Raw genomic sequence first — 72,089 nt, 5'->3', positions numbered from 1 at the left:
AAACAAACAAAACAGGCCTTTTTTGGAGGAAGGTAATAGATGAAAATCAGAAGAAAAAGTAGATAAAATTATAAGGTTGAGAAGGAACTATTTTGATCAGACTAGCTTGGAAAATTAACTTTGTGATTTTTTTAGTGTTAGAAACATCACATGTATTATTGTATTATAAAAACTAAAGAAAAAAATCAAAAGATCAACAAAAATAAAAAATAACTGCCAAATGAATGAAAAATACAAAGAAATAGTCATGATTATATCTAGACCTACCATAATTTATTTTTATGATTTGTTAGTAAACACCTCATTTTAGTTAAAATTTAGATTTTGGTTATAAACAAATTTTATAAAATATTACAGGAAAAAATAAGTAGCAACTGAACATAGACTATTTTGACTATTGTAAAATCAGTTTAGGCAGGTGCTTGCATTATTAGATAGAATGAGAATATATTTAGTTTTATAGCCAATCCTGTTCCAACCGAAGAATAAATGTTATATGTTATATATAAAAATAAACTTCAGAATAATCAAGTATTCTTTGTATAAGAACTTCATACCATAATGATTTTATTTTAATCAACAACTGTGTTTTTGTTTGACACAACTGAATAGACTGGTATGAATCACATACAACATTGGATAATCCATGTTATGGCAAAAGTTGGAAGAATGAATGTGCTTAGAAAAAAAAAACAACAAAGAAATTAAGCCACTCTTCAGAATAAGGAACCATGAATAAAACAGCTTTGTTGACAAAACACTAAACTATAACTATAAAACATATTTAAAGGTATATTAAAAAAAACACAATAAAACTTCATTGATCTTTTTTTTTTTTGAGGAATATTTAATTAAGTTTTCTTTCTTTTCTTTTTCCTTCTTTTTCTTTCTTTTTTTTTTTTTAATACAGCCCCATGTTTTCCAATGTTGCAAAAAGTGAAGTTCATTGAAAAAGGATTAGAGACTCTCATACCCTGTGCATGACCTAAGATTAAACTCATCTGTGAACAGCAGTAAGCCTTAAACAACAGTGGCTTATTAAAAAGAAAAGAAAAAGAAAAGAAAAAAGAAAAAAAAAAGAAAATCAAGAGATGGCCTCTGTCTCTGAGAAACTGCTATCATTGGTCTACATAAACACAATTCAAATACTCAACAAAATTAACAATACTGGCTCCAACTTTCTTAACTCTGGATTGTAAACATGCTTTCCTCCAATAATCATATACCCCCACCATCACTATTTTGCTCTGATGAAAATATGTTTATAATTGGACTTCTAAATTTTGGTATGAAGACCTAACACATATAAACAAAAACAAGAATAGGCCTCATTTAAGTGCATCCTAATATAAGCAGAAAATGAACAAAAAAGGACGAAATATATGAATATTCCCAGGAATATTCCAATATTCCAAGGTACTCACCCCAGTTCCTTGGATAGGGATAAGGGCTCATTAAGTAACTGTTAAATGAATGAATAAGAGTTTGTATCTTAAGAAGTAAAATAAAAAAAATAATAAAATAAACAAACAAAAAACTAGCATATGACTGATAAACAGCTGATGAGAGAAAGCACTACCAGCAAATAAAAGAATAAAGAGCCTCAACCATTATTTAAATACGACAAATTTTCTTTAAAACCTAATCACTCTACCCAGAAGCAAGACAAACTTTTTTCCCCCTTGTTTCCTCACTCATTCAATGCTTTTTTTGTTTGTTTGTTTTGTTTTGTTTGTTTTGTGTTGGCTTTCATTCCTTAAGTAATTCACCTAAAGTTACAATTGATCGGGTTTTATGGAATTAAAATATTTGCACTTGCAAGGACATTCATTAGGAAAGAGCTGGGAGAGAACACATTGTTACACTGTATTCCAACACCCCCAGGGATAGTCATCAGTCAGAGGTGAAAATGCACTTCCAGGGACTGTGACTGGGCAAAGAGAGGAAGAGATATTTATTCCCTCCAGCCCTCAACACACTCCTCCTCTATCTTGAGACAGACATAACTGCATTTTATTCTGTGGGTACAGTTGCTGGGTACAGGTTTCTTCCAGGTCTGTGGTCTCCCTAGTCTCCTCCAACACTGTCTCTTCCCTCATTCCCTTCAGTTCAGGTGGTAGCATCAGCTTCCCTCTGCTACTGACACTTTGCCACACTTTGTGTGCTCTCTTTCACTTTGCCCTCTTTAAACAGGCCCTTCATTAAACTCTCCTAAGTTAAACCCCTGGAGGCTACCACCTACATTTCCAGAAGACCAGTCTGAATAATTTTTGTCTATGTATTTTCTTAAATGCTTAACATCGGTGTCATGATTTCTCACGTGTGTCTCACTTCTCTCTCTAGTAACTACTAAAATAGCACTATTTTCCTGTATGCAATGAAATAATTGAATATGCATTTTTAAAATAAAGCTAGAAATGACAAAAAGAATAAACAACTTATCTTGAGATTGATAGGAAGAAAATCATGCACTATTCTTGTAAGAATGCCATAATTGTCAAATGAACCATTCAGGGAAATATATATACTAGAGTGTAGCAACTTTTACATGAGTTAAAATCTCTCTAATTCCAAGAAAAGAAGGTAAAAAAGTGGGTATTTAGTATTTGTGTGTATACTCATGTGTGAATATGTGTAAGCGGGTATAGAAAGATGTTAACATTAATCATTTAATATAGTGTGTTAGAAATCCTACTTTCATGAACATCTCAAATCCTCTCATTCTAAAAAGAGGGATAAAGGTTTGATATATTGAAGAACCATTAATGATGAATTGGATAATTTATTATTGAAATTTATTGAGACCTATGATGAACAGGAATATATTATCATTAGATTAAACATATTAAATACTGATAAAGTGATACAGTAAGAGTATTGAGAAGCAGAAATGGACAGATCATGTCTGTTAAGAGCTTACACATTAGACAGCAATCTGTGTTTTAGTAGCTTTACATATTTTGATAAATCCTTTGGATGAGACAGAGCAGAGACCTCTTCTAGAGCTTAAAAGAGACAGAAATCAGTGGTTGCATTTCAAACTTGTTACTGAGAAAGATCACCTCCAGCCATTTGCCTTTTATCCACAGTCCCTACTGCTGTACCTCAGAGCTTCTAGAATCCATGGTTTTCTACATCTGGTTAGGAATCAAAATCACCTAAAGTGCAAATGCAATATGCCCAGGAATCACCTGCAGACATCCTTATGTTGCAGATTCTGACACGGGAGGTCTAGAGTGTGGGTTAGGACTTTGAATTTCTAAAAAATTCCCAAGTGAGGCTGATGCTGCCAGTCTCTAGATCATATTTCAAGTAGCAAAGACAGACAGCATCTGTGAAAAAAGACTCCTGGACCACCTCATTAGAATTCTGATTCAGAATAGCTCTGGGTGGACTAGAGAATCTTTACTTGGAAAATAAGCACACAGTCTTTCTATTTAAGCTAGTCAGCCTTCTATTAAGGCCTTGGATACTCTGAATAAAAAATAGAGGTCTAGTTCCTTTTTTTATCTGATTTTCCAGGACCTGAAGGAATCTATTAGAAAGATCTAATAGAATTACCTCAATTAGAAAACTTTAGATTGTCACAAAAAGCACACGTTGCACACTTTTCCACACACAATAGATAACAATTTCCAGGAATGAGACAGTATAAATTTTAATACTGGAAAATCTCACACACAGTTAGGTATAATTTTCATATTCATACCTTTAGGTACACTTAAACATCAAGGTTAATTTAAGGATTACGTAAATAAAATAAATGCTGACTATCTTGTTAGGGCTATAAGTGACTGTTTAAAATTTTTCCATATATAGATGTAAGCACATACACACACACACACACACACACACACACACACACACACACACACAGAGTACATGTGCATGGGAGTTGGGAAGTGGATTATGCCAGATCTTCAGGTCATCAGAAATATTTTTGTTTTCACGCTAAGTGAAGCTATTGGATGACTTTGAACAGGATTTTTAAAGCACCACTTGCCTTCTGTGTAGAAAGTAAAATGAAGGGAAAGAATAAGTAAAAGGATGAAACGAGTTAGAAGGCTAATATTTAAAAAATGATAAAGCAGGAGTGATCTGGTATTATTTTGTAGTAGAGTAGCAGTGTGTGGGAGGTGTTGAGAAATATTCAGGATTAAGACATTTTGAATAAAAAGGCTTGTTGGATTGTTACTGTGAGAGATGAGAGAGGGCTAATCACCAGAACCTTTTATAAATCTTTACCAGAAAAGACCATTTTGATAGCTATCTGTTGCTTTGACATGTAGTTTGAATAGTTAAAAATATAGAATACGACAGAAGTTATACACATTTACTACATTAAAGTATCTTTAGCTTAGTATTTTCTTTAAAAAAAAAAAGTAAAATAAAAATGGACGTCCTACATTGCTTTGGTTTAATAATATTTCTAATATAACCACTATATCATTTTATCTGTACAACTTACATAAATAGGGAAATAATTTTCTCCCTAACTTCAAGAATACATGGGCAGGGTTTTTACCTGGTTGTTTTAATTCTAATGAGACAAGTTAAAATTAGTGCATTAAATATCCGAAGATTGATGAGTATTTTCAAATATATAATTTGCTTTTACAAATATAGTTTCAATTTTAAGGGAAGAAAACTACTATACCGCAAACATCTTAATAAACGTAATTTCATATTAAAAATATTTTAAGTATCAGATTCACAAAAAAATAATATTACAAGAAGGCTCTGTCTTTTTTGTTAAACATCCTAGAACAAAATTTCATGTTATGAGGATAAGACTCAGAGCAACTATAGTTCTAACTTAAATTTTCTGTAAAAAATATCTAAGTTTGCATCAATCTTAATTATGATTTTTCTGTAAAAAAAAGGACAAGGGATGTCATATTCTTACAGCACAAAAGTTCTTCTCAACAGCTTTATTTAACTTCTTTCTCAAGATTTTCTTATTTATTGATAGTGGAAACTTATTGCCCCTGGATTCAACATAAATTTAACTAAGTCTGAAACAAAGAATCTGACCCTTATAACAATTTATTTCCACATAATGAATTCATCTTTGAGCTCAAAACCATAAAGAATAGAGGAGAAAGGTAAGCGAATATTAATCGAATAGAGGAAAGCAATGGAATCCAGAACCATGTTCTTAGAAGTTATATTCATTATTTTGTATAGTTACTGAGAGATAATTAGAAATACGTTTTGTAAGACATCTCTTGAAAACATGTATGTTTAAAATAGAAGGTATAAATTTCAATCCATAAAGACAGAAATATAAGAAATAGAATATTCTTTAATTTTCAATATATCCATGTTATTTCGATTTGGAACCCCCAATTCATTTCAACGGCAGATACCGTGTTTCCCCAAAAATAAGATCTAACCAGAAAATAAGCCTTAGCATGATTTTTCAGGATGACATCCCCTGAACATAAACCCTAATGCATCTTTTAGAGCAAAAATTAATATAAGACCCAGTCTTATTTTTTAAGGAAACATGGTACTTAATCTCAGTCAATGCAAAACCTTTACATTTGTCTGAGTTCTCTTTACAACTACTAGCACACTGATATCCAAACATAGGATTGGGTGAGAGTCTTTCTGGACCGTCTCTCCATGTATGTGGGCATTGAGAAGACACACATTCCAGTTTTTCCGGTTCCTTTACAAAGTTCTTTTATTCACAAAATTAAAATTTTAGCCAATACACATAATTTTTGCATGTTCTTTCAATAATTTTGTACATTTTTTATGACTTTCATTCTGTTGTTTAATCATGACTCCTTTATATTGAAACCATGGAATCATGCAATTGTGTCAAATCTCCTAATATAGTATAATGAAAAAAATCTCACAAAATACTTTCTCACTCACATATTCATAATTAGGAGATAAACCTATAATGTCAGTCGCTATAGTCTATTTAAAGACTAAGCTTTAAACAATTCCTTCTCAAACGACGACTGATACTTTACCTGTTTATCACGCAAGGATCACTAGGAGAGATTTTCTCAGTTTAGTCCACTGTCACTTTTTATAACCATCAATATCACAGCCATCAATTGATCCCTAAGACAGGACTTTGGCACCTAGATCACAATTTTCCTCCCCATTCTTATTCTCTAGTTATTTCTGCGAAAAATGGAATTCCACCTAAGTGGTATTATTTTAAAATTGAGCCACAGCAGCCATGCCAAAAAAACTTCTTGCTCTGTGAACCTTTGGAATGTTTGAACTGGGCAAAATAACCTATGGATCAGGCCAAACCAACATTGTCTTACAAACTGAAAACAACAAAGGAACAAGACAAACAAATAAACACTCATAGACACAGACAATAGTGTAGTGGTTGGTTAACAAAGGGTAAGGGGAGAAGGAGGTGGTAGATGAGGGTAAATGGGGTCAAATACATGGTGATGGAAGGAGATCTGACTCTGGGTGGTGAACACATACTGTGATATATAGTTGATGTATTACAGAATTGTACACCTGAAACCTATGAAACTTTACTAACCACTGTCCCTCAATAAACTTTAACTAAAAAAGAAAGAAAGAAAAGCCAACAGGAGAGCAGAGAGCCTGACCATAAGGACTGATGATTACAAACTAATTTTTTAAAGGTAGAATTAGTAACCAGCCATGTAGAGCTAAAGAGTCCCTCAGCTTGTTAGCACCAAGAGGAATTTCTTTCTTCTATTTATGTAACTATTTCCCTTCCTCTTCTCATAAAACCCTTGCCTTCACCCTGTCATAGGGACACTGTGTTTCTGCCTGAATCTGTGCTTTCAGAATTGCAATTCTATCTGATCCTAAATAAATCCTTGTTACCGCTCAATTGGCTGTTTATTTTTTAGGTTAACACTTTAATGCCTGAGTTGATGGTCTTTACAACACTCTCACAAACAAGTAATTTTGTAGTCCGTTCCTCAGTCTGAGCAACCCTAATTAATGGGCACAAATTGAACCTCATCATCATTCATAGCTACTCCAACCTTCAAGATTTTACATTCACCTTTGGAAGTTAAGCTTTCTTACACAGGAACATCATCACCATATCTTTAATTATAAACTCCATATGAATAATTCTAAAACCCACATATATGTCCTTATTCTTTCTCTTCAATCAAGACATCTATTTTCCGGATATTTTCAGCAATGGCACTGCTAACCTGAAACACAACTGATTATCTTTCTTATCAAATTAACTTCTTTATCTGTTTCCTATATTTGTTAAATTCCCTACAATATTTTTAGTCACAAAGGAACAGACTTTTAAAAATACATTTAACTTTTAATGTACCTTTCATATTTTCCTCTACTTTATGTTCTGCAGAAATGAACTAGATTTCTTTCTCTATAGTTTTCTACCGCAGGATCTCAACTTCCCTAATCCAGATGATTACAATTTCTAACCCTTCACCTATTTTCAGCCTCTTTTCTATGTACATTATCTTACACATTGCTATCACAGTTGTTTTTTCCAAACATAGTTAGATCCCATCATGCCACTCTCAAATAAAAATAAATAAATGATGATGATAATGATAATAATAATAATAATAATAATAATAATAATAATAATCCAATGAACTTACCAGTAGAATAAATTCCAATTCCTTATGAGATTTGAAGCTCTCACTGGCCTACACCTTCCCTTAGCATGCTATAATCTCAAACTTCCCAGAATATTTCTCTTAACATTGTATTTAATTTTTCACCTTCATAAATCTATTTGTGATCCTCACTTAGACTGCTATTTCGTTTTCCCACAGCATTGTCTGTCACAGACCATGTCACTCAAATAATTCTATGACCTAAATTAGACACACATGTGAATATGTGTGCACGTGTACATACACACACCCACAATTTGTCTTTTTGAAAGGAGTGTGTGGAATGACTTCTGTAATAGTCTAAATTACAGACTAGCACATTCATCTGCATATTTTAAAATAACTGAAGACTTTTAATACCAGCTAATTACGAAAAAGAAGCAACGTAATGATTTAGGTGTCATGAAGAACAAAAGAGAAAACATTAAGTCCCAGTCTTAGTGTCCCCACTCTGCAGCCTCTGGTCTCCTGGTACAAGACTTTACAGTGAGGCATTTATTTGTGCTCTAGGGATGGTTGTGGCCTGCCCTTACCAAAGACGCACTGCTCTGGTTTCTTCTAGAATAAGACTGAGTCTTGCAGCTTCCTCCAAAGAGTGTTATAGGTGAGATTTTAGGGATGGGAGGCAAAGTAGGAGGGATAGCGCTCAAGAAAATAGTCACACATTTTGCAGGTTATTAAACTTCAGTAATCTCAATCTGTTCATAAAACTCAAACCTTTTTTAGAGTTTCCTTCCTTTTTCTAGTTTTTCTGCACTAGTGTAAGATTATTGGTAAAGTTAAGGTCCTACTGGTTAATCCTTTCAAAATCCCTGTCTCAGAGTATAAATCAAATTAATCATTATTTTAATTATAGTTACACACTAAGGAAGACATTTTATTAATCAAGACATTATTTTCCGTACGTTCAGATATTTTATATAAGCCAACCATATTTAAATCCTGAACATGGGCAGTTTGTAGGGTTTTTACCATTGGGAGAAAATCATATCAATAGGCTGCAGGACAAAATCAATATCATTTCACTAAATATTTTGCTTTTATCTCTTTCAGTAGCTAACATAAATAAATAAATAAATAAGTAAAACTATGAAACCTTATAAATTGTGTGTTCTTTGTAAAACATTGATAAAATGTCAATAGATTAAAATGTTTGAATCATTAGATTGTCACAGTGAACTTGTGATAATCAAAGGCAAAATTCCACATCTTGTGAAACGGAGATTTCAAACTAAAATGAGGTGACTATAGCTTGTATTTATCATTCAATGAGAAAATAAAGGCTACCTATCTCGGACAGTAGAAGAATCAAGGAGTAATTAAATTTTTATGTGAATTAAAATTTACTAATCTCTGTCACATATTTGTAACTGATGTTAACTCTCCTTCATTGAAACAGGTTTATATATATGCCACTAGAAAAAAGATGTTTTACGGTATATAGACAGACAGAACAATAGATACACAGACAAAGATTAGATAGAAGGAGGATAGAGAAGGAAAAAGAGAGAGAGAGAGAGAGAGAAAGAGAGAGAGAGAGAGAGAGAGAGAGAGAGAGAGAGAGAGAGAACACTCCGGGGAGGATTCAGGCTCTAGTATTATTTTAAAAAAAATACATATATATATATATATATATATATACACACACACACACACACACACACACACACACACACACATATGTATGTATTATAAAGTAGATTGTTTTCCTAGTTATACAGTAGTAGTTTATTTGAACACCATTTCTAGCTTGTCATGTGGAATTTACCATTTATTCATACATTGTCTTTCAAATGCCATTAGCCATATGTGGCTATTTTATTTTCAATTAAATTCATTAAGGTTAAATAAAATTAAAAATCCAGTTTCTTCATCACACTAGAAATATTTCACGTGTTCAGTATCCACTTGTAACTGATGACTACAATATTGCCAGCTACTCACAGCACTTTAAAGACTACTAGACTATAGAATTTGAAAGTACACTGACTTTTTTCATTTGAAACAAGTTCTTACTTTTTTTTCCTTGAAAGGACTTATATTGGGAACTTTTTAAAATGTAATTCCTGTAGTAAAAAAGCAAAGTTAACTTATTCAGTTAAAAAAAAAAACAAGGTTTACTAAATTTCAGGTCTTCTCATACATTTGTCAACCAGAAGAGTACCAGTTCATAGAAGAGTACAAGTTCACAGAAAAGTGTAAGTTCAAAAGGGAAGTAATTCCTCGTTTAAAATTGAACAAGTTATAAAAAGGCTGAAGGATAATAAAAGACAAGAAGACTTTGATGAGCACAAATATTCTTCACTAATTAAAATTTTTTTAATGTGTGTTTATGATTTAGAATATTGGAAGATCTTCCATAACTTAAAAATGGAATTACTAAGCAGTATTTGCAAGTTTATAAAATGCTTGTAAAATTAACTCCATTTTGATTTTTCAAATGCTGTAGACTGGACCATTTAAAAGACTCAACTAATTGGATAAATTACTAAGTTATTATTGTCTATAACCTTCATTAACATCCCAAATCACTGTCACATTTCATTAATTCTAGCAATTGTATTTTAAAAACTAACAATTATAGTTTACATTTATTAAATACTTACTATGTGGATTACCTCATTTAGACCACTTACAACCCTATTTTTATTATTTCTATTTTGTGATGCAAAAATGAAGACTCAGGGCACTTAGTTAACTTGTTCAAAATCACATCTCTAGCAAATACTGCAACTAAGTTTTGAAATTTGGCATCTCATCTCCATTATTCTACTTAAAACTTTCTATGATAATACTGTTACTTCCTGTATTTATGCAACAAAGATTTTTTTAGCATCTTGTATACATACACATACACATAAATTTGAACATACATTGAATCTTTATATATTTTATGAGAAAAATGTAGATATGAATATAAAATTTAATATATTTCTGACGGTACTCTTTACAAAATGTTTCAGAGCCTGGATGAATATTTGAGTCCCAGGAATTACTTGGCATGGTTATAAAGGAATCACTTTGTATGTAATTTTGCTTTAAAAATAAAATCTGGTAAGCAATGAGAAAAGAGGCACATCAAAAGCAAATGAAATATTTCATCTTCCATAATAATAAAAAATAATAAATGACACTGAACAAAATTATTTTCAAAGGCAATTAATTGCATATATCTATTATCATAAAATGCCAACTTTGCTAAAATTCTGTCCCTTGAAAAGGAATTCTTGACTCCAATCCGAAAGCCTAGGACCTAATGTTTAGTATGCACATGACATATTTCTGAAGACTTAACTACCTGAATAATGTATTTAATCAAGAAACTTAAATGTAATGTTTTTTTCAATGTCTGCTGATTAGAAGAAAACATTATCAGCTTCCTAAAATTTAAAACTAAGTGCTAATAGTATGCATAATGCTCATTTATAGTTTAGATTTAAGTCCTGAAATAAAAGTTGAATGTAAGAACTCAAAAGCTTTCTGGCTTAGCTCCTAATGCATTCCTCCAACTCCGTAAACAACAGTGAATAGGAGATATCTTCAAATTAATAAAAATAATATGTAAATCGTTATCATAGCTCTTAGATGCATTAGATTCTTTTTTTTTGAAATACCTCTTTCCCCTTCTTCTTTTCATCTGAACAGTTGAAAGAAGCCTAACAAATATGAAACTTTGAATATAGAACTGTTGTACAATATAAAATGACAACAAGTTCCCCAGGACACTAGAGTTGGTGAGGAAAAAGGTCGCTTATTAGAATTTTGTGACATCCCCCAACCAGTTACATTATGTGGGCTCCAATTTATCCTTTTCTCTTTACTAGAACATTCTTCTCCTCCAAACAGTGCAAAGGATAAGGGATTGAAATTGTTACTGAATATCATTTAAAATAATTAAGAATGTACAGTGTTGTCCCTGTTCACTGACACAACTGTCACAGCTGCAGTCAAGATGTCAAAAGTGTATTTCCCTTCAAGACAAGCCATTCCTTCTGAAAGCTTTGTTCATCCTTCACATGAGAACACTCCTGTTTGAGAGTGCACACTAGAAATCCTACCTCAAGCTACTCCCGATAAATAATTATTTCCTAATCTTCAGTATGGAGCTACAACTTTCCGAGTTTGAGATTCTGGCCCTTATTTCTCTAGAGGGATCGGGTATGAACCTCATATAAACAAACATGGGACACGTACACTTCCCACCGGAACTTCCAGGCAGCTTCTACTTCTCCCAGCAGTATGAGTAATTAATTAGTTGTTTCTATCAAGATTTACCATATGTATACTCTGTTCTGGGCACTGTGCTTGAAATGGTAAATATAATGGTGAAAAATATCAGATATATCCCTACGCTAATAATGATGAGTCCAGTAGAAGAACCAATAATCAAATAAAGGCATAGTTGAAAGGGACACTTCTTTACTAAGAGGTATTGCATGTTCTCCTCATTCAGGAACACTTTGCAGCACCTGCAAAGTTCTGAACAATCTTCCTGGCATTGAATGGAAGACAGAGAACATAAAATTGCTAGTAACATTCTTGACATTCATCTGAAATGCAACGTGCTTCCCTCTGTTTCTTATTGCTCAAACTGTAGTGCTGTTGACATATTTTAAAAAGTCTAGTTGAATCTTTTAGAATGTAAATCCCTGTGCAGGGGAAATGGTTTGAATATACATTCTGGTGTGCTGGCCAACTCTAACAATTCACATGGCATCCAATACCTTCAATTCTTTCCATAAGTTAGTTAATTTGTATATGGAACCCTCTGCATATACAGCCATTGCACAAAATGCTATATGTCTTACAGAGTACACAGTAACTATCAGAACTTTTTACAAATTGCTAGTAAAATCATACCTTAGCTTGTTTATGACATCAAGATTTCTACTTTCTGAATTCAACGCCAAAAATTCTTGGTACTTCCTAAACAGTCAGCACATCCAAGTGACTGTGTATTCTTTGAAGTGAAAGCTCATTCATTTTAAAACAATTTTTAGTGAATATACACAATCAAGTCACCTCAACTCTCTGTGCCTTCACTTTCTCATTTATAAAAAAAGAATAACACTTTGTAAAATTATGTAATCCATGTAAAACACTACAAGCAATATCATGTAGATAATACAAATGCAATTATGTTGCTTTATTGATATTCACTGAAATACAACTTATAACAAAATACTGTCTAAACTAATGTTAAGATTTTGCTGCAATGAATAGTTTTCATATATGTCAAATAAATTTAAATTGATTTTTATAAAAACATGTTTTTAAATTCCCAGAAAGTCACCATTACCACAGCAGATATTTAACAAGTAACCAGATAATATGTTATTGAAAATATCAACTGTATTATTACAATATGCAGTGTCAGGATAACATATAAACCATTGTCTTTTACATAAACTCACAGCTACCACTTATGGGAAATGACTATTCTACATTTTGAGCTCTAGCACAGTTCTTTTCATTTGGCTTGCCTAGAAGTTATCTTAAGATAACTTCTTAAATATCTGTTAAAAAATCAGTCCCATTCTAGCTTACCTTGGAGTTACTACGAAAAACATAGTCAGTCAGCAATTACATGTTTTCAACATCTATACAGTCCCTCCGCACTGGTTTCACTTACATTTATCCGATGACCCTCATTTCCAGTCAGGTGGTAGGTGTTAGAAATACAAACACGTCACCTTCCTGCTGTAAGGACTCATCATTCAATGGGCAGAGGCCTATGAAAGAGCACCTACAATAAAAGGAGAGATGCCCTGATTAGCATCACAAAAAAGTGCACAGAATATAGCACATAATTAAATGCGACTGATTGAGTCTGTCACATCTAATGAAATAACACTGGAGATGTGCTGCAGAGGCGATAAGCTGAAGGGAGAGTTTTTAAAGAAGAGCACACACCCCAGTAAAAGGAAGAAGATTTAACAGACTGTGTCATGCCTGGGAAAAGAGGGAGCACTTCCATTCAGCTCAGTGTCAAGCACCTTGCAAAAGGGACAGACAATGAAGCTGCAGCACAAGCAGGAATTCTATAAAGGAAGGGTAACATTTGTAAAAAGTACATTATGTGAATTAATAAGGAGTAGACCATAGTGTAGATAGCATGAAGTGAAAATAGACATACGGAAACTAAGAAACAGTTCAAAATTTAGAGGTGGATAAACTAATGTTGGGAACAGATGTGAAAAGTGAAGGGGTTAATGAGAGAGAAATGGGAAAGATTTGCCAGATTGAGAGACTGATTAGAGCTTGTAAGAGAAAGAAAATGAAGAGAGGTAGGCATACGGGGAACGAACATTTTCCAGATTAAAATGATTTCAGGTGGATAGTTCAGTTCTACAGAACTTGTATAATACGCAAAATTTATACAGTCAGAGATCAGATAACATACAATAACACTATTTCTATAATAAATCTAATTTATTTGCCCCATTTTCATTTTGAAGTAGAGAAAATGTTTCAGTTACTCTAGTTCATTCTGACGAAAATATCATTTAGGTCAATATTCAATTAAATTCATGTATAATTATTATCTCAGGCAATGTCAGAACACTTTCTCCAACCTTTCTTCTTTATGCAGACATATTTTTCTCCTTGTATAATAGTTCCATTTGTCCACTTTTAACAGAGTTTATATGTGTTTGTATTTCCATGATATCAGGAAGTATAGGAAGAATGAATTGTCAGATAGGCATATATATACCCGGAGGTTTAAACTCATGGTACATTTATTAGCACATAGGAAGCTCTATAATTGGATCCAAATGACATCAACTCCAGGGGAAATCTGAAGTGAGCATTGTCACCCTTCATCTAGTCACTGAGTGCTGGAGCTGCTCACAGCAGCTTCTCGGGGACAATTATATGAAACTTTTCCCATCTCCCTGTCCAGTGACTTCATACTGGTAGGTTGAAATCAGTCATGGTGGGGATATTTGTGCTAAGGAAATTTTATCAAATGCTACAAATAGGAGTCCTCTTCCCTCATCCCAAGAGCTGTTTGTTACATTTCCAAGCTTCCTCTAGCTGTCTTACTTAACCGTTATTTCTCCATTCTTCTTCTCAGGACCCAACAGTAATAAGTATGTATGTGGGATCTGTCACTTAGAAAACTACTAGGGATAGGTGTGGGTTAGTTCTCTCAATTCACAACCAATTCCCAAATCTCCCTGGAGTGTTTTCTTACATACCGATCCCTGATTTTTAATCTGGAAATTATTTGTGGGAGTAAAGACAAACTTTTCTTCAACTCTTTCTCACAGAACTTCCCTCTTTATGAATCTTCACGGAAAAACCTAGAGCACCAGTTCTGAACTTGACAAACTCTGTTTTGACTTAACCACTTACAATTTAGTGATACTCTCCTCTCCCATACAAACACTTAATTGTATATGCATGTGAGAAGAAATATAATCTGTGTCTTCAATTTCTGCCTTACACATAATTTATATTTAATCTGATGATGAGAAATGCCACAGAAATGCAGGATTAAGTTATACGCACACGCACACACACACACACACACACACATAATTTATTATATCTCTCTATAATAAACGTTATGCCTGAAATTTTCACATAAAATCCAGTAATAAAATCACCAAAATATCGAATACTCAGAACATGTGAAATGTATTTAATATTTTAATACTTTATTTTATTTACCATTTTAATAGTACTTAATGAGTAGATAGTCCATGTCAAATATGTATTAGGTGCTATTTTGTATGATGAATGACCTCAAGGGCCTACCAGTTTAGTAAAGAAGACAAAATTTAGCTACCCAAATTTTAAGTACTAAGAGAACTTTGGGAAATAAATAAATGAGAGGGTTAATAGATTAAGACACGTATTTGGAAAATATTATAGGGCTTCTGATGAATTAAGATTCATAAGGGTAGAATGAGGTAGGGACTTCATAAATGAAGTCATTAAGTATGTGTGAGAGACAATGAGGACCTTTAATGGTCAAAAGTAATGGGAGAACACAGAGGAATTGGGGAATAGTGTTGTTAAAAGAAGGGGTAGATTTATGAAGTATTATCAATTGCAGAGAATTTAGCGCTTGATATGAAAGGTCAAAATGATACAATAAAATTATTAAATGGCAGTAGCATCATTAAAAAGAATTATCAGTGGCAATATTTCTTCCTCACTCTTGATGCTCTCTTTTAGTTGAGGCAACCACTCCTTGACTCTCTACTCCTTGCTCCAGGAGTGCTGGAGTTTATCTGAGTGAGAAATTGAAAGAGAATATTTCTTGGCTGTAGGACTAATTTTATTCTCATCTGTTTTCCTGGATGAAGCTGCTGCATTGGGGTGTGTGCTAGTTGATGAGTCTGTCATATTCTTGAGTTCAGGCGTCCGCCACAGTTGACTCTAATATTAACTAGATTCTTCAACATTGTCTTTATTAGTATATTGACATTTTGTTCTCCAATCTGTTTTATGCCTTTGTCTTATTTTCCAAACATTGAAAAGTTGAGAAGGAATACAGGATGATCTTTATTGGACTGGTTAATAGACTCCAACGTCAGTGTGTTAGGAAGAATAGTTGGTAAATTGAGTACATTGAGCGAAGTAAAGAAAGAAGGGTTAAAAAGCAGCTAATTAATGAAATATTTCAGTGTTCAGTGATATGCAGAATTGGACATGATAGTGAATTTAAGAGTAAAGATGAAAAAGCATATTTGGAAAAAAGAAGCAGAAAAAGAAATTCTAATGTATGAAAAAATATGTAGAATTTTAGATAATCAAAGATCATCTGTGCACTTGAATAATAACAGTTTGATAGAGAACAGAATTTCCACTTCTTAAAGTTTTTTTTTTAAATTTTTAATTTTCATATAGGTATCTTCACTTACTTTATTTTGTTTTTAATTTATTGAGGTGACAATGGTTAATAAAATTACATAGGATTCAAGTGTACAATTCTATAATACATCATCTGTATATTGCATTGTGTGTTCACCACCCAAATTCAAATCACCTTCTGTAACCATATATTTGACCCCCTTTACCCTTCTCTACTTCCATTTCCTCTGGTAACCACCATATGCTGTCTGTTTCTATGAATTTCTATTTGTTTGTCTTGTTTGTTTGCTGCTTTCAGTTTTATATCACATATAGGGTTCTTGACTTTTTCCATCTGACTTATTTCACTTAGCATGATACTCTCAAGATCCATCTGTTGTTGCAAATGGCAGTATTAGAATGGCTGTTATCAACAAGACAAGTAATAACAAGCGTTGGAGATGCTGTGGAGATACAGGAATCCTCAAACACTGCTGGTAGGAACAAAATTGGTACAGCAATTATGAAAAACAGTATGGTGCTTCCTCAAAAAACCAAGAATAGAATTACCATATGACCCAGCAATCCCTCTTCTGGGTATCTACCCAAAAAGTCTGAAAACATTTATCCACAAAAAATGTATGTACCTGATGTTTACTGCTGCATTATTCACGGTGGCCATGACATGAAAATGACCAAATGTCTTTCCATAGATGATTGGATAAAGAAGATGTGGTACATATATACGACGGAATACTACTCAGCCATAAGAAAAGATGTCTTCACTTACCTTTAAGATAGTATGTTTTTGGTTGGGCTTATTACTATTACTCACACAGTAAAAATTTACCTTGTCCACTTAAATGAAATGTTTTCAAAATAAGTTAATCACATTTGCATTTCCTCCTATAGCTTACTTCTTAACCAAAACTAAACAAACTTTACCAAGGAAGAAAATTTATAGTCCTTACAGCAGGAGGGTGTAGCACATAAAATCAAAGTTTCTCTCTTATTTATTTTGTTTTGGAAAATGTTCTGGACAAAATTGTGACCTTGCCTTTCTCTTCACTCAAAACGTGTTGCAGTAGACAATCACATTTCAGTAGGGTTGCAGTTTCAAATAATGTGTGGAGTTTTCATGTTAAGTGAGAATACAGTTCTTTACATTGGTTCACACTAGTCATTATTTTATGAAATAAACTTTATAAAGTTAATAATGAAGAGAGGATTTCCCCAAACCAAGTTGTTTCCCTCTGTTGTTACCTTTTGTAATGAATACCTACATAAATCAGAAATTATTTGCTGTGTTAACAGGATGACTGAGACCATAAAATCGAATAATAATAATAATAATACAATAATGCCATTAATAATAATACTTAATTATAGCTTACTATACCATATATTTCTTTAAGCAATATAACTGGTTTGCATATGTATAGTTTAAATTGTTCCAACAATGTGTATAAATCATGTGTTTGTAGGCACAGTAAGGGTTAGAAGTTGTTCTCCACCAGTAGAACAACAATAATTTATTTTAATTTGAGGAAGATGCTATCAACATAATATCAAGGAAACATGGATTAGTTACGAGAATACACTGGTGTATTTTTTTTCCACCTTGTCACAGTGTTTTCTAATAGATTTACAGGAGATAGAGCTTTTCCTTTCCTTGAGAAACACTTTGTAGCTCTCTGTTTGTAACAGAATTATAGTGGTTAGATAATAAAATGAGTAAATAAATGAACTCTGTGACGATTAGTAAGGGCTGGGATTAAATGGGAGAGACTGAGTTACATGTTAACAAACTGAAAGAAAAAAGCAAGCTAGAAAAGACTAGTAGTCTGTGACTACAGACATGAATAGAACCTTCTGGCCATAGTCTATTTCTCCCTGTCACATCCTAGTGTTATCAGGAGAAAAACAGTCTTGGCTGCATAATAAAAAATCCAGAGACTGACGAGATTTCCCTTAAAGGGCAGGCAAGCAGATTAATATTCTGCCTGTACCAGATTGTATATCCCAGTCAAGATAAAAATCATGTCCTAGAATGTTTTTTATTTTCATTTTCTGTAAGACCATAAATATTAAAATGTAAATGATCTTATCCCCAAAGCTTCCTAAATAAGAGAAAACACAATGAAGAACACTTGAGTAAAATGAAGAAGTTATAAATAAAAACTGACACTTTATAATGTTGATTAGAGGTACAGACTCTGGAGCCAGACAACTTGAGATTAAATCATAGCTCTGAACTACTAAACTGACTAATCTTAAGCAATTCACTTAAACTCTCTGTTTCTCCATCACCTCATCTGGAAAACACGAATAACAACAGCACCTGTTGTTAGGTAGGAGGTAGTAAAGGTTAAATAAGTTATCAATAACATTATGTGTCCTTATGACTCTACACTACTTAAAAGATAATTGAAAGTTGAACAAAAGGATTTTTTTCAGATGTATTCAATTATTTATCTCCTTGTAATGCTTAATAATTTCACAAAACCTGATTCATTTTGGTCATTGGTTTTAATTACAAATCATTGTCTACTTTTTTTTATATAGACACAGAAATATCCCCAATGATGGTAAGCCTTAAACACAGTAATATTTGTTCCCATAATTCAAGGTTATTCATAAGAAATCAAATAATTCAGTAAAAGTGTCTTTAGGGTATTTTCTGAAAATATTGGGAAGACCTTTCAAACTGACAGATATTCTTATGAGTTTTCAGCTGCATCAGTTTTATGTTTAGGGTGATTATCAGGGGTTAACTGGCAGTGCAATTCATACATTGACGTAATATTGAGATCTGCAATATAGAACTTACATAGAACTTAAAATCATGTTACAATTATTAAACTGATAGAAACTTAATGAGAACTGAAATAATGTCAGAATCAGATTAAAATATTCCTTTTTTTTGTATCATTCTGCTTTCCTGATATTAGATTTACTGGATGAGATTTCCATTTGGATTTAATGTACAACAGATTTTTCCTTCTTATATTTGCACAATTTGAAGTCAATGACGCAATTAAAAACATGTAAATTAAAATGAATGATTGTTAGTAGTATTTGGATCATTAGGGACATTAAAAACAAATGCATAAAGAAGCACTGGAAAAAAATATATATATATACATATATGTATGTATATATATATTTTCTGAAAATATATATATGTATATGTATATATGTATGTATATATGTATATATATATGTATATATGTGTGTGTGTGTGTGTGTGTGTGTGTGTGTGTGTATATATATAATTCTCATCCTTTTCATTGTAGGAAGTTAGATCATTCAGTCAGAACACAGTCACCAATGCAGAGCAGCCAGATTCAATGTATAGATTCCACAACTCTTAAAGATTAGTATAATTGAGAAATCAAACGAAACAGTTCCTAATCCTCTTTATGATTCAAAATGCAGAGAGTGTTTATTAATAAATTCCATTAAAATAATAAATGTTTCTGGGCTACCTAAGCATTTTATGATTTTTTCTATCCTTTTAACTTCATCATTCACTACATGTTGAGTATAAAACTGGTGTTTCCTCTAATATTCTTTGTCAAGACCTAATAGGCACATATACACCTGACCAAAAACATTAATTTTCAGATTAAAGGCATTTATACAAGGAAGGGCAAAGGATTTAATCTGTAACTTCTTCCTATTGAAACAGATTATCCCTACCATTTATAAATATACACTCTAAAGTTAAAAACCACATCAGCAAACTTTATATTAATATTTTTGAAAAACAAACTGACTCTTCATGTTCTGCAGAGAAAAGAGATTGATATTATAAACTTCTCTTTATAATACTAGCAAACACAGTCTGAAATATGTTACAAATGAAAAAGTCATCTCCTTATTCAGAGAACACATTCTATCTCATGTAACACAATAAATTGATATAATTTTTGCTAGAATTTAAGAAAGAAATTGGAGGAAAATGATTGCTCTTTTCTATTATTCTTTAACTGCATCTCCAGTAGTAGTTTGTGCTGTAATTTGGGCAATTTGCGTATGTTTTACTTTTCCTCCATCTCTTGGTTCCAGAGCACTATTTGCCTTTGATTGAAGAGTTGCTAAGACACAAGATAATGGAGCTCCTGGTACTCGGTAGGAAGTCTGTCACTGCTGACTCTGACTGCTGCCTTTGTTTTCTTTCCTTACACTTCCCTGATTTTCCCAGGCACTGTGAGAAACAATTATAAAAGCCATGAGCCATTATAAAATACTATGCTACCAAATGGTTATTTTTAAGAGGCTTTCAATCTTCTGGGTCTCTTTGTTTATCTTTACAAGTGGTAAATTGTATCATTATTTTCTCTTCAATTTGCAGCACAGGGATTGTTTTCTGCCTTGGAGGATGCAATCTTATACTGTATACAATTTATATAACTTATGTTGGCCCTCAGCACATCAATCAAAAACATTTTGCACCTTGTACCTTCTACCTGAAGTCTTCCTTTGTTGACTTTGCTGAGGTGGCCTCTTGCGAATTTCCCTGTCAGAAACCACTAACCTTTTTGAAAAAATATTCTGGTAGACATAACTCTTATTCACCAGAATTCAGTTCTAATTCTCTTTCTGTCACAAGGAAAACTATCCTTTTCAGGCCACTTGCATATGAGGATGGTTCAGAATACTACCCTGACAAATGAAATATGAGGACATATGATATCTATCACTTCTGGACTGTGAAAACATCACAGTGATTCCCCATGTTTTCTCTCTTTCTGCCATGACAATCAAGGAGGCCGGAGTACTGGTGATGCAGCTACAAGTTTGACACTTCCAAAGACTTCTGTAAAGCTGACACACACTACCCTGCTCAGACACACATACCATTACTTCTGTAGGATATGTAGTGTAAGTAAGCAATTATATTTTGTTTCTTAAATCACTGAAAATTCAGCATAATCTGATCTAATAAAGATGAGCTATTTTCCCTTTTTCTCAAGACTTAAGGTTATGAGGCAGTATGAGTGTTATTGACAACCTAGAAATACTTAGCAGGATATAAGGGTGTGGCAGGACAAAATGTCCCACTATTTGCTGCCCTGCCTTTCTCTATAAAGAAAATTTCTAGATAACCAAAGAGCAAGAGAATAATGTGTGTGTGTCAAGGAAATATAGACAAGAATTTAATGCAGATTAAGAGTCAGTGGGACAATTTGGAAAGAGAAGAGAGTTAGGATTCTAACCCTACCAAATACCATGTTCCAGTCAACAAGGTCAATAAATATACTTCACTCATAGTTTGTTGTAAAAATTAATCATAATGAATGCAATGTAATTTGCAAAGTGCCTATAAGATACTGGACACTCAAAAAATGTTACTATATTATTATTATTATTATTATTATTATTATTATTATTATTATTACCATTATATTACTATTACTATTGTTAGGCTAACAGTCCCATATGTATGCTAAAACACATATGTAACAACAGTAGGGCCCACTCAGACAAGCCACTCAGTGGACAAACCTGCAGCTCCCAGCTCTGGTAACCAGAGAGACTGTACAATGGGTCCCACAGGATACCTACTACATGAAGCTACTCTACTAAGAGTGGGAGGCGTAGCAGCCCTACCCTAATACATACAAAAAAAAAAAAAAAAAAAAAACAACAAAAAACGCAGGGAGGCAGCCAAAATGGGGAGACAAAGAAAAAGGTACCAAATAAAAGAATAGAACAAAACTCCACAAAAAGAACTAAACAAAATGGAGACAAGCAATCTACCAGACACAGAGTTCCAAACACCAGTTCTAAGGATGTTCAATGATTTCAAGGAGAACTTCAACAAAGAGATAGAAAACATGAAAATTAATTGAAAAAAAAAGAATCAGTTGGAAATACATAACACAATAACTGAAATAGAGAATACATTAGAGGAAATCAACAGGAGATTAAATTAAGCAGAGGATTGAATCAGTGATTTAGAAAATAAGGTAGCGGAAAGCACCCAATCAAAACAGCAAAAGAAAAAGAAATACAAAAATAAGAAGAGTTTAAGGCACCTCTAGGACAACATCAAGCATCCCAACATTTGCATCAGAGGGGTACCAAAAGGAGAAGAGACAAAGCAAGGATTTGAAAACCTATGTGAATAAATAATGATGGAAAAACTTCCCTAACCTAGCACAGGAAATAGATATACAAGCCCAGGAAGCACAGAGAGTCCCAAACAAGATAAAACCAAAGAAACCCACACCAAGACACATCATAATTAAAATGCCAAAGTTAAAGAGAAAGAAAGAATTGTAAAAGCTGCAAGAGAAAAGCAATTAGTTACCTACAAGGGAGCTCCCATAAGACTGTCAGCTGATTTCTCAACAGAAACTTTGCAAGCCAGAAGGGACTGACACAAAATATGCAACGTGATAAAAAGCAAAGATCTACAAGTAAGATTACTCTACCAGCAAAGCTAACATTTAGAATCAAAGGACATATAAAGAACTTCCCAGACAAGAAAAAGTCAAAGAAGCTCCTCACCACCAAACCAGTATTAAAAGGAATGATAGAGCAACTTAAGGAAAATTAAAATAAAATAAAATAAAATAAAAATATGGATAACAAATGTCAATAATTACACATCTTTCAACAATTACTTTAAATTTAAATGGAATAAATGCTCTAGTCGAAAGATAGGGTGGTTGAATGGGTAGGAAAACAATACTCTTACATATGCTGCCTACAAGAGATTCACTTCAGATCAAAGGACACACATACAAACTGAAACAAAAGAGACAGGAAAAAGATATTTCATGAAAATCAAAATGAAAAAAACAGAAAACAAACAAACAAACAAAAAAGTCCAAAAACCTGTGGTAGCAATACTTATACCAGTCATAATAGACTTTAAAACAAAGGCGATATATGACAACAGACAAAAAAGGACCCAGTAATCCCACTTCTGGGTATTTATCCAAAGAAACCCAAAATGCTACCTCAAGCGGACGGGTGCATCCAGATGTTCTGTGCAGCATTGTTTACAATGGCTAAGGTGTGGAGGCAGCCAGTGTGTCCATTGATGGATGAATGGATAAAGAGTAAATAGTACATACATACAATGGAATATTGTTTGACGATGGGAGGGAATGTGTTTTCACCAGTGGCATGCATGGACCTGTATGGTATTGTGCTGAGTGAAGCATGTCAGACAGGAAAAGACAGATGCAATGCGGTTTCACTTATACGTGGAATCTAAGGAACAAAATAAACAAACAAAACAGAAACAAACCCATAGATACAGAGAACATTTTGATAGTTGCCAGATGGGAATGGGATTAGGAATGGGTGAAAAGGGGGAAGGGATGAAGAAGTACAAATTGGTTATTATAAAGTAGTCATGGTGATGGAGGGTACAGCATAAGGAATATAGTCAATAATATTGTAATAACTATGTATGGTGTCAAATAGGTACTAGATATATTGGGGTGATAGATGGGAGCGGGTTAGGTCAGGGTGAAAAATGTGAAAGCACTAAGAAATACAAATCAGTGGTCACAAAATAGTCATGGGGATGTAAAGTAAAGCATAGGGAATATAATTAATGATATGGTAATAACTATGTAGCAGGTAGGTAGTATACTACTCAGGGGGATCACTTCTTAAATTATATAAATGTCTAACCACTGTGTTGTACACCTGAAATTAATATAAAATAATACTGAATGTCAACTGTAATTCAAAAATTTAAAAAGTCGGGGGAAAAGGTGAAGGGAAATAAGAGGTTCAAATTTCCAGTTATAAGACAAATAAGTCACGGGAATGTAATGTACAGCATGGGGAATATAGTCAACAATATTGTAATAGCATAGTACAGTGTCAGATCATTACTGGACTTATCATGTTGATCACTTCTTTAGGTATACAAATGCTGAGTAACTACTGTGTATACCTGAAACTAATATAATATTGTATGTTAGCAATATTTCAATAAGTCTTTTAAAAAAATCAATCCTTCTATATTCTTTGATGTTAAGCTAGTAGCAATAACAACTCTGAGAATCATGCAACAAAGTATATACCATATTATTAGTGATTGAAAATGATGATTAAACAGTATCTGTTTATGTTTGCTGGAAAATATCAACAAAAATAATTTTGCATTTAAAGTGTCAAATACACAACAAGCTCACATAAAAGTAATATTTACTGGTCTTATTTTGACAATTTTAGGCATAATTTGTTGACTATATTAAAATACCATTTTTCCTCTCAAAATTTTTCTATCTGTGTTTGAGAAACTACAGTAAAGAAAATTTTAAATCTAACATTTGCTTTGCAATGAGTTTATTCTTTATACTGTGAAAGGAACTCCTTTTAATAGTTTCAAATAGGATAAGGAAATAACTTAAGTCATCTGATATAACTTATGTCCATAAATTATGAAGATGCAACTAAAATTTGTGATAAATTCACCTACTTCTAAATTTATCTTAAATATTTTATTTATTTATGGAAAGTTCACATTGGAAGCGCAGAATTTATAATGACATTAATTTGATTGAAAAGGACTGTTTTGCCAAAAGGATATTATTTTTCTTACTTGGGGGACAGATAAAAAGATAGATTGATAGATTTAGATAGATAGATAGATGGATGGATGGATGGATGGATGGATGGATGGATGGATGGATAGATAGATAGATAGATAGATAGATAGATAGATATAGATAGACAGATAGATAAACATAGATACATAAATAGACACATAGATGGATAGATAGAGAGGTAATATATCCCAATTTTATCTCTTGGGTTTTCTTAAGAGTGCGGACCATAAAGTCATTACATTCTAAAGATGAAGACTCAAGAGTATTATTTTTATCCTAATCCATTTTCTGATCCTATTTAATAATATTTTCATAAAAACTATTAAACATATCTTTTTGAGTTACTGTATTTTCCTATCATATGTTTTTTTTTCTATTAATATTTGGGTATTATTTATATATGTGTGAGTAAATGTTTTTTTTTTTTTTTTTTAATTTTAGCTCTATCACTTAATATTTCCTGATTTTGTGCAACTTGTCTGAAATCTGTATGGCTCAGTATCTTTACCTATAAAATAGGGTTTGTCAAAGTGTCTGATCCAATAATTTTTCATGAAAATTAAATGAGATTATAAGACAAAATAATTCATTTCAGAGAATTTGAGAACAATGCATTTTAGCTACCGAGTTTCCCCAAAAATAAGACCTAGTCAGACCATCAGCTCTAATCGTCTTTTGGAGCAAAAATTAATATAAGACCCAGTCTTATTTTAATATAAGACAGGGTTATAATACAATATAATATCATATATCATATCATATACACCGGGTATAATATAATATAATATAATATAATATAATATAATATAATATAATATAATATAATACTGGGTCTTATATTAATTTTTGTTCCAAAAGACGCATTACAGCTGATTGTCCGGCTAGGTCTTATTTTAGGGAAACACAGTATCATCACTACATACTATGACCACCATTCCATTCCTGAGCATTACCCAAGATTAACTCTTACACTAAGTTTCATAATGTCTATACAGATTTACAATGTATGACAGATGATCACTATCTTTCAAATGCTTACTCTACCTAGTGCTTTGATTATCTAGTCTAACATTTTCTCTAATATTTCAGAGATTTTCAACTTTTGTACTTTTGAAATTCTGAATAACATTATCTTCTGGATCCAACAACAAAAAAAGTTTTTATGTATATACTCGTATTTCATAGCTAAATGGCTTACCTTTATTAGTTTTTGCTAGTTTAAATTTTGTAATATTACTATAGACTTTTAAAACATTATTGAGTTAATTTGTTTATAGGAATATTTATTATGTTTTTTTAATCCATTTAAGTAAGTTGTACATACTCTTAGCTGTTAGACTCGTTTACCAACTTTTGTGTAGATTCTCAGAAAGTGCAGGAAAAAAGAAGTAAAAACTAAGAATCTTATATTGACAAAAATGATCTTTCAAAACCGATGGCATAGTACACATTCCTAGATAATAAACAGAGAATTCATTGCCAGCAGATTCACTTTCAAGAGCCATTAAAGGAAGTTCTCCAGGATAAAGAACTGACACAAGATACTGATTCAAATCTACAAGAATAAACAGAGAGTCAGTTAAAGTAAATATTCAGGTAAGTACTAAAATTCCAGATATAAACACAACACTATCAATAATAACATGAAATGTGAATATATCTCTGACTCGATTTGTTTAATATATTTAATGTTATTGTTATAGCTGGATTTTTGTCTGTCATTTATTTATTAGATTGTTTTGATGGTTACACAATTCTGTGAATATAATAAAAAAACATTAATTGGACACTCTATAGGTGAATTTCATATGGGGATTCTATGTTCATAAAGCTGTTACAATGAATACATGAGACAGAAAATATTACCATTATTAGGCATTGATATGAAGTAGTAATGTGTCAATATGTTTAGAATTTATATTTTTCTAATTCCATCTTAGGCAATGTCCCATGTGCAATACAGTGCATCTAAGTGTGGGACTGTGTGTAACTCTGCAGGGCATAGGGTAGGATGAGGTGTTTTTGTTATATGTAAGTTTGATTTTTTTCTTAATTTTCAGATTCATTTTTCACCTCTCAATACTCATTTTCATAGCTTGTTCAAATTTCTTCAATTAAATTCCTTTGAAATTCATTCTGAGAATTCTAAAGAAGATGTTTTAAATTGTATTCAATGTTTCATTTGAATTAACTTTTTTAATGAGGGCATTTGCTCTGATATCTCAGCTTGAAACCCTTCTTTCTAATTCTTCTTTATATATCCAAATTTTGAACATATTCAGAGTTCTACAGAAAAATTTCTCCAATTTTCTATGTCAACATTATGTGCTGAGTAAGACTGTGCCATGGTACATCCTTGCCCCAGATTCAGCTGCTCTAAAATTAGGAGTTGTCCTGGGTTCTAGCTGAAAAATTATCTGATTCATTTTTCAGGATTCCCCTCTTACGCTTCCTTTGAATTATATCTCTTTATCTCTGTTTATATTTCTAGATTTTCTTAAAATTTGTAATCACTTAATTATCATCTGCAGTACTATCCTTACCATCAGAGATATTAATTAGTATGTATCAGGTACCATGACCTATTTTTTATTTATTTTTTATTTATTTATTTTTTGCATATATAATCAATTTGAAGTCTTAAAAAAGCCCTGTGATAAAGGTACTTAAAATTCCATTTATAATTTGGGAAATTTAGTCTAGAGAAATTAAAGCTCTTGTCCCAGATGACTGGCTATAAGTGGTACAGTTGGTATTCAACTTTGGGCCTCCCTGATATAAAGTTCAAGCTATTCACCACCGTACTGCTTATGAACTTGTAATATATTTACATTATTCTTATTGTATGCACTCTAATTTTTTTTCATGGGCTTTTGGGTAAAAATAATTTCATGAGCATAACTCTTCATTTCGGGAAATTTTCTTGTTTCCCCAGCCTTTGGGGAAATAGCTTATCTATAATTTAGTGGGAAATTTGTAAATGAGGACCACATGCCACTCTTTCTGAAATGTAAATCCTGTCCAGATTTAATTAAATTCAAACTTCAAATTTAGGTTAGACACACTGGATAATTTGAGGAGATTTGCCATGCAATAATGAATGAATAAATACAAGTAGGGTCAAATTAATCTTTGCGCAGTTATGCAGAAAGGAGAATGACTCACATACAGTTAATTTTAATATAGTATATCTATATAACATAGCCTTAAATTTATAGTAAAAATATTGTGTTCAAGTTGTTGCTGCATTAAAGACACAGTTTTTGTCTAATTTAGTCAGCATAAATATTTCAATTTGAAATAAGTCTTTGAAGGCAAAACTCAGTGTTTTCAAATTGGAAGGGAATGAAAAGACTAATCTGCCAAATTGCATGCAGAAGAATACAGGTTTTGATTTTCTTGATTTTCCATTTTATCTCTAAACATTTAGCTGCATTTGTCTGAGGTCAACTACATTGGCTAATATGGAAATTAATTTCATTTCATTTTGTAAGGACACTGAGTTTCTGAAATTGTGACATTTTAAATATCTGTTATTAAAATGTTCACACATCTTTAAAGTAACTACATTAACCAGCCCCTTTGGAATATAATATGAAGCTGCACATGATTATTGATACTTTTAAATCACATTTCCTACTTGTATAGTCATATAAACATGTTCACCATAATGACAATCCTCACGCAATATATAAACATGTTCACCATAATGACAACCATCACGCAATATAGAAGTATAATTTGTTTGGGAAGTTAGCCACTGTCCTGCCTGCTCTGAACACAGAAACCTAGACATATAAGTGCATTATTCTATGTGGAGTGACACTAATAATGGATATCCATATTTACTAAATCTTTAAAAAAAAAAGACTAGAACAAACAAACAAGCAAAAAAAAACAACAATGTTGCAGTCTTACATGGATCTCCAATTGAAATCAGTTCCTGTTGTTTATTTTTATTATGTTGCATTTATGATTTATTTACTTATTCTTAATATCAGCTTCAGGGCATAAATATAAAAATATCCAGTTAGGTTTCCTAAAATAAGCCTGATGCAACCTCTTTTTAAATCTTCCAATGATGTCTAAAGTTACCTCACAATCACATTCCAGAACTTGTTTGAGAAAATAACTGAGGTGATCAATGTTTAATATTTTTTGTTGTTTTCATATGACTGTATGTCACTGTGCAAAAGCCAGTTTAATAATTGCATTTTGTATGCTAGAAAATATGAATGTTTGGTAGGAGAATTCTTAAAACAAATGTAAGATGCAGTATTCTTTCAGATGGAGTCTGATTACCTTGGCGATTTTCTTATTATTTGGTTTGATTTATTTCTATTCCTTATTTTCATTCAATTACTATGGTTTTTGGACAAGGTATATAGCTTTTGGCAGAAGAAAAATCAGTGAAAATGACTTAGTGGAACCATAATCTCATGAAAGAAATAAATGCTTGTCAATCAAGAAGTTTCAACCTTTACCGTGCCTTGACCTTTATATTTTCAAGGTGAGCCTATTGTTTGGTAGGGAGTAATAAAACTCCACAGGATGCTCTATGATCAATACAATCAACAAACCTTCGCATTGTATGTTCAAAGGTATTAAGAAGATAAACAAACACATCAGAATTTTACCAGTTGGAACAATCCTGTATTGGATGCTTGCCTTATTTGAGGATTTACAATTGATTGCTTCTCTATCCCAAACTCCACAATGTTATAATCCTCACTGACTCTACAAAAGGATAGGAGACTTGCTACCTAAAATTTGAAGGCAACTTGCATATCTATCAATTATATCAATTCATATAAGGAGAAGGCAAAATTATCACATTTTCAAAATTACATTTTATAATCAGAATATGTTTTTCTCACATTCATCTATTAAAAATTATTTGAGTACCAATACTATGTAAGTAACCATTATATTTTCTCAGGACATTATGATGAATAAAACATACATTGTCCTGCGTTTTAGATCTCATATCCTAGTGCAGAGGTCAATTTTGACAATTTAAGAGGGCATTAAAATATTCAATCAAAATTGTGATAATAATCTGAAAGGAGACGGATGTGCTAAGAGTATATGACAATATTCCCTGACCTAGCCTAGGATGGGTATGAAAAATACTTTAGGAAGAGCCATTTTGAGCTGTCTTAAAAGATAAGGAACTAAAGAGCATGGGAGTGCATGACTTAGGTAGGTAATCAGGATTTAGGAGTGGACATTTCTTATTTAACCATAATGCTGTTGTAACTTCTGAGAAAACTAATATTAATTAATAATATTAACCAATATTCTGCCCATATTTATGTTTTCTCAATTTCTCACTAGTATATGTTATGTATCTTTGCTTAGTTGTCTGAACCAGGATCCAATCAAGTAAAATAATGCATTTGATTTTCATATCTCTTTATCCTGTTTATTTTTTCCTTTCTCTTTTTCATGATCCAAAATTTTTCTCTAGGCCAAAATGAACTATTAGTGTCCCATGATTTGTTTTCCTTCTCTCAGTGACCACAGTTCTGCACTGCTTATTGCTCCAATGTCTGAAAAAAGTTATTTTATATGCATTGTCCTGTGTTCTAAGTATTTAGGGCAGGTTGCCAAGTTCTATGCCACTAACTCCTGCATTGTCAGAGACATTGCTTTTTTTTTTAAGTTGCTTTAGAGATAGTGTCGCTCCAGTAAAAATTATTGAATTCTAATGGAAAGCAAAAGTATAAACCTTTTTCTCCTCAGTTTAGTATTGTTTAAGCTTCCCATCTTTAACAATGTTTCTAATAAACAATGTACAACTATCGATAACAATACTTCAAAACTGTGTTATGGTCAAAACCACCAAAGCTGTTAGTGAGTTTCAGCTGACTAATATACCAACTATATAAATAAATTAATCAATAATTACCAATATATTCTCATTAATTGTTTATGGTTATATAACTTCAAGTGTTGTTGTTTTTCTAGAAATTGTAACATGTATCATAACCCATTCATCTACTTAGTCTTTTCTAACAACCACAGTTTAAGAAATGTGGACTAGACAGCCTGCAAAGAATTCAGAGCTCTAATATTATATACATCTATCTATCTATCTATCTATCTATCTATCTATCTATCTATCTATCTATCTATAAACAATATGCATATGCAAATACAAGGTCGGATAATTAAGTTTGTGAACTCATGCGAGAAAAAGTGCTACATACCTCATTGCTGAATATCACTACGGTCACCTTCAAAGTACTCCCCTTGGGAAGCTATGCACCAACACCAATGCCCAGTCCACCCTTCAAAGCAATTTTGGAATTCTTTTTCTGGAATGGCCATCAGAGCTGTTGTCCTATTGTGCTTGATGTCCTGAATGCCATCAAAATGTCTTCCTTTCAATATTTCCTTTATCTTTGGGTAAAGAAAGAAGTCATTGGTCGCCAGATCAGGTGAGTAGAAAGGGTGTTCCAATACAGTTATTTGTTGACTGGCTAAAAACTCCCTCACAGACAATGCCATGTGAGCTGGTACATTGTCATGATGCAAGAGCCATGAATTGTTGGTAAAAAATTCAGGTCATTTAACTTTTTCACGCAGCCTTTTCAGCATTTTCAAATAGTAAACTTGGTTAACTGTTTGTCCAGGTGATACAAATTCATAATGAATAACCCTCTGATATCAAAAAAAGGTCAGCAACATCATTGCAACAAGTTCGAGAATTTAAGTCAGACCTCGTATATGCATATATATGTATATATACCGTGTTTCCTTAAAAATAAGAACTAGCTGGACCATCAGCTGTAATGTGTCTTTTGAAGCAAAAGTTAATATAAGACCCGATCTTATTTTAATACAAGACCAGGTATAATATAATATAATATAATATGATATAAAACTTAATAAAAATATTAATTATTGCTCCAAAAGACGTATTAGAGCTGATGGTCCAGCTTGGTCTTATTTTCGGGGAAACACGGTATAAGATATCATAATATCATCAAGTGTAATGAATATTATATAATATATAAAATATATATTATATGTACAATATATTTATTTATAACAAATATGGTGCTTATAACAATTTCCCTTCCCACACATTTAACTGTATATCAAACTTCTTAAATATACAAATAATTTAGGTAAGATGGTTTTCTTGATAGAAAAATGAAATTTCAATACAAGTTTTTAGTTTTACTTTCAACAAGTTTACATCACATAAACTTATCCAAACTAGAAATCTCATAGCTTCTCTCATGAGAAACATTACAGGAATGGAGCAGAAAGTAAAAATATTGGGAAGATAAATTCAGGAAAGAAAAAGGAAGAAAATATCACACAGGTTCTTTTTTAAAACTTCCTTCTCTTCCAGAGTAATTATTTCTGTGGCTGAAATAGTGCTAGCTTATATCCACACTATTTATAAACCTGCCATAAAGATTTACCCCAGATCAATGTTACTTAACATTGGAATTGATAAATGCATCTGTATTAAAAGCTTTTTATGAATGTACTTCTAACATAAAATGAATTTTAATGGTGACTTCCAAAGCAAAGATTTAAGTGGAAATGAAAGTCTGCTCATAACCCTATAAATAATAATTTTCCAAGGCTTAATCTCAATATTTTACAACATGCTAAAATGGCAAACTAAGAAGTGTTAAAGGAATTTCTCTGACCCTCTTATATGTCAGTCTTTTGCATCTTCCCTCTTCAAACAATTATTTTCTAATAACCCCCAGCTATGTAGGTAAGACCTCAACAAATGTATATACTCAACATCCCCATTGTGGTATGACGGTGCTCTCTGCCGGAAACATAGCAACGAATATGGCTGAGTTGTTGCCGGTCTGGTAAAGGGTATAGTTGTGCTGTGTTCTTATTGTATGGCTGTCTAGCAGCACTAATAGTACCTGCTCTTCTGAGGTCATGCTATGTGCTTCATAGTATTTCTCCTTATGCCCATTTAATTAAAATGCCCACTCTTTCAGCCAGCAATTGGGAGAGCATTGATTTTATTCAGTAACGTTAACACTGGGATGTAAAATGTCCATCACCTGGATTTAAAGTATTAATACTTCTTTAAAGAATATTTGATTTTTTAATACAAAAGAATTAATCACTAGGTAAAGAATACCATTCACAATGCAAATTTAACTGCAGAATTGTAGACAGACATTATTGTACCCAGATGATTTCAAACACAAAGAAGAAGGCTTTTGAGCATGTTACATGTCAATTTATCCTTAAAATAGACAGTTATTCAATTTGGTACCCATAACATCTAAAAACAACTCCAAAGCCAATTTTAAGTAATGATCTAAGCTACTTTGGCTGTTCAAAATTTGGGACTTAAATTCATACAGATATGTAGCCTTGGTGTTAGAGACAGTTGGATTATAAATCCCAATTTTTGCCACAATGTCCCAAAGAAGTTACAGTAAAAGCAAGGATTTCTGAAAATTATGTCCAATGTACAAACATTCAATAGTAAACTGGAACTAAAAGAGTGAAACAAAAATTTAGTCTCTGGGGGTGGCTGGATGTCTCAGTTGGTTAGAGCACAAGCTCTGACCAACAGGGTTGCCAGTTCAATTCCCACATGGGCCAGTGAGCTGTGCCCTCCACAACTAGATTGAAGACAACAAGCTGCCGGAGGGGTGGCCGGGTGGCTCAGTTGGTTACAGCGTGAGCTCTGAACAATAAGATTGCTGGTTCAATTCCCGCATGGGATGGTGGGCTGCACCCCTGCAACTAAAGATTGAAAACAGCGACTAGACGTGGAGCTGAGATGCATCTTCCACAACTAGATTAAAGGACTACTTGGAACTGATGCACCCTGGAGAAACACACTGTCCCCCAATCTTCCCCGATAAAATTTATATAAAAAAAAATTTAGTTTCTGAAATTGACTTTGAAAGAATGTATCGTATGTTTACATATAAGAAAGCAACTTCCCATAGACACAATATAGCACAAACATTTCATTAATTAAGCTCATTTCTTCTTCCTCAATGTTCATGTTTGTTGTGTTTCTTACAACAGTGATAAATGCTCATATGGACTTTGAGAAATTTTACTCACTTTTCTTCCTACCACTCAATTTTCCAGGTAGATCTAGTTCCTCATGTATCAAATGCATCAACAGAGCAAGCAAATGATTTAAAGACAGATTTTTAAAATTTATTTTTTTACCATACATTGTTTTTTTAAAGAACAGTTGTTTAATGCATGCTATCATTTTTGTTACTATATTTGTAAAATATAATTTAAACTCACTTTTATTTCTGATTATAGTGCTCATTTTCTGACCTTCTATGCGACAGCTTTTCATTTCTTAAATGTTTTTCATGCTCATTTTACTAGTGTAGGTCTTCATGTACTGATTTCAAGAAGGTGATCTGAATGGTTTCTGAGTCCCAAAAGAGATAAATGTGCCAAAAAAATGTATACATTTTAAGAGATGTTAACACTTCGGTCAACGTTGCTCAAGCAGTAGTTCGCCGTAACCAGACGTGTCTAGATGTTGATGGTAACCACTTTGAGCACCTCTTGTGATTGCAGGAGTCAAACATGACTTGTATGCATCTTTTGTTATCAGTATATATTATTAAAATTTTAATACAGCTTTTATCCTTTCTCAAAATGTGTATACATTTTTTTGGTATTCTCTGTGTTTTTCTGACTTTCCAAAACAAATGACAATATGACTAAGTATGTGTTCTTGGCCTCTGTATAATCCTTTCAAAAATAGTGTAAACAGTATTCAATTATCTTCCAGCATTTAGCATTATTGAAAAAGTGCATAAGAAATCTAATATATGTTCTGTAACTGGCAAACACTTTCAGCTTCCATATTTCCATGGTTTGATATGTTACCCATATCACTATTATTGGCCTATTTTCTTTTTTCTTTGATGAGTAGAGATCTAGTCCCATCCATATTTCTACAACAGATAGGTGGCAGTCCTTAGCCTTGTCCATTAAGCCATTTCTTAAAACTATAGCTGAAGAGGATCACTTGAACCCAACTTACTGTGTCTAACAGGCACTCATCTCATGTGTTCTTCCTCAGTTGAAGTACATTTTTTTTCCTACCACACTCACTATTTTAAATGATAAAATGCAGTACATTCCCATTCTTTGGCATGTAAAATTATAATGGACCTTAATGTCTATGCACCTTGTCTAGGTCTTATAAGTCAATACATCATTTTCCATGCCCACTAACATTCTTCCGTTTATTACCATGCTTGTTTTGTGATGGAGAATGAAAAGAAAGTTATGTACTACTTGGGAGACAGAGATGTGAGATACCTCAGTATATTAGTTATATTCTACTCTGTAAATGTCACCCACAAACATGGAGGCTTAAACAATAATAAATATTTATCTCACAATTTCTGTGGGTTAGGAATTTGACAGAGGCTTAATTGTGTGGTTCTGACTCAGGTTCTCTCATAAGTTTGTAGCTAAGATTTTAGCTGTGGATGTTGTCATCTCAAGGCTTAGTGGGTCTGGAGGATCCAATTACAGGATGGGCCACTTACATGACTGGCAAGTCCCTCACTTGACTCCACGTTTCCGGTTGGCAGGAAGTCTCAATCCTTTGACGTATGGATCTGTTAACAGAGTCGCTGAAGTGTCCAAATCATGTTTTGGTGTTTCCACAGTTAGTGATCCAAGAGAGACCAAGATGGAGGCAGCAATGTCTTTTATGATCTAAACTTGGAAGCAACACACTATAATTTCTACAATATCCTATGGACAACATAGGTGAGCCTTATATTCAGTAAGAGAGGTGACTGCACATGGGTGTCAATACTAATCAAAAAGGATTATTAGGGGTGATCTTGGAGGTTGGTATAACACCTAGCTTCCTCACAAACAGCCAGCACAGTGGAAATAAAACTCGCTATTTTTGTATTTAGAGCAGTCTGTGCATTGCTAAGACTTAGAACAAAGAGTGGCTGAAGACTAAACCACCTTGACTTATTTTTTTGAGTATTTAATTTTATCTTTTTTTTTTTTCCTGTGGGAATGCTTGTTACATCACTGCTTTTGGATTTATTTAATATTTGGACCTGATTTCTTAAATGGCTTCTGTTTAGTGAACATTTGGTCCTAATTCTGATAATGTAAATTCTAAATGCCAATGTTGTGAGTTTTCAACTTTTTTTCTTTATATGTGTTTATCTTTGGAGAAATTGATCCAGTGATTTATAATCAGATGTACTTCTTTATTGTCCAAATAAAAGTAAGTCTCCACTTGGCAACTTGTTTTATTAATTTACATCTAGAAAAGTTAATGTTAGGAATCTTAATGTTATTAAGACTGATAAAAGTATTAAGAAACCTTATATACATAGAGAAAAATCATCAGTGAGTCTATTATCAATACACTTGTAATTTTGATCATATTATATATTTTTACATCAATTACACGAAAGATGTACAAACCAAGAAGATCATCATAAAAAAAATGTAAACTCTAACTGAAAGGACAAAATATATATAGTAAAAGAAAGTTAAAATATAGGATGTGCTAGTTTTTCAGAGAATAGAAAGTTCAAGATAGATTTATCAAGACTGTAACATTTTTATATAGAACAATAAGAAAAAAAGTATGTAGAAACTTTTTAAATTTGTTATTCAACTGATTATTTTTGAATGTTACACTATGTTAAGAAAAATAGATTCAAAAGGTGGGCTGTAAGTCATAGCCATGAGTATTTTAAGTAAAGTACAAGGACTATCTTATATCCTTACTTACTGGTTTTGATGATATAATGCTTGGTAACAGAAAATTTTAGTACTATATGAATTATTGAATTATTTCTTTCCCAGGATTGAAATACTATTTTTCTTCCCTGGTGTGATCTTGAAGCTTTAAAGTCTTGTCACTGATGTGATGTTTCATCTGCAGTGATCTATGCTTGAATAATAAAATAGTAGTTGCTGACAAAATAGAGGTAAGAAAAATGCTTGTTTTGCTGATTTATGCACATCTTACATTTCTATATAATCTTGTTGGAATCCATGTAATTTTCTGGAAGAGTCTGAAAAACTGAATTTTTTCCAGATATTTAGTATAAAACCTGCTTCCTATATTTTAGCCACTAAAGAAACTTTAACTACTCCAATGCATTATCTTTAGTAAATGATATGAGTAGCATTAATAAGAATAAAGAGGAAAATGTGAATAATTATAATTACTAACCAGAGCGAAGTATTAGCAGCTGTATTGAATATTCTGTTAGAGATTATCCCTCTTTATTTATTTTATTTGCTACATTTCAATCCTGGGAAATATCCGCACTTTGCTTTTAGCCGAACCTAATTCCTCAGGAAACTGAATTTATTTATTGATCTATCCATCCATCCAAACTAATTTATAGTTCCTTCTCATTTCTTTCTCCTATCCTAATGAATTTAACTTGTTAAATTTTAAACAGAATATATAAATGGTTATTTGGTAATGTAAGATCACAATGTTTGTTTAAAAATAAGTGGACTAAAACTTGTTAAAACAATCATAGCATTATGGTGGCATCTTCAAATGTACAATTCTGTAATTGCAATGTATTTCAGTCAGTCATCTCTCTCTAAATGGGAAGTTATACTTTTCCTTGACATACACTGACAACTGAGTTTGTGGCTGAATAACTGATATAATATTATATCTTTTTGTTTTAATGCATTATGCTGGCTTTCCAAAATATCAATTCTTTTTACTTACAGAGTTATTCAAATATGCTATACCAAGTTTCTATGTGTATGGTGATGGCTTATTATTTGTTAAAAATAATCACCAATATAATGCCAAGTTGGTATAAAATATAAAGTTGGGATATTTAAAAGGAAATTATACTTAGTTAAAAGAAAAGTCAGATTTTGTGTCCGTAAAAATTTTCTTCCATATGACTTCAAAATCAACAGTGAAAATTTCCGTTATTTATAAGCATTAAATAAAGCAAAATAGCTATTATAACTAAAACTGATATAAGTGGATTATTTTGGTTTTTGCTTGTTAATGAGTCCACAAAAGTAGCAATTCACATATAAGAAAGCAAAATTTAAGGGGGGAAATGCAAATATGTATTCTGTAAGCCTGTACAGCACTTTAATACTGTCTTTATGTTCAAGAAAGAATATTTCGACTTAATCGATGATGTAAGTTGGGAGAATTTCAAGTTTTTATTTATTTTGTATGATCTTATCCTTGAATTTTTCATTGGTCCACTTCTTCCAAATTCCCCCACAATATTAGTAAATTGGGAAATCTTAAAACTGATAAAAGTATACAAGAGTACAACTGAAAAGCATAATTGTACTTAAATGACTGCCAGTTCAATAATGGTACATCCATGAAGTTCCCAAAACTATGAATTATGAAAATTACTCTTCTGGCTTAGGAAGCCCAGTCTTTTGATCGTTGCTTCTATTGGATCTGTACTACTTGCATGGATTTTGGGGTATTTTAAACAATACATAGAAAGGGACAAACTTACGGCTTAGATAGTGGTTTATATGAGAAGTTGTACAATGTTAACAAAAGTATCTTTCTTTTAACATTTCTTCCCTAAGTGAGTTGGATCAGTGGTGATTTGTCAAGCAAATTTTGTTATTTGGTAGAGGAAGAAAATATGAATTTCTCTCTGGATGAGATGGGAATTGAAGAAGGATAAAATTTCAAGTTGTTCCTCAAAACCTGCATCAAAGAAAGCTACCTGCTGGGATAGGGCAGCCAGGGAGAATATTGCCAAAGGTGCAGCATCTGGGACAGGAATGATAAAGACTGACTAGTGTCAGGGACAAGGTCCCACATATTTGCCCTAAGAAGAGAGTCAGTGTTTAGGGACCTGTTATAATAAGGGATGCTAACAATTAAGATAATTTTACGTAGCATCAGCTAAGAACAAATCATCGCATCACCCTTCTTTCTTTTGCCCCATCCTCCCACCCGGCCAACATCAGAGGGTTTGCTGAAGATACAAAGGCAGAAGAATAATAATGAACAACGGTCTATGGTCTGCCACTATGTTCCTAAGTCAGCCCTGAGATGGGCTGAGGGAAGAAACTTCAAACTGTAAGAAATTAATATCATATTAAAGGAAACCATCAACAAAATTAAAAGGCAACCTATGGAATGGTAGAAAATATTTGCAAACCACACATCCAATAATGGGTTAATATCCAAAATATACAAGAGACATATACAAGTCAACAGCAAAAAATAACCAAACAAACCATTTAAAAGATGGACAAAGAACCTGAATGGATAGCTTTCCAAAGAAGATATACAAATGGCTAACAGGTACATGAAAAGATACTCAATATCACTAAATATCAGGGAAATGGAAATCAAAACCACAGTGAGATATCATCTCACATCCTTAGGACGGCTATTATAAAAAAGATGAGATAACAAATGCTAGTAAGGATGTGGAGAAAAGGGCACCCTCATGCATTGTTGGTTGGAATGTAAATTAGTGCAGCCACTATGGGAAACAGTATGGAGATTCCTGAAGTAATTAAAAATAAAACTAGCATTTGATCCAGGACTCATACTCTGGGTATACATCCAAAGGAAACGAAAACATATTAAAGAAATATTTGCACTCCCATATTCATTCATTGCAGCATGATTCCCAATAGCCAAGGTATGGAAACAACATAAGGTCATTGGATAAAGAAAATATGGTATACATGTGAGTATTCTAGAGCCTACAAAGAAGAAAATCCTATATTTGGGACAACATGACTGAACCTGGAGGGCATGTTGGTCAGTGAAATAACCGAGACAGGGAAAGACAAACAAATACTGACTGTGGGGAATAGGGAAAAGTTAGGAAAGGGTACAAACTTTCAGTTATAAAATAAATAAGTTCTATAGCATGGTAACTATTGTTGATAACACTGTCCTATATAATTGAAATTTGCTGAGAGTATGACTTAAATGATCTTGCCAAAAAAAAGGAGAAAAAAAAGGTAAATACATGAGATGATGAATGTATTAACTCGATGGGAGAAATTTTTTCACAACGTATATATAGAGCAAATCATCACATTGTACTCTTTAAAATGAAGTAACTTAAATTTCTCAATTATACCCCAATAAAGCTGAAAAAAGAAATTAATGCTGTGATTTCAAATGGGGAGCTCGGTTTCAATTAAGATGTCACCAAGCAACAAGGAACTAGATCCAAGGCTGAGTTTAAAGACAGTGGGGAGGGAAAAACAAAAGCATTTCCTGATTATGTCCTTATGCCTGAAAGCGCCAATTCTTTAGGTGATTCACATTTTGTAAAATAAATAGTGACAATCACACAAACGAAGGGATATTCTACTTTTAAGATTAAAGTCTAGATTTTTTTAAACCAGTTCTCCCTAATATCCAGTGATAATACCCCTCCCCAATTTACTACCCCTCTAACATCGTATATAGCTGTTACAGTTCCATTGACTCTATTCCCTATGCTGTACTCCACATCCCATGACTTTCTATCTATCTATCTCTATATCTATCTCTCTCTCTCTCTATATATATATGTATATGTGTGTATATATATACACACATACACATATGTGTCTATATATATACACATATATACACACATATATACACACACACACACATATATATGTGTCTATATATATACACACATATATATATATTTGATTATAGCTGACATTCAATATTATTCAGCTTCAGCTTCAGGTGTACACTGCAATGGTCAGGCAGTTCATGGAGTGGTCTCCCTAATAAGACAAGTGTCCATCTGACACCCTACAAAATCTTTACAACATTATTGATTATAGTCCCCAAACTGCTTTTCATATCCCCACGGCAATATTGTGACTACTAATTTATACTTAATATAAAGGGATTAAAAAGTACAAATTAGTAGTCACAATATTGCTTGATGTCCTTTTTATCATACTATGAATTTCCTCAGGAAACTTCTCTATTGTTGAGTATTCCAGGCCCTGATTACGAGCCTTACTAATATGTTAACAATAAAGAACACACATTGGGAATAAATGTTTGGAGTGTAAGATTGATTTTCACATGCTTTAATTTCTTTAGCTGTGCCTCAGGGGCCACCGCTGAGTTACGGGTAGCTTGATGGGCAGAGTTCTAAGGTCTAACCTAGCTTCATTAGAAGTGACAGCTAAATATATGTTGAGTTTCTTAGCATATTTTCTTTAAATATTTCAAGCCTAAAATACATTAGATATTAGAGAAATATTAGAAAATCATCAGCATTAAATTAAAACTACAGGAATCAGAAATTCAGTCACATCAAATCAAATAAATGTTAAAAAGAATGTCAATGATCAATGATTAAATATGTAGACTGTGTAAAATGTATTTAAAAGATAAACATGTACTGATACTGATACATGATAACTGATAACTGTTTTGTCAAAACAAATCATTTCATTAAAATATGTGATCCTTCTTTTCTGAGGGTTCTTATTTGGGACTTAATAAAGAAGTGTTAACAAGAAACAGAGGTAAGGACCAATTCATTAAAATCAGAAAAAAGAAAATGATTTGGACAATTCCCTTTAGTTTTGGGGCCCCAGTTTCTGCACTCTATTTACCACACGCTATTTTCCTTTCAAGATTTAATGGCATATGAATTGACCTATTTTGATGCATGATTTTGTATTCATAAATTCTTGTTTTCTCTGTTCCTCTCCAGTTTCCTCTCTTATAGCCTACCAAAATGAAACTCAGCTAGCCTTTGTATGTAAAATAGAACCAAATAAGTTAAATATAATTGTAATCTTATTGTCTGTTCCTAATGTATAAACAATAAACCTTTTATGCTACTAAAATTTAAACAGGATAAACTAGTATCTCAGTAGAAAATTGCTTTATTCCTCTAGTCCTTTCCACCCTAAAAGTGTAAAGTATTATGATTAAAATAATTAAGTATTCCTCTTAGAACAAAAGCAAAAATGAAAACAATACTATGAATAACAGTTATCAATATAGTACATAATATTAATATTTACCTAATGTCTATATGATTTATATTTCCAAAGTTCCTTTTCTAAGTAACTTATTAGAAAGAAATACATTCTAATTACTTGATTTGACTATTGAATTATTTACAAAATAAGTAATTTTTATAGTTATTTAAAAATATTAACAAAACAGAGCAAATGAAGTTATAGTATACTTGTAAAATAATTATTGAGCATAGAGTGAAAATATTTCCCTGTCCAAGTATAGTTTGTATCCATGAATAAGAAAAACCCCAGAAGAAAATTAACATGGCTTAGCACAGTTCAAAATAGTCTCAAATATTGATGTCCAATAGATGTTGCTCTGAACAATATACAATTTCATCTATGAGATATAGACAAAATTAAAAAAATTATCTATATTTCAATTTTCATGTTAACTTATGTGGGAAATCTGGAGAAATGTTTAAAGTTTATATTTCCTTATATTAGGGAATAGAGGTTATAGTATCAGGGGACCGTGATATTTAAATCAGCAATCTATATTCTCTATTGCCATTTGCTTTTATTTTTAATAAGTTTACTACAAGTTTTATGTTTTCCCTAGAGAAATAAAATGTAAGGGTGCAACTTACTCTTTATATTAGTTATTTTCATATCAGTGGATTTGTGCAATGCCAGCTATTCTTTTACTAAAATGATTTTAACATTTATGAAAGATAGCAAAATGCTAAAGCTGGTAAGGGACTGAGCCTGCTAATTATACATAACCCAGGAAGAACTGAGGTATTAAAAATAGAGTATTTGACTTAAATTTGAAAACATTTTCAAAAGTACATTGTGATTTGAGAAGATGAGAAACGTTTTCATAAAAATAAATTTATACTCTCCAGCACAGTTTTCTTTAAGTCTTAAATATACACAGAATCCTTAACCTGCTATGTGAACTTGTGATCCTCCAACAGCTGCACACAGACTTTGTCTGGGAATTGGAAAGGGGTGAGGGAAGAACTGAGGGGGATGGTGGAATAGACAGTTGAATAGCGTTTTGTTTAAAAAAAATCAAACAAACCACTTTATTGAGGTATAACTGATATACAAAAAACCTGCATATATTTAATGTATGTAATTTGATATGTTTGCACATATGCATAAAACCTATAAAATCATCTCCACAATCAAGTTAATAGACATATCCATCATCTCCAAAAATATCCTTGTACTTCTTTAGTTTTAGTTTGTTTATTTGTTTCTTTGTGTTATAAACACTCAATATGAAATCTATCCACTTAACAAATGTTAAATGCACGATACAGTGTTGCAAACTATAGGTACTATGCTGTGTAGCAGATTTCTAGAACCTATTCAGTTCCTGTAACTGGAACTTTATCCCATTAATAACAACTCCCCATTCTCCCCTCCCTAAGCCCCTAACAAACACTGTCTATTCTCTTCTCCATGAATCTATTTTAGATACCTCACATAAGGTGGAATATTTAGTAATTGTCCTTTTATGACTAGCTTATTTCACGTATCATAATGTCCTCCAGATTCATCCATATTGTTGAAAATGACAGAACTTTCTTCTTTTTAAGGCTGAATAATATTCCATGGTATGCATATACCGTGTTATATTTATCCGATTATCGGTTGGTGACCATTCGGGTTGTTTCCATACCTTGGCTATTGTGAGTAATGCTGCAACGGACATGGAAGGGAGGCATCTCTTTGAGATCCTGATTTTAATTATTTTAGCTGTATATCCAGTGGTGGGATTGATCACATATGCGATAAGGGTTAACATCCAAAATATTTAAACTCCTATAACTCAATTGCAATAAATAAATAAATAAATAAATCCCAATTGAAAAATGGGCAAAGGACTTGAATATGTATTTCTCCAAAGAACACCTACAAATATCCAACAGGTATATTAAAAGATGATCAACATCAATAATTAGGAGGGAGATGAAAATCAAAGGCACGATGAGATATCACCTCATACCTTTTAAAATGATTATTAAAAAAAAATGATAATATGTTGGCAGTGATGTGGAGAATTTGGAATTCTTATACCTGTTGATGGGAATGTAAAATGATGCATCTGCTATGGAAAACAATATTGAGGTTCCTTAAAAAATTAAAACTAGAACTACCACATGATCCAGCAATCCCACTTTAGTGTATATGTCAGAAAGAATGAATAATGTTTTAAGTTTTCAACAGATTGGCTCTCTGACCCAAAGTTAAAGATAACTGTTTAATTTCACATCTGATGTACTCAATAAGCAATAAACATATTTGAAATACAGAGGATACCTCTTTTTAAGATCCCTTAAATCAAGGAACTGTTACCATACACTTATTACACAACTGAAAAATTGAAATATATTTTTTTTACATTATTCCACCAAGTTAAGAGTTTGAGGATAAACAAACTCCACTTTGAAAGAACAAATAACACCAGCGCTAAAGCGTATTATATATGCAACTGTGGGGAAAACTATGGTATCAAAATTGATAATTAAACATTTTATAAAAGCATTACTGTAAAAAATAATAACAAACAAAAACATAACATACTATCTCCTGCACTAAAAATGAGCTACTGACATATCATTTTTCATTTTTAAGGAAATCTACCTGAATTTATTTTTCTGTTGACAAATGCAACGAATACAATTATTGGTGTAATTGGATAATTGCAGGTTCATAAGCCTTCCTTGTTCTAAAATGATGGGGAGGTGGCTAATTATTGTTAAAATTATTTTCACATGCAATTAAATGTACATGTTTAAAACTGAGTGTGTAAATAGGAAAGCCATCCGTGTTAAATTCTGCCCTTAAACATTTAACACAGGTTGACAAATTTATAGTATCGTAACCATTAAATCCTGTAAAATGTACTCTTGAAAAAGAATTTTCACAACTAAAATATTTTTCTCAGAAAAGTTGAGGGGAAAAAGAAGCAGTGTCAAGTATTTTTGTTAGGTAAAGAAGTATATACAGATTTACTATAATGAGGCAAATCAATTTGCTAATTGAGACAAACTATCAAATAATCCGCAACTACAAATCTGACTTATATTTAAGAAAATAAGTGAAGAGGAAGGAGCACTTGAGCAAAGCAGAAAAGACTGCTGAACATTATAAAATATATAGCTATATGCCCAAAAGCCTTAGTTATGAGAAAGCAAAATGAAATACATGTCTCCTGAAAAATATCCATTTTCCCAAGAAGACACTAAGACTCATATTTTGGTGTAAAAAATGAGGTTATTAATGACCTGGACTATTTTACTAAATAATACCTTATAGAAGTCTATTAAATACCATCTTTAAACTACTGACATTATCGAATGTAATAGAATGTAGATGATCTTCCTTCTTTATCGATAGACTTGTATTTGAAAATCAAGAAGACAGTATTGCAGCTCAGTTGACATCTTACAGGGGAAAATATGTTTGAGTTTATGACATTCCTTTAACCAAAACTTCAGTTTCCCTTTCACATTCAAGAATGATGGTGAATATCAAACCATTGTTATACATCCGAAACTAATGTAATGTTATATGTCAAATATATCTAAATATAAGATATATCTATATCTAAATATAAAAAAAATGGATTGGGGATTATCTCAAAAAACAAATGAATTAATAGGTTAGTAAGAAAATTCCCATTAGAAAAAACATGCATGGATTCCATGTTTTTTCTAATGGGAATTTTCTTACTAACCTACTAATTCATTTTATCAGTATATATCAATCATTAGTTTAAAGTGTCTACTTCTCATTGTCAAGAATGGGATTGCATCAATAAAGGAAAATGTTTGGCAAAGTGTATTTCCACAACAACTTGTTTGACATAATTAAAGTCAGGTTTTTGGCTTTGCAATATTAGAAACTTGTTTTTGTCAACCGAAAACAAAACAAAACAAAAAGTCTCTTTGAAATCTCAAACTATATAATTTAAAGAGATCATTGTATGAAATAAAATGCCAGATTATTTTTGTCACAAGGTAAAACGTAACAGTAAAGCAGATTGAAACCTCTGGTAAAAATAATCTGCATCTGTGAAAAAAAAAAAAAAACACAAAAAAATGCCAGAAAAATTGTTATAATATGAAAGCTATTGTTTATGAAGTCAGAACAAGGGGAGTTGGTTGTATCATTCAAATATATTCTGACATCAAATTATTAAGCCTGTTGCAACTCTTCTCATGATAAAAATATACTTTTCACTGATCTAGTAAGTTTAGCCATGGGGTAAAGCACTAGCTTGCAATGTGAGTTCCATTTTTATATTTATTATGAAAAGTCATGGTAACAATCTGTTTTCCCTTTTCCATGGATGACAATCTATTTCAAGATGAATGTATATGTAGATAATGCCATCCATTATATATTGATCAGCATTTTATCATTAAACTCTTTCATTCAAACAACAACTAAGACACCTCTTTCAAAGAGATGAAAAGAATACCAGGAGCATAACATTTTCTTTAATATGTTTATATAACTTATTAAATTTTTCTGTAATGTGATATATATATATATATATATATATATATATATATATATATCCCTAGGATAATAAGAATGAAGAATCACAAAGTTGATTCTTTCTCAACTTTACCTTTGTATTAATAGCACAAAAATAAAAATAAAACACTATGAAGTTTTAAAAATGGATGGTGAACTTTTCATACTTCTTTCCCTTTACCTAGCAAATGGAAGGATTTAAGATACAGCCTGATCAATCATCATGGGTTCCAAAGTAAAGATTCAGGAGCAAAGCCTGAGTAAGAAGTAACAGGATTCTTGAGTCGTTGGTTTACAATGACATAACCTAACTTAAATGATACTGAAATTAGTACCTAGAAATAAGGTATGTATGAAGAGTGTGTGTACATGTATACACATCATATACATATATATATGATATGTATATATACATGTATATGTGTGCATATGAGTATATACATACACACATACACATCATGCATACACAAACAAGGCCTGAACATAGTGATGATTATCAAATGCTGATGAATATTTTTAAATGATAATGTTTTTTAACATTCCATTTTTTAATTTTAGTTATTGCCTGATTTTTTTTTCAATAAGAGAATTGTTTACTTAGTTTTTGTCGAAAAAAGGTCATTACTTTCAAAACTAAAGAAAATAACATATTACCAATGGACTGTTTGCGGTGCACCATGCATCATAATACTAGGGATGAGGATGGAATGGAGGGGAGAGAGAAGTGGACTGAGAAGCCCAGAGGGGCACCGCCTCTCTGGTAGAATCTGCTCCAGAGATTGTTGGTCTAGTTCAACATTGTGGTCCTACGCACCCCATTCTGTACTGCTCACCAGTAACCTCTGCAGAATCCTGAGAAATCCGAGGCCTCTCTCCAAACACTAGACTCACAGCTTGCCAGTATATTTTCTTTGGCTCACCCTTTAATTATCTCTCATTGCCTATCATTCCATAATTGCCAATAGCCGTCATGGCCTGAGCTATAAGACAGCTGGGGGAATCCACAATGACCGAAGCACGTGGGCAGTGAAAGATCACTCATAGCTTAGTGAAAAGAGACTGAACTGGAGGGGGAAAAAAATGAAATGCAAAGAAACTTAATTAGGCAAAAGATAATTGCAATTACTGATTATAGAATAGATAAAAGTTATAAATATAAATTATAATTTCCATCATTTAGAATTCAACAGAAAAACTGAAAAGAGGACACTGCTGAAAATTACATTCATGATTTGGAATATGTAATACAGAAAGTATGGCCTAATGAAGAACAAAAACATAAAAATCACTTGTAAATATAAAAGAATGTCACACAGACTGGAGCAAAGAGCATCAGATACAAATAATTGGAGACACCAAGGAGAGAATGGCATAGATTGCAAAAATATATAATCATATAAATAATAGAACTAATGCCTTATCTTAGAAATAAAGTGCTATTTGTTTTTTTTTGTTGTTTTTTGTTTTTGTTTTTTGTTTTAAATTTCAGACTGACTAAATAACTTCACAGTTGGAACTGGGTTTTTTCATGGGAGACCTTACCCCAACACTAATCCAAAATTCCCAGTAATGTTAATTAGAAATTGAGAAAAAGGTAGAGCTAGAGTGAGAGAGACAGAGAGACAGACAGAGACGGAGAAGAAAAAAGGAAGCTAAAAATATGAAAACAACCTAAGAAAACTGCTAAGACTGAAGGCAGAAAAAAATGTTATTAGCAATCAAATTGGGAGAATCAGTTGCTTAACAAGAAATGAGAAGGAAAGTTAAATATTTCTTATTTGTAAAATCATGTTTTACTTGTAAACTGAATGCCAGAAGGCAACAGAAACATGTTTAAAAAGCTTTGAAATATAAGGCTGAGAGCCAAGAATTATATTTCTTGTGAATCAGATAAGAGCAAATTAAGGTAGGTTTTTTTGGTTGTTTTTTTTCATGCATGGTCTCAGATAATACATACAATTTCTGAGAATATACCTCAAGGAAGTACATCAACCTAATAAAATTAAAATCAAAGCAATGTTTTCCAGAAGGTGAAAGAAGAAACTTATGAGATTTATCTATTAATTTAAATTTAGGCAAAAATCAAGATTTGCTTTTATAAAGAGACTAAAACAAAATTAACATAAAACTCATTAATTTATTCATAGAATATTGAAGTTGAGAAAATTTCATCAATATCAAAATTGATTTTGAGAATTAGATAGCTTTATAAAATTATTTAAAATTTCAGTTTATAAAATCAGTTAATTACAAGCCACACGCCATTAATGTGATTATTAGGCTCTATTCAAATCAGTAATTAATATTTTCAAATCTTGAAGTAAAATATAAGTTGGCATTCAATTGCACAACTTTCTGGGGTAGTATCAGCTGAAAATTATCAGGTACTACAAGTCCCATTTTCATGGCCTCTAACTGAACTGACTGGTTCATGCTCATACTGCAAAACTTCTAATCATTTTTGAAATCACTTCTGTTTCTGAAAATATTTTCTTAATAACTTTCAATATGTGCAGTTTACTTTTCTTTCTTAATTTTTTTTTTCTTTCCCTCTTTCTTTTCTTTTTCTTTTTTTCTTACTTTAGTATTCTATTTTTCATTAGAGGAGAATCGAGAGGTTTCATACGTGGTTTCTATTATAGAAGCTTCTTTTGTTTTCTTAGTTTAGTTTCAGTTGTCTGACTTATTAGTTGATTTTCACTCATGATGATACTCCAACACATTTTCTTTTATAAATGCAACCTAAAGAATTACGTATTTATGAAGCTGATATTCCTAAGGCAGCTTTTTGAATCTGAGCTGACGGGAAAAAAACAGATGGCAGATAATTGGTTAAGAATCCATTTATGATTTACTGGTACTGAGTAATTTTGAAAATTTCAGGCTAGCCAAATAAACTCTAAGTAGGAACTACGGTTTCATTACAGGAGATAATACTCCAGTACTAATTTCAACTTGAAAAAAAAGGGAATTTTCACAGAAGGATTAATCAACATGATATGAGGTCTACAAATGTGACCACAACAATAAATCTAAGACTTTTCTTTAACATACAAATAACCACTATTATTTGACTATCTACATTGTTATTTTAAAACAATTACGTTATAATTTAAATTATGTACCTTCCAATTTAAACTATATATCTTATGACAAAAATGTTGTCTAATAAACGAATAAAGAAACCTTTCCAAATATTTTTTTCTGTTACTTTCAAACACTATATTTATCTTATCTTAATGAACAATGCCATGGTATGGAACTCTATTATTTTGCAAACAACACCAGGCTACCAATATTATGGTCATTATCGTTTTTTAGCTCTATCCTATCTCAACTGTTTGCCAATTTGCTATTTATAAAGTTGGCTTCCTTTAGTCTTAGCATGTTGAGAAAGTATAAGCAAAATTATTTTATAGCGCCTGGCCTAGAATATTTAGATCATGAGAAATTCTGTCCCAAAATCATAATAATCTAGGGTTTTACCTCGTGGTTATGGTGTAAAAAAATAAAGTCACCTGACTGTTTTCATGAAAGTATACTGAGAAAAAGTTTAATGATTACATACATATATGTAATTCTCCAGTGAGTGGTACCATGTCTGTTTTCAAGTCCACATCAGCAAACGATCATTTTAAAAGTAAATTCTTGCCGAATGTCCTTGAGTTCCAGATCTGCTTTACATAAACTAGTTTGTAAAGTAATCACTACAAAAATATAATCATTCTGTAGAAATCAGCTGTCTTAATTACCTCATAAAGGTTGAAAAATTCATCAATTTAATATTGACATTCATTTCTACTTTCAAATATAAATTATAAATACTTTGTTCCTCAGAAATCAAGTCACATATTGTTTTTGTTTAATTGCACCTTGTTCCCTAATGGTGGTGCATATAGTTATTTGTCCAAAGAGAAGGTATTTTGGAGTTCCCATGTCATATTTTTTTAACAACTCTGAAACAAATTCTACTATTTTGTACAAGAATCTGAAGTGTACTAATTACAGCACAAGCTAAATGGAATATGCTAGCAGAATCTAATAATACTTAAGGAAGAAAATGAATATGTAGACCTCTGAAATGATAGTAAGGAGGAATACTCTGACACAACAGCAAAGAAGTTTATGAGTCTTCTTTTTCTCTAACAAAATATTAGATAATTCTAATCCCACAAATTTTCTGAAATTTAGCTCAAATTTCCATGTGAAACTATCTGATCATCACAATACAAAATATAAATTGGTTTGTTTAGGATAAAGAATTCAATTGGCCCAGTGGGTTATGACTATTAAGCAAGATCACATGGCTAAAGCAATTTCTCTAAGAATGACACAAATAAGGAGACAATACACATTTTTAACTTCCCAGCATACACGTTTTTTCTTCTCAAATAACATGCTTATGCTTCACATAACATGCTTCAAATAGCACATTAACAAATTCTGATCATGCAATCTTTTCCCATCAAGAGATACCACAAATCCCATTCAGTTTATTAAAATAGGAGTAAGATGGAGAGAAGTTACGTAACTCCTATCTAATTAGAGTGTTTAGTCACTCCTATTTATAATTCATCTGATTGAATTCAAGTCTGTAATCTTCTACTTGTTTTCTGTTGTTCTCCACCTTTATTACTAGTGTTCCTCAGTTTTCACTTCTTTGATTTATTTTAGAGTAAATAAATTTTTAAGTATAATTCAATTTTAACTTATTATTTTTAACCTTTTTGCATTATTTCATTTTGTTTTCAGATTTTCATAGTTACTTTAGAGAAATACTTCTCAACCTTGGCACTATGGATATTTGGGCCATTGTGGGTGCTGTCTTGAGTATCATAGGAAATTAAGCTGCTACCCATTTGATGTAAGTAACACATTCTGCCCCTGAGTTGTGACAATGAAAAATGTATCCAGACATTGCCAAATGTCAACTAGGGTTAAGACCACTACTCTAGTAACTACAATATACTTTCCTAAACTAATCAATGTCTACTTAGAGTTAATATATCAGACATAGTATTTCTTACCTCTGTTTTTGTTTTTGTTTTGTTTTGTTGTTAAGAGTTGTCAAATACAATGCTGTAATTCCACAACACAATGTTATAATTTTACTTATATTCCACAAAATGTTATAAATTTTGCTCACATTCCACTATATAATGTTGCTTTGAATAATTACATATTTTTATGAAAGAATAAGAGCATTTAAAAATTGTATTTAGCCAAATATTTTCAATTTTAGATACACTTCATTTCTTTCTGAGTTTCCATTTGGTTTCATTTTCCTTCAACTTGAAGAACTTCCTTTAACATTTTTTGTAGAACAGATCTGCTGGAGACAAATTCTCTTAGTTTTTATTGACTTTACTTGACTGTATTCTTGAGGGGTATTTTTTTCTGAATATAGAATACTGGTGTGATAGTTGTTTTTATTTTCTTTCAATGTTTTCAATGTTTTTCATTGTTTTCTGGCATCCATTGTGTCTGGTGAGTATTCAGCAGTCATTCTAATCATTGCTCTGTATGAGATGTTCATTTTAGTTTTCCCTGACTCCTTTAAAAGTTTTCTATTTATATTTCAATTTCAGCCAAAAGTGTCTAAGTGTCATTGTCTTTGCATTCCTTCTGCTTGGTGTCTGCTGAACAAACACCTCAAATACCATGCAAATTCTTTTTCTCTTAGTCTCTTGAAGACTTTCCCATACATACCCTGCATGCATGGTTCAAGGGTTAGTTTATACACAGAATCTAGGGCTACCACTTACAGGTTCACTCCCTTCATAGATATTGTCCCTCATTTTCTATCAATCGTGATTGCTCTAAACCATATCCTATAGATCTTCAGAACATCAAGACCATGGATTTTCTATCAAGAGATTTAACTGCCAGCATGGGCAAATGGGGGCTTGTTCTCAGACTAGATACTATGAAAATGGGAAACCCACCCAGTTCCTGATCTTCTAAATGCCATTTCCTACCTGGTTCCTCACTGTGTTTACTCTCCAATGCCTTCAGGTAGTCCCCTTCACCCTCCAGATTTATAGCTATTTTCTCTGGTAGGTTTTTCTGACAGGACCAAAATGGGGCTATCATGACTCCTATTCAAAAAGGGAAACAAGAAGAAATATTTGGCAAGATTGTTATTCATGCTTCTTATAATAGAATATCAATAGAATATTTTTAAAAATTTTCATCGTTCTAATTAATATTCAGGAAGTTTGTGGTGAATATGTGTATGTTGGAAGGATTTAAGGGTGAGGAGATGGAAAAGAGTGGAAAAATGAAAAAGGTGATGGGAAGAAAAGATGTTATATCATTTAAAAAAAAAATATATATATATATATATGCTACATATTATAAATGCATATGTGATATGTTACATTAAGAAAAATTAAAGGTATCTAACTATAAGTTAAATAAGAAAAATGATTTGACTGAATAAAGGAATAAAAATTATAGTTACTCATCATTAAAATGAACATGCTACCCAAAGTACTAAATAGATTCAATGAAATCCCTATCAAAATGCCAATGGCATTTTTCACAGAACCAGAACAAATAATCTTAAAATGTATATGGAACCACCAAAGACCCCAAATAGCCATAGCAATCTTCAGTAAGAAGAACGAAATTGGAGGTGTCATGCTGCCTGATATCCAACTATACCACAAGGCTGTAGTAATCAAAACAGCATGGCACTGGCATAAAACAAGACACATAGATCAATGGAACAGAATAGGGAGCCCAGAAATAAACCATTGCCTAGACAGTCATTTAATCAAGGACAAAGGAAGCTAGAAAATATAGTGGGGTAAAGACAGTCTCTTTAATAAATGGCTTTGGGAAAATGGGACAGATTACTGCAAAAAATGAAACTGGACCACCTTCTCACACCATATATAAAAATAAACTCAAAATGGATTAAAGACTTAAATGTAAGACTCAAAACCGTAAAACTGCTAGAAAATCACATAAGCAATAAACTTTCTGACATTGCTCTTAGTGATATACATATATATATATATATATATATATATATATATATACACACACATACATATGTATATTCTGATTTATTTGCTCAAGCAAGGAAAACAAAAGAAAAAAATAAACAAATAGGACTACATCAAAGTAAAAAGATTTTGTATAGAAAAGGAAACCATCAACTAAACGAAAAGACAGTCCACTGAATGGGAGAAGATATTTGCCAATAATACACCTGATAAGGGATTAATATCCAAAATTTATTTTAAAACTCATGTAAGTCAACACCCAGAAAACAAAAAAATCCAATTAAAAATGAACAGAGGACCTGAAAAGACATTTCTCCAAAGAGTACACACAGATGGCCAATAGACATATGAAAAGATGCTCAACGTTACTAATCATGAGAGAAATGAAAATTAAAACCACAATAAGATATCACCTCACACCCTAGCCCGATGGCCATGGTCAATAAATAAACAAACAATGAGTGTTGGTGAAGATACAGAGAAAAGGGAACACTTGTGCACAGTTGGTGGGATTGTAAATTAGTGCAGCCACTATGGAAAACAGTATGGTGATTCCTCAAAAAATTAAAAATAGAGCTGCAATACAATCCAGCAATTCCACTTCTGGGTATTTACCTGAAGTAAACATAAACACCAATTCGAAAAGATATATGTACTTCTATGCTCACTGCAGCATTACTAGTAATAGCCAAGATATGGAATCAACCCAAGTGTCCATCAGTACACAATTGGATAAAGAAGATGCTAATATTCAATTATATGCCCTGTTTCCCCAAAAGTAAGACCTAGCTGGACCATCAGCTCTAATGCGTCTTTTGGAGCAAAAATTAATATAAGACCCGGTATTAAATTATATTATATTAAGACCCAGTCTTATATTATAGTAAAATAATACCAGGTATATTATATTATATTATTATATTTATTATATTATATTATATTATATTATATTATATTATAATCGGTCTTATTGTAAAACAAGACCGGGTCTTATATTAACTTTTGCTCCAAAAGACGCGTTAGAGCTGATGGTCAGCTAGGTCGGCTAGGTATATATAATTTAATATTATATATTAAATTTATTATATATAATTATTATATATAATTTAATATTATTCTGCCATAAAAATAATGAAATCTTATCATTTGAGACAATATGAATGGATTTAGAGGGTATTATGCTAAGTGAAATAAGTCAGCCTGAGAAACACAAATACCATATGATCTCACTTATATGTGGAATCTAAAGAACAAAATAAAAGAACAAACAAAACAAAAATAGACTCATAGATACAGGGAACTGATGGTTGCCAGAGGGAAGGGGGGTTGAGGAGTGGACTGAAAAAGGTGAAGGAACTAAGAAACACAAATTGGCAGTTACAAAATAGTCATGAAGATTTAAAGTCCAGCATAGGGAATATAGTTAACAATGTTGCAACAACTATGTATAGTGCCAGGTGGATGCTACACTAATCAAGTGGAATCTGCATAAATTATATATATGTCGTACCACTATGCTGTACACCTAAAACTAATATAAAATAAGACTGAATATCAACTGTAACTGAAAAAATAATTTAAAAAATAAAAGTTATAGTTATTCATGACTTACTTATAATGTATGTATGATTTACAAGTAGCACTATAACGATTGCATATATGTTTTAGAGCAATTTGTTATAAATCCTTATTTAAAAACACTTAACAGACTATATAAGGAATGAGAGTTGCTTATACAAATACTGAAACTCACAATGTAAAAGGAAAAAAAATGGAAGAATTTAATACCCTGTACCAGAAAAAGATAATGTATCCAAACCAATATCACCTATTAGAATAGATGAGTATCTGGACTTTGGTCCTAGACAATACATTGCAATTTATTTTATATCTGTCTTTCCTTCTCATCATTTGTGTTCAGGGTACTTAGGATTTAGGGATGTAAATTACTAGCTAGAAAGCCAAGATGCCTATTCTGCACTATCACCAGTCCTTAAAGGTTGGGAGCATGGCTTTCAATTACAGATTCTAGAGAAATTCTCAGTGCATGGCTGAACTCAGATGCAAACACATCTAGTGCAGTTGTACAAACATCTGTCATAAACAAAGTTTGCCCATCAGTCATATAAAATAATCTAACACCTAGAGCAAGACTCCTTGTATGTTTAGATAATAGGAAAAGTAAAACAAATACAATTCTAATAGAATTGCTCATTTTAAACCTCACACATAAAATACAAGTGTTTTTAGAGAAATGATTAACTTTTGCCTTCTGTTTTTCAGAAACATTCCTTCATCAACTCATTTATATGAGTTTAAATACTATCGATATTCCCTTCCTATAATTGGTAGTAACTGAAGAAAGCTTCTAACTGCTTCATCTTTGGAAAGCTTTTGGAAGTTCTCCTTTATTTAATGCGTGAAATAAAAAGCCATATCGCAATTGCTTATTTTAATTGTCTCTTTGCCCCCAGCTGTGGTATTTTCTAATGGCTGTATCTGCCCCACTGTGTTCATGTATACTTGAACACAGTGAGAGCCCCAGTGACAGCCAGAGCCACCGAGGTAGTGAGAGAAAAAGGATGCATTCATATGCAGGGATAGTTGGGAATGGTGCTTGCGCATCCATAGCAGGGACCCTGTACCAACATCTGTATTAAATTGGGATTTTCAATATTTGACCATACCCTCAATTACAAGATTTCATGGCCCCGAGTCCCTAAGAGTTCACAGGTGGATTTCTGAGTGAAGGTGAAAGTAAAACAATGAAGGAATTCCCAAAATAATGACAATATTTTTACTTCTAGTGATTAAATTATTGCACCAAATATGCTAATAATTAGCTGTAATATTTATGATGATTCATTTACAAAAAGGGCATGTTGAGAAAAGAACCGAGATTAGGTGAATGGAGGTGAAAACCTTGGTAAGAAGATTGCCCTATGACAATTTTTCTCGTAAGCAGTTTTTTGTGTGTGTGTGGTTGTTTTGTTTTGTTTTATTTTGTTTGTTGTTTTGTTTGATAACATCAGCTCTCCTCCCATTCTTAGCAATAAGTTTCAGCATAAAGGATTTGTCCCTGGGGAGGCACATACCATAATTGTTAAGACATCATGGGACTTTCTGTTCCGGCTGTTTGCAGACAATGGTGATTGGTTTGAATCAGTTTTCTGGTATGATGTATGAGACTCACAGACCTTGGATAAAATAATGCTACTTCCTTGTATGTTTATCAATAAAGGCCACAAGACGGCCCAATTCGGGGCTCTCAGTCCTTTGAGACTGCGTGCGAGACACTTGGCCCTCTGTGTTAACAAATTTCTTGATTTGTGTCTTTCTTAACCCTGCGCCGCCCCTTCTCGCTCTTCCACAGCCTGTGTTGCGCTGGACGCAACAACCTATGTCAGTGATCTACCTTTATTTTAATGTATAGCACTCACTATCACCTGATAAATTATATATCTGTATACCACATGCCTCTTCCCACTAGAACATAAGGGATAAGTTCCTAGAGAGGAGAGACTTTTAAAAAATGTTTTACACTAAGTGCATGAAAAAATGAAAGACACTACATATTATGTGCTCAAAAAATGTTTTCCTAAAAGTGAATCTTTCTTATCATTATAAAAACATATTATGTATTTCCCAGCTATAAAAACTATTTCTTTAACCTGATAATTCATGGCCTTATTTATCTTTTCCAGTTGGAAATAAAATTTCAACCAAAATATTGGTTACATTCACTGTCTCTATTTCCTCATATCCCATTCTCTTGTCAACTTATTCAGTCAGATTTTGAACATGGATCCCCATATGGCCAGAAACATAGGCAATGATAAGACTTCATCACATTGAACCTATAAGCAGCATTTGACACCATTGTTTGCAAGCTCTTTTTTCACTTTGTTTTGAGGACAAAACTATCTCCTAATTTGCTGCCTACCAAGTTGGCCAGATCTCATTCCCTTGATGTTTCTTGTCTTTCTAATGTATAGGTATTGAAGCAAACTATCATTTAATTCTTACCCTTTCCCTTCTCTGTCTTTGTCATATATGGATCCTCTTATTAAGTCATATCATCATATGCTGTTCTTAGAAATTATTATACAAAGACTCTAAAAAATTTAAATCCTTGATTTCTCTTTTGAACTGCAGACTTGTATACCTAACTGCCTACAATTTATCGTCACTTGTATGTCCAAGCATTAGAAGAGTATTACATTTAAGGTTTAATTTTTAACTTTTTTTCTTGACCATGATATACCACAAGTAAGTCCATTCTCAGTGGAGTATCACTGTCCTCCTAGCTACTCAAGCCACAACTTTAGAGTTATCTTTAACATCCTAAATGTATGCCACGCCTAACTACTTCTCATGTCCATCACTGATACCACTCTAGAAAAGCCTCCATCATCTCTAATTTGCACTAGATCATTAACACACTACCAGAACTTTCTGCTTCCTCTCTTGTCCTCTCTCAGGTAAAGCTTTGCACAATGCCAAAAGAATCCTTTTAAAACAGAAATAAGATCACACGACAGCCAAACTCTCAAACATTCCAATGAATCTGACCTAACTTTCTATCAGTTTCTCATGCATTCAATGCATTTCTGCCCCTGCTTCCTCTCTTGTCCTCTCTCAGGTAAAGCTTTGCACAATGCCAAAAGAATCCTTTTAAAACAGAAATAAGATCACACGACAGCCAAACTCTCAAACATTCCAATGAATCTGACCTAACTTTCTATCAGTTTCTCATGCATTCAATGCATTTCTGCCCCACTGGCCTTCCTGTTCTTCCTCGAACATGAAAAACATGTTTCCTAATCAGGACACAAGTTCAGTTCTTCCTGTTTAGCCATTCTATACTGATCGATCTTCCCCTAACTTCACATGGTATGCTCCCTCACTTCCTTTGTGCATCTGTTCATCTTTTTTTTTTTTTAATTAAAAGATTTTATTTATTTATTTATTTTTGTATACCCTTTAATTGGTAAGCAAAGAATAATATTTCCCATGTTTTTACCAGATGGCATTTTAAAAAAATCTCTGTTGTTCTTGTATTTATTAAATTAGTCAAGGTATTTTAGCAGTACAAACTGCACTGGCTCCATTAAAAATATATTATGCATCTGTTCATCTTTTACAGAAGTCCACTTTCATTAAACTATTTAATAGATGTTTCTTTTCCTCTCTAATCCTTATACTTGCTGCATAGATAATATACTTAGTAATTTATATTCCCTTTCAGTAACTACATATCACCTTCAGGACCACATACCTTTGTGCAGTACAGAGTAAACCCTTAATGAATATTTATTAAATGAGGAAAGGAATGAACAAGATGGGTAATTGAAAAGATACAACATTAGCCAAAAACAAAGAATGAATGGTTAAATCACTTTCAAAACATCATATATCTTTTCCTATAGCAGAATAAATAGTATTCCATTGTGTGTATATATAATAATATATATATATTATACACACACACACAATGGAATACTATTATATATATATATATATCTTCTATATCTATTCATCTATTGAAGGACCTTTTAGTTGTTTCCATGTCTTGGCCACCATAAATAAAGCAATGGCAACATAGATGGAACTTGAGGTTCTTATGTTAAGCAAAATAAGTCAAACAGAAAAAGTCAAGAACCATATGATTTCACTGATATGTGGTATATAAAAGTGAAAACAACTAAGGAACAAGACAAAAAATAAAGGAAAAAACCCTCATAGACGTAGACAATAGTTAAATGGTCACCAGAGGGTAAGGGAGGAGATGAGTGGTAGACGTGGGGAAACGTGATCAAATACATGGTGATGGAAGGAGAACTATTCTGGGTGGTGAACACACAATGTCATATATAATATGCTTCCCCGAAAATAAGACCTAGCCGGACCATCATCTCTAATGATATTTTTGGAGCAAAAATTAATGTAAGACCCGGTCTTATTTTAATATAATATAAGACCGGGTCTTATATAATGTAAGACTGGGTCTTATATAATATAATGAGACCCGATCTTATTTTAATATAAGACCGGGTCTTACATTAATTTTTGTTCCAAAAGACGCATTAGAGCTGATGTTCTGGCTAGGTCTTATTTTCGGGGAAACATGGTAGATGATGTACAGAATTGTACACCTGAAACTTATGTAAGTTTACTAACCATTGTCACCCCAATAAACTTTAATTTAAAGAAAAATTATGTATCTCCCAGAAAATAGCACACCTATTCTCAACGTGATATACGTATTGCTTCACAATATTATGTACTTCTGTGACCATAAATATATATGACCTCATAACTTTCAGATGCTATGCCAGAATAGGGCTGATGGTAAGAAGTGGGAAAAAGAAGTATTATTGGACTACAGTCAGGTATGTTTTCTACTTACAAGGACTTTTTGTTTTTAAATATCTTACTCTCCAATTTCCAATTAAAGACTATTTTTTCTTACAGGTCATTTCTTATTTAAATATGAATTACACCAGCTAGATGAACAGGCCATATTTTAATCAAGATGTGAGAGAGAGTAATAGGCTAAAATATAGTAATCCAGAAAAAAAATGAATCTGCATATTAGAAAATCTCCTTTCGAAACACCATGTAACAGGAGTGTTTGAAAGATGACACGATTTACTGTGGTATATTGAATACTTTGCAGAGACTATAAGGAGCAAAGTAGTGCATTAGGTTGTAAGGCGGAAAATAGAAACCAGTTTAAACTGAGTCACTAATTAGTTTTGTGACCTGTGGCAATTCACTTAACCTCTCTGTATCTCAGTTTTCTTATCTATAAAATGAAAGTGTTGGATTCAATTATCTCTCAAATTCATTCCATGTCTGAGATTCTACAAGAATTGGTGTGTGTGTGTGTGGGGGGGGTGTCTCTGGGGACTCAAAGTGATAAATGCTATCCCTGTCTATTAAAAGGAAAAACATGAATTTATCAACTTGGTTCAGTTAACTTTAGACCTTATTCACGCTAAAAGTCTCAATTAATTGATTTGAACAGTCTGAACAAACTGAATAAACATACTGACTAAAAACCAATTAGACTATATAAGCATCAGTGTAATTTTAAGTTATCTGATGCTGTGATAATAATAACAACAATAAAATACAAATTTTATCCCTACTAAATGATTTCTTTATGAAACATTTAAGAAATCATCTTCTGAGCTAAACTCTCCTTGAATATAAATATACGAATGATATTCCTATGATAGTTCTTACTACATCTTGTATTAAATAACACTGAATAATCTTGAAAAAATAAATCGAGAATTAATTTTCTGCATTGGCCTCCAGTTTCAGCATCAATCCCTTCTCTTTCAAAATCTCCTACTTTTTTGCACCACATCACCTCCTAAACAGGATAAACATGTTATTCATTTTACCTTTAACGTCACTCTGAGGACACTTCTGTTAGAACAAGCTACTGAAATGACTTTTGATAAAGAAAACTAAATGACAGAGCAGAATTTTAAGAAAGGAAAAATACTAGTCTTAATAATATTACTCAAAATAAACAAGGGTTTTTGGTTCTGCAGACTATTTTCCAAAACTAAACTATCTTTTACAGTACCCACTAGCCACATGCAACTTCCTGTTGAGCTCTTGAAATATGGCTAATCCACACTAAGAAGTGCTGTAAATACAAAAGGGTCATTGGCTTTCAAGACTTAGTCTCCACTTTCAAATGTAAATATGCAGTAATATTTTACATTGAATAAATTTTAAAATAACATTTTGAATATGTTGAGTTAAAATAAAATATATTAAATTACAGTTTTCTAATGCAGCTAGTAGGAAATCTAAATCAAATGTGAATCACGTTATATTTTTACTGGAAAACACTAATACAAAATGTTAAATAGTATTGTCTTATTATAGTCATTTGAATAGTTAGAGATTAGCATTAAATGTCATCAAAACACTTAATGAGTTTTGTTTTCAACTGAAGTATCTGTTAACAGCCTCTCAAAGCATTTAATGCCTAGATTGATATATAAAGTTGTAAAAGAATACACTGTATATACTTCTTCCTATACATGTGTGTCCCAAGTCTATTATTTTAACAATATAGAATAGATTAACAAAACTAAGAATTATTTCCTTTAATATATTCCTATATAAATTATGGTAAATTATGGTGCTCTAAAATAGGACACTATATTATTTAGGGAAAATAAAATAATCCAAAACAATAAAGAGCTAATCCTTAATTAAAAAGATATTTAATTTTATATATAAATTGCTCCAAACTATGAGTAGAGAGAATAAAATGTTTAATTTTGTAATACCATTTAGTACCTTTCATTACTCATAAGCTTAGCAGATATTGTTTAGTAGTATAAAGTTATCATAAAATGTGAATTTTTACTAGGTATGCTTTAGATTTCATTATTTTATAAAAAGCATACTTTTATATTATACATGTGTATACAAATATATCCATTCTATTTCTTCAGGAAACCTAATGAGATGTTTGAAAAATAAATCTTCAAAAGCTAAAGAGTAACAGTCATCTGAATATTTTTGCCAAAAATGAGTAGAGACTTCAGTTTTCCTTGAAGAAAATAGGTTTATGATCACAATTAAATGGATATTTTAAAAGGAGAACAATATGGATACCAGATATTAATGTAGATTCTTCTTTGACAAACATGATACTTGGTCATGTTTTTTTTTTTAATGTTGACATAAGTTTGCAAATTTATACCCAGAGAAAAGTATTATTGGAAAAAATGGAATGAAAGCATCTCCACTGTGGAAAGTTACTTAGATTGGCTTATAATTTAATAAATTCTTGAGAGCTAGTTCCTACACATGAGTACATAAAAGTGATCACTCTGTAGTTTAATTCATTGCAACGCTGTATAAATTGTTCTACCATCTGTAAATTGGTATTAACAACCTTACCTATTGTTTCATTGAATGGCTGTGTAAATTAAATGAGATAATGCATGTAAAGTACTTAGCATATTCTCCAGCACACGAAAACCATACAATAAATGTTAGCTACCACGTTTCCAACTTCTAACCTATACTCTTAGTTATAGTACAAAGTATAAGGAAGTATCTCTCGCTTTATGAAGACATTAACAGACTAATTTTGTGTTTAGAAAATATATCTACTTTTATGCATGTTTGGTTTCATTGGAAAATCTATAAAGAAACCATTCTAAAATCAGTTATATATTCATAATTTGAATGTTAGGGTAGAACATATGAAAGAGCTGGGTTAATTCAGCATTTCATTCCAATATATCTATTGAAAAGAAACAATCTTTTGAGTATAAAATAGAGGATTATGGATAGATGAATAAATCTGAGTATTTGGCAAGAGGAAAAATTTTCAGTCTCTCCTTGATATACTGTCTGCCACTGCTTGCTGAATGGGAAATGGCTTTTTCATTTACTGGGAAGCTCTAACTTAAAAATGTTCAGCAACCTGTATGTTCCTGAAGAAACTAACTACTGAGCAACATAATAATGAAGGTGATTTCACCTCTCAGAAAATGCAAATGAAAAACTGGGTTTTTCATTTCAAGCCATACACAGGTATAGCTGAGATTAAAAGCCTTTGATTCACAGGAAATCCTTTATCTCACCCTACTAATAATTCACTATTCACTGTGGGTGGCATGTCCTATACATTAGAATATATACTTTGGTTGTTCAGACTTATTTTTCTTTCAATTATAAATTGATCTCTATTCCAGAGAGCTTAGTTTTCAATTAAGTAATATCTAGGTATTTATTTATATGCACATTATTTTTATTTGTCTGCTTATTTGTTCATACGTTTATTTCCTTTTAATAGACAGGGATAGCATTAATCACCTTGAGTCTATATTTGAGAAACTATTTTTTTTAATTATAGTATGTCAGACACAAGATGGACTTCAGAGAAAATTAAATTCAACATTTTTATATTATAGATAAGAAAATTAAGATCTAGAGAGGTTAATTGCCACAGGTCATAAAATAATCATTTTCTCAGTCTGAATTAGTCTCTATTTTCTGACCTATATCTCCAGCACACAGTCCTGTTAGTTTTGCTTAAGTGTATTTTTCAAACTGTTCTCCTCTTTATTATCAATACTACTGCCACATATCAGACCATAATCTTTTTATATAAAGCCTTAATCAATTTCATTTTCAGAGATCTTCCAAACTCCTTTTGTGCTATTTCATAGCTATTGAATATATTTAATATATAATCTCTTCACCTCCTTCTTATTCTGCAAAATATAGTCTTAGAATAGGCAAAAGCTTGTATTAAATAAGACCAAAACCAGAAAAAATATGTGAAGGTTAATATGTTAAATATTTTCAGATCATTAAGGAAATCTCTGTTATAACAAAAGCAAGAGATAAATGGCATAATTGGAAAAAAGAAATGCAGTGCATGTAGCATAAGACTCGTATTCTTAATTTACAAAGAATTCAATGAAAAAAGAAATAAAAAGTGGTAGGAACAAATGAGAAAGATACGTCAACTAGAATACAAAGTGTAAATGGATGGATGTGTAAATGAAAATTCCCTATCCTTTTCTTATCATGCAATCACTTTATCTGGTTGGCTTTCATCTTTATAAACTATGATTTCTGTGTTGTTATTCCACCCAATTTACATTTGAGGAAAATGAGTCTCAGAGAAGTTAAGTGATTTGTCCAAAGTCAGCATGTCCCAGTCATTTCATGTGTCCAGGACTCTATGATTGCCTGGGCCAGGCCAGGTTTCTGACATCTTTAGGTTAAAAGTACCAGAGAGCCTCAGATATTGTGGAGATGTTGGTGATACGTTTTTTTGTTTTGTTTTGTTTTGTTTTTAATTAAAATTTATCGGGGTGATATGTTTTCAATGAGACAAATCCTCGAAGTTCATTGTCCCAAAATGCTTCATTGGAGATGACGATGAAATTGGGTGGAGGAAGCATATCAGTTTCTGGATACTTCTAGGCCTGTCTTTCCCTGGACACTTGTTTGCAAAGACTATGTCATAAAGTTTTGCAACTATTTATAACCAGAAGCCACAGAAAGACTGATGATAGGTAGATAGATAGATTTTTTTAAAATATAAAACATACTGATGAGGAAAGAGCGGCGAGGACCAAGAGACTCAAGCCGCAGGCAGAGATCAGGGAGAACACAGCTTTATTCCGCCGGCGGGCTCAGCGGGATTGTTTCCAAAGACTGAGCACTTACTGGGGTCAGGCGCTTTGTTTTATAGAGTTAGGCCTCCGGGTTGGGGGGGAAATTTGCGCTATTGCTATTGCCACGCTAGGGATTGGTTAAATCTGGCCGGGGTGCCGGGAGGTCCGTCCCTAACAGCTGTGATCGTTCAACATCGTTTTGACGGGGAGGCCTCTAACTATGGTGCCCACGGGGGACAGCTCCGATAGGAAGGGGATGGAGCTCTTAGCGGGCCCGCAGGAAAAAACCGTCCCGACAATACAAAATAAACATTTGCTGTGGGTAATTCTACTGGCTGGGTAATATTCAATTATCTTATTATATCCCTTTTGAAATCAAAATGTCTCTTGAAATTTTGAGAAACTGGTCCCTATGCTTTGGGAATTTCTAGCAGTGAAAAATTTAATGATCGATTGAAGTCTGCTATTATTGAATCAATATATACTGCATTTTGTAACAACAATTTAGGCAAGTGTTTCTACATGACAACCATCAAAACTAACTAACTAAATAAATAAGCAAGTACATTAAAATATGTTAAGAAGATTATTCAGTAGTTAATACTTGTTCTGGTATTATATTCAGTCTTAAAACTGTCATAACCTTTACGTGATTGGACTTTGTAAGATTTATTTATTTATTTTTTTGGTATCGACTCACATAGACACCATTAATCCATACAACCTAATGATTTTACCTTATTTAATATTAAATTTTCCTTTCATAGAGTCACACAAAAAAAGACTAACTTATCTACAGAGGGTGCCAAAAAAATGTGTACACATTTTAAGAAAGGAAAAAACTGTATTAAAATTAAAATACAATGAGTGGTGCTAGCATTCATTTGATTAATGCCATCTTTTGAGCAAATGGCATACTATACATTGCTACCATAATTCAATTAAACTTCAAAAAGTAATACACAGATAACATCACTTAAAATGTGTACAGTGTTTGGCACCACCAGTATTTTAGCTCAGAATCTGGCAGCAAAAATCAGTTCTATCATTTAATTTCAGGGGCTTCAGTTTCCATCACCCATATTATGAATGCACTCATAAAATTAGTTTCAGTTATATGAAAAGAAAACAATTTAAGACAGAAAAAAATTAGAATAGAGTTCTGACGACAAATGGATTTTTAATTTTACAATAATTATTTTGAGTAATCAAAATTGTTGCCACGCAGTAGCCTAACCGTTTGTTTCCTTGTATTTGCCCCCAAAGAAAGGAGAGTCTGTAAGACGGATCCTTTCAGGGACTTTGCTAAACCTTTGTGTTTGCACCTTATGCCTCCCTGTTTGGTCCCAGAAAGATGGCTGGTCAGCTTATGATGGGTAGGACTTTCTGGGTGGAAAGCAACCTAAGACAGGTGGAGCCGAGTGGGGACCAACAGGAGAACCCATGGGGTTCATAGAGGTGGGCACAACCCTCCACCTTCCTCAGGCGAAAGAAAGCCTCAGACTCTGTGGCTGCATTCTTTCCCAAAACCTGCAAGGGAAGTGATTCAATGATGTGCTCTCCATCTATTCATATGCATATAGGTTTTGTCTCTTGGGGAAGTTGAGACTTACTGGCCAGCTGCCTGCAGGCAAGCGTGACTGGCTTAAATCAGTTTCCTATTATAATGAATGGAATTCACAGATCTTGAGATTGACAAGCTTTATCTCCTTTACTTCCCCACCTAACTAATAAAAGCTGATGCGAGGCCCGATTTGGGGCATACAGTCCTTGAGACTGGAGGTCCCTTGGTCTGCTTAAACTCTATTCAGGGCTACTGTCTTTCTTAACCCTGTGACGCCCTCCTCGTACTCCACAACCCTCGTCGTGCTGGACGCGACACAAAATAAATAGTAAAATACGGATCTAACTTTGATGGATGGAGAGATGTAATTCTTTCATGACATTCCTTATTCAATAATGTTTTTTGGTGTTTTGTTATTTGATTCTTCAAAAAATAATTTTTCATCTTAAAAGAATATTTAAAATAATTTAGAATATCATTTTATATGTACATAATATTATTTTTACAAAACACAACATTGAAAAAAAATAAGATTATGTCCTCTAAAAACTATTATACATATCACTTTATGAAATAGTTTCAGATCAACCCTAATTTTGTTTTATATAACAAAGCTTAAAAAACATTTGAACTTCTTTCTCAAATTAAGTAATTTAGGTAAGGCTTACAATTATGTGAGATTTCAAAAGAAAGGGTCCTAAATATTAATGTCATATCTACTAGTGACCTGTATTTATTCTAAAATTGCAACTAATAATACAAAGGGAATAGAAAACTCATAATGTAATTTGTTTTTTCTACATCAGATATTTCAACATTTAAACATATAATGAAGTAGCAATTTTGTTTTATCAAATAAAAAGCATATTGAATTTCATTACCAGATGGACCATCCACAACTTTGTATTACCACTGGCTTAGGCATGCAGAGGAAGTTTAATTCTCTGTTTGTGTTCTCGTTGACTCCTTCCTTACCTCTTTGTAAACCTGGAGTATTATAATCTTGTAAATGCAAAATTATATTATATTCCCTCTTCTGTAACTTCTCAATCAAAGAAAATACAATAGAAAGAAAGTAACCATCTCCCATGGTAACGTCCCTTCAACAGTTTATCAGCTTACTATGGTGTCATAACTTGCAATAATCTCAATGTGAAATATCTTTACAAATGGGTCCTGTAGAATTTTTACACCATGAAAATCATTAACAAGAATAATTAACTGAGACCGTAGTGATGAATAGAGCTGCATTACTGGTCAGTCTAATAAAGAACAGAAGCCACTAATTACAGATACAGAATCTTGAAGCTGCTAAGAAATGTAATTTAACACTGCTGCCCAAATTCCACAAAGCCTCATATAAATGCATAATGAAAACAATAAGGTCTTCCCACAGATAATGCTTTTGGGATCATTCCAGGTGTAAGAAAATGTACCCATCTGCACAAAGTGGATTGTGATCCAGTAAGTACAAGCCTTAGGAAAAACACTTTAAGTTTAAACCAGCCTAAACATTTTGTTAGGTACTCTCATCACAACCCTGGACTTTAAAGAAATTATTCTGGTAATGGAGTAATTTCTTTGGAGAAAAGACAGTCTCTTCAATAAATGGTGCTGGCAGAATTGGAAAGCTGTATGCAAAAGAATGAAATTAGACTGCTATCTCTCACCATGTACCAAAATTAACTCAAAATGGATCAAACACCTAAGCATAAGACCTGAAACAATAAACTGCATAGAAGACAACGTAGGCACTAAACTTATGGACCTTGGGTTCAAAGAAGATTTTATGAATTTGCCTCCAAAGGCAAGGGAAGTAAAAGCTAAAATGAATGAATGGGACTATATCAAACTAAAACGCTTCTGTACAGCAAAAGTACCCATCGACAAAATAAAGAGGCAACAAACTGAATTGGAGAAGATTTTTGCAAAGAATGCCTCCGATAAGAGGCTAATAACCAAAATATACAAGGAACTCATACAGCTCAACAAAAACAACAAAAAAACAATCCAATTAAAAAATGGGCAGAGTACTTAAATAGACATTTCTCCAAAGAGGGCATACCAATGGCCAATAGACATGAAAAAAATGCTCAACATCACTAAATCTCAGAGAATAGCAAATTAAAACTACAATGAGATATCGCCTCACACCAGTTAGAATGACTATCCTCAACAAGACATATAGTAACAAGTGTTGGAGAGGCTGTGGAGAAAAAGGAACCCTCATACACTGTTGGAAATGCAGATTGGTCCAGTTGCTATGGAAGGCAGTGTGGAGGTTCCTAAACAAATTAAAAATAGAATTACTATATGACCCAGCAATCCCTCTCCCGGATTCTACCCAAAAAATCTGAAAACATTTATCCATAAAGATATATGTGCTCCGAGTTCACGGCAGCTTTATTTGCGGTGGCCAAAACATGGAAACAACCAAAGTGTCCTTCGATAGATTATTGGATAAAGAAGATGTGGTATATGTACACAACGAAATATTATTCTGCCATAAGAAAAAATGAAATAATACCATTTGCAACAACATGGATGGATCTTGAGATTATTATGCTAAGCGAAATAAGTCAGACTGAAAAAGGGGAGAACCATATAATTTCACTGATATGTGGTATATAAAACTGAGAACAACAAAGGAACAAGACAAATGCAGAAACAAAAACTCATAGACAGAAACTATAGCTTAGTGGTTACCAGAGGGTAAGGGGGGAAAAGGGTGGTAGATGAGGGTAAAAAGGACCAAATATACGGTGATGGAAGGAGAACTGAGTCCGGGTGATGAACAACAATGTCATATATAGATGATGTATTACAGCATTGTGCACCTGAAATCTATGCAAATTTACTAACAATTGTCACCCCGATAAACTTTAATTTTAAAAAAATGGCAAAATCAAACAAATTACTCCGGTAATTCCTTTGAATTTTCAAAAGTTTATAAAGACTTTAGTCATTATTTTCAGTAATAAAACAACATAAGAATAACAAAGCTATGTATTCATAGAGTCACTCAGAATTACCTGCTCCTGAGATAATAGTTTTTCAACTGCATAGAAAACAGTAAGCTGTAGAGCTGTTTTTCCCAAAATTACTTGAGCATACAAATTATGTGATGCCCTCGTTAAAATTCAGATTACTGGAAGGTACCCTGGGCAACTAGAATACATTCTGGAAGAGGAGGACCTGGGACAGTGATTCCAATGAGAGCTCCAGATGATTCTCAGTGGCAGGCTACTTTGGTGCAGTAGAAAGAAATTCAGTTTTGGAGTTGAACACTGGTTCTTTGAACCCTGGATCTGCCATTTAACAGCCATGTACCCTATTGAGAACCATTTTTTCTCCCTGAGTCTCAGATTATTTGTAAATTATGGAAATATACCACTCATTGGTTACATATATTACAAATGTATATGAATCGCCTATTAATGTGTTTGTACCCAGTACACATTGAGACAATATCAGTTTCCTCCCGCTCTCTTCTCACCTTTAAGGTTTGTGTTTTCTTCAATCAATATATACCGTCTCATTAATAATAAGGAAGCTATGCAAACAGCATCTGCTTCACAACTCAAAGTACCTCACTATATACATATACACACACACACGTATATATAAATATGTATGTGTATACACACACATATATATATGTGTGTATATATATATATATATATATGTATATCACAGATAATTAGTCCTACAATAATGAAGAGGAAGTAAACTCAAGAAGACAGCCTTCTATTAGTATGCCTGGCCATTGTTTCTGACAGCACCAAATGAATATACCTGCCTAGACAGTGGCTCTCTGTCATGGTATTAGAATCTGGTAGCTGATATTCTCCACTTTTAAGTCAAGAGAATTTTAGCATAAAGTAAAGGTTTACATCTATTTATATGGTATGGTTTGTGACAAAATTCTAGTACCGTGTTTCCCCAAAAATAACACCTAGCTGGACCATCAGCTCTAATGTGCCTTTTGGAGAAAAAATTAATATAAGACCTGGTATTATATTAATTATATTATATTACATTACATTACATGATATTATATTATACTTGCTATTATAGTAAAATTAGACCAGGATTTACATTAATTTTTGCTCCAAAAGACGCATTACAGCTGATTGTCTGGCTAGGTCTTATTTTCCAGAAAACATGGTTTCTAGAATTTGTCAGGTACCATACATAAGTGAAAAATTTCCATCATTAAAGAATTATCACACAAAATGTCAAATATCTGATTATTTAAAAACATCTTCTCAATATTATTTCTTTCATGGAGTACAAGAACATGCTTTGGAGTCTAATACAATATTTTGGAGGCAGACCCAAAGAGGTAATAATAAAAATGCTAAGTTATCTTGTATGATTATCACTAAGTTATCTTGCATCTTCTTGATTCTAACAAGATTATAATTAATATGGTAGGCTCCTAAAATTTTGTCTATAACAGGACATGCTGGAAGGAAATTTCTTCTTTGAGAAAAAAAAAAAAATTCTGGTCTTATTCGCAAAAAGTGCAACCCTCATCCTCGATTGGTAACCATACATCTGTTCACTTATCAAATATTGATTGATGACACACATATAGACCAATTGGGGGATGTATAGATTAAGTGGTTCAGTTCTATAAGTTGTGCATAAATATTTTTACAAAGGGTTGAAAGACTGACTAAGAAATGTGTAACTATCTATGTGAATTCAAAGGAAGGCTAGATTACATATGGCCTGATAACATTTCATAACTTACTTAATGACATCAATCTATTCATAGCTAAATGAAGGCTAACAATACCAAAAAGTGTTTCATAGCCTTTGATTTATATTTATAAAGTTCCCTGATGTACATAACCTCTTGTCAAATTAAGATATCTCCAAAATGAAGCTAAACAAAAACATAATAAATGGTATCTTGAATTATTCTTTAGCTATTTCCCTTAATATTTCACATTTTCACCAGAAAAATTTTTATTTATTTACATTTTGACAATAAAAATTTGATGCATACATAAAGTTGCTTTGCATTGTTCTACATACTGTCTACTTCTTATTAAACTGGTTAAACTCTCATGCAAAAAAAAAATGTCTTTTTATTTTTTACTTTATTGTCTGCATTATTTTAACACTACCCCTTGTAAAAAAAATGTATTAAGTCAATGAACAAATATTTTTGAAAACCTACTTTATTCCAGGCTAAGCTTTTGTGATAAGTTAATGAACAAACTAGCCATCGGAGCTTACCTCTTACTAGAGAGAGACATGTAATAAACAAAAATCATATTACCTTAAAAAGTAATAAGTGTGATGGAAATGATAGAGCAGTATGAAAGAGATCAAGGCTGTGGGAAAGTATACTATTAGGTAAAGTTATCATGATAGGCCTCCATGGCTGGCCACATCTTAGGAAATTTGAGGAAGAGATGAGGGAGCTAACAATCCAAGCAGAGACAAGGGTTGGTGCAAGCACCTTAAGATAAGATAATGGACAACATATGTTCAAGGGTGATATTTAACCCCAAATGAGTTAATAATAGAGATGAAACCTCTAAGTCATGATATAAGCAGAGCAGAAATAGTGAGGTTCTGCGTTAAATGTATTAATTCAGGGCTTTAAATTTTAAATCAAACCAGATATTCATATCTCTTGTCAATTAGACTTATTAACCATCTTCCACTCTGGAACAGAATCTACGATTTTAGCCATAGAAAAGACATTCTTTCACAAGTATCATAAACTCTTTTCTGAAGATGGAAGACAACAGAAAAAAAAAAATAATAGGGTAGTCAAG

This window comes from Rhinolophus ferrumequinum, chromosome 8, assembly GCF_004115265.2.
Source record: "Rhinolophus ferrumequinum isolate MPI-CBG mRhiFer1 chromosome 8, mRhiFer1_v1.p, whole genome shotgun sequence".
In the NCBI taxonomy this organism is placed as follows: domain Eukaryota; kingdom Metazoa; phylum Chordata; class Mammalia; order Chiroptera; family Rhinolophidae; genus Rhinolophus; species Rhinolophus ferrumequinum.
This window is presented reverse-complemented; position numbering follows the sequence as displayed.